This window comes from Oryctolagus cuniculus, chromosome 8 (genome assembly GCF_964237555.1).
Source record: "Oryctolagus cuniculus chromosome 8, mOryCun1.1, whole genome shotgun sequence".
Lineage (NCBI taxonomy): Eukaryota > Metazoa > Chordata > Mammalia > Lagomorpha > Leporidae > Oryctolagus > Oryctolagus cuniculus.
Window position 1 is genome coordinate 95,944,996 of NC_091439.1, and position 60,948 is coordinate 96,005,943.

The 60,948-nt window shown below is 38.6% G+C and overlaps 2 protein-coding genes across 2 annotated transcripts in view; both read left to right on the forward strand.

Annotated features, from left to right (window-relative positions):
• The window catches only part of LOC100338077 (UDP-glucuronosyltransferase 2B31), a 10,999-nt gene extending 8,042 nt beyond the window's left edge, over positions 1-2,957 (forward strand). The window contains exon 6 of the mRNA XM_002717127.5: positions 2,444-2,957. Coding sequence (XP_002717173.3) covers positions 2,444-2,723 — 280 coding nt within the window. The 3' untranslated portion in view covers positions 2,724-2,957. The remainder of the gene's footprint in view (positions 1-2,443) is intronic.
• Positions 2,958-36,220: 33,263 nt separating this feature from the next.
• LOC138842998 (UDP-glucuronosyltransferase 2B16-like) lies at positions 36,221-59,312 on the forward strand. Its single transcript, XM_002717132.5, has 6 exons — positions 36,221-37,002; positions 38,956-39,104; positions 42,261-42,392; positions 44,884-44,971; positions 46,480-46,699; positions 56,540-59,312. Exons 1-6 carry the CDS (start codon positions 36,276-36,278, stop codon positions 56,817-56,819), a joined length of 1,596 nt encoding a protein of 531 aa, XP_002717178.1. The 5' UTR covers positions 36,221-36,275; the 3' UTR covers positions 56,820-59,312.
• The last annotated feature ends 1,636 nt before the right edge of the window (positions 59,313-60,948 follow it).

The window sequence follows — 60,948 nt, forward strand, 5'->3', positions numbered from 1 at the left end:
CATAGATTTAAGGGATAATCAATTAGTTAAACAATTTTGGCGCATACAAGAAATATTGAACCTATGCATTTAATTATAAAAATAGAGAATTATCTTTAAGTATGGCAGAATACACACAGGAAAGAATGATAAACCAAAGGAACAGGATGAAATATTTTAATTCTTTACCTAAATTTTCTGGAAATATAAGTCTTTTCGCTCATAATTTTATCATTATTGTGACAGACTTATAATATTGTGAAATACATACTATTGTAAATTTTTTTTCACTTTCTTGAAAAAATAGGATTTGTGATAACTGATGAGAAAATATTTAAGAATTAATTTTTGTCATGCTCCAAAGTAAATGATGCTGTGTGATATGCAGTACATAGCATGACCACCCTCAACATAACAGTCATTAATACTATGACTTAATACTATAATATTATTACCATATAAGGAGGGTATCACATAAAGGAACACTGTAAAATACATTTATAAACAAAAAAGTGGAGAAATAAATTATGAGATTGATTTTTGAAAGTTTAGGAAGTATATAATAAAAGAAACACCAGCTTGTACCTAGATAGAAAAGAAAATATGGAATGGGAACAGAGATTTAATGTGAATTCATCAAAACTTGGAATTCAATCTATGAATTACATCAATCTTTTAAAAACAGAAAAAGCTAAAATTAATTAATTAAAAGATGACAACATAAAGATAAGTCTCTAGTCTAGCCATTGAGGCCACATGAGATGCCAGTGTCTTATATTGGAGTGCCAAGGTTCAGTTCCCACTCACGACCTCCATTCCAGCATTGTTGCTAATTTATACCCTGGGAAGCAACAGATGATACTTCAAGTATTTGCATCACAGGTGGTAGGTCTGGATTGAATATCTGACTCCAGCTTTGGCTAGAACTTGCAGGTGGGATTTCTCTAACATATGAAAACTTAAATAAGAGATTTGAAGAACAAAATAAACACATATAACCTATATGATCTATATTTCAACTGGGAATAAACATTTTATGAGCCATCAAAATAGCTACCAGAATTGGGCGAATGATATTCATTTTAAAGCCTCATCAAATTTGAAAATATTCAAACAATAAAGAGTAGATGATCTGCTTATGTTGTAAGTAAAAGAAAAAAAATGCAAAGAACGTAGATTAAAAAACTCTATGAATATGATTGGAAGGAGGAAAAAGAGATGGGATATGGCTGGGAGGGAGAGGAGATCCTGAAATGTCACCATGTTCCTAAATCTGTGTATATGAAATACATGAAACTTGTATAACCTAAATACATTTTTTAAAATAAGAAAAAGAAACTGAAAAAAATCTGTGGTTTTTGGAAATGTTGGAATCTGCTTTGTTTTTCATAATCAGCAAGGAACTCACACGTGTCCCTTTGCTTCAGCAATCCCAATACTATGTAAAAATCCACTAGAAAATATGTCTATGAAAACCAAAAGACATACCCAAGAATTTTCATAACAGAGTTATTACCCATGGGAAAATCTTTTTGATAAACCCAATGCCCATCAAGTATTGAATGAAGAGATAATCCCTGGTATTATTTTACAACAGAATATTGTACAGCAACAGAGTTAAACAAATCTTACACAAAAGTCAGAGAGAAATGAGTACATACCATATGATTCCAATGTATAGAGGAGAAGAATAAATATATGGTATTACAAGTCAGCAAAATGCTTAAGTTGGGAACAGGATTAGTGAATGAAATGGTTCCTGAGGAGTGAAGATGCAGCATCCTAGACCATGATCTGATTAGTAGGTACATTGACATTCTCACTTTGTCACAATTTTCAACCTAATTATAAACTTTCCAGCTGTTCACTTAGGATATGTGCAGTTTTTTAGATATTTCATGCAGGCATCATATGTTTACTATAGGAAATACAGTATGGTTTAAAATGTTAGGAAAGAAATAGCAAAGTAAACACTAAATATTACAATTGGCTAGGACTGCTATGCTAATGTAACCAGGAAAGGTATCTTTTAAGGTGACCATTCAGATTAGAGGTATTTCACCCACCATGAAATAATTTCTCTTTAAAAGCTTCAAGTCGATTGTTCTCAAATTGCTTTTTCACAATCTCAGTTGAAAATTTGAGTAACACATTACCATTTACTCAGCGAAGGAACATTTAACTTTGACTCCCAATTTTCAATTATTGCCTTGGAAAATATTTCTCAATAAGAAAATTTCAATTAAGCCTGAAACATTTTCTGAGGTTATCAGCAAAATTGCACCAACTATATAGCAATTCTATTGTGTATTTGTGGAATGATTCATGGCACTTTTCATAAAAACGATATGGACATGATATACTTAGGCAGATTGACTTCCTTGTAATACTAGTATCTTTGGACTTGTTGTGCTTGAGCAAATTAACTTCCTCTTAATGTTGATATCTTTATTCTCTCCTATAGATATAAAGAGAATGCTATGAGGTTATCAAGAATTCACCACGATCAACCCACAAAGCCCCTGGATCGAGCAGTCTTCTGGATCGAGTATGTCATGCGCCACAAAGGGGCCAAGCACCTTCGGGTTGCAGCCCACGACCTCACCTGGTACCAGTACCACTCTCTGGATGTGATTGGGTTCCTGCTGGCCTGTGTGGGAACTGTAGTGTTCATAATCCTAGAGTGTTGTCTGTTTTCATACAAAATGTTTGTTAAAACTGGAAAGAAGAACAAAAAGGAATGATTCTACCTAAGTCTGATGCTGAGAGTCCTGATATTTGGGAGTTCTCTAATTGAAAGGCACAAAATGCAGAAGAAACTGTGATGCAAGGTTCCTTTCCTCCTGTGACAAAACTAGTTTTTGCAATTTACCTTGTCAAGTACAAATTTGTTTCCCAGGAATTAATAACTTTTGAAAAATTAGAAATATCTCAGGCCAAAGAAAGCAATCTATGGCAAATAAAAAAATTATGCAACATTTCAGTTTCTCTTTTAATACTAAATAAGCTGAATAATGATTCACAGATTTTTCATGGACACATGACCACAAAGAATTTAGTCTTCCTGTGTTTTGCACAGAGGTTCAATGCCTACATTCAATATGAGAATGCCTGGGTTTGAGCCTTGGCCTCTCCAGTTCTGATTCCAGTTTCTGCTGATGGGACTCCTTGGGTTCATGCAGCATTTGTGTTATACCTGAAATGAGTTCCTGGTTTCTGGTTTCATCCTGGCACAGCCACTACTATTGTAAATATTTACTGAGTGAATTAGGAGATGAAAATTCTCTCTCTCTTTTTCTCTCTCTCTCAAATATTTTAATTTAAAAAAATTTCATTGTGGCTGGTGCTGGGGCTCAATAGGCTAATCCTCCCCCTGCGGTGCCGGCACCCCAGGTTCTAGTCCCAGTCGGGCACGTGATTCTGTCCGGTTGTGGTTGCTCCTCTTCCAGGCCAGCTCTCTGCTGTGGCCCGGGAGTGTAGTGGAAGATGGCCCAGGTGCTTGGACCCTGCACCCTCATGGGAGACCAGGAGAAGCTCCTGGTTTAGCAATAGCGCAGTGGGCCGGCCACAGCGCGCTGGCCGCAGCAGCCATTGGGGGTGAGCCAACGGAAAAGGAAGATCTTTTTCTTTCTCTCTCTCACTGTCCACTCTGCCTGTCAAAAAAGAATTATATTTAAAAAAATCTCATTGTTATTTTTTCAATAACACACAAAACTTTAACTTCATTTTGGCTCATAATTTTGTAGTTTTATTCTTTTTCCATAGAAGTTATTCAATGAGTTTAAAACATGAAAATGACTCACTTTTCCATTTGGCTTTGGAAACTAGTATTTCTGATTGGCTTTTACTGGGCATGTGAAGTAGGCAAGCACACAGGCTAAAATTGATTAGGTTTGTGAGCTGGAAGACCACGCCTTGCCACGCCCATCTGTCACCTCACCCCCTACTTGATACCTTCAGCAGGCCCCTGAGTGACCTCATCCCCCTACCTGACCACACCTGGGTGCGCACCAGCTAATCAGGTTAATTAACCACTCCCCTTTGGAAGTGGGTTAAAAGCCTGGGACATGGTGTGTCCCGCCCTTCTCTTCTTCCCTGGCCTCTTGCCAGGAGGGGGCTTGCTATAGCCTTGCGCCTCCAGGGCGCATGGTCTTCTGGCCACCTGCCCTAGGCTTCCTGGCCTAGATGCTCCTCCACGTGGCTGGTTCTTGGTGCTTGGTATAAACCCAGATTTACCTCTCTCTTAAATAAAGCTCTCACTCTTCTATGCATCTTTCTCACTAAATAAAGGCTTAAAATATACCATGCTGCCAGTTTATCTGTGCCAGTATTTAGAATTCTTCTCTAAATATTAGGAAAGAACCCTCTCATGCTTATTAATATTGAGGATTTATTAATAAGTATATGGTGATATCATATGGCACCCCAAATTCCTGTAGCATATGTGGCACCCCAGATGGCACTTCTGGGGAATTTTAAGGGCCACATTTTTGTATGAATTTTAGGGGGTCATCTCCGATTTCACATGCAGCCTCCAGGTAACTTTATCCCTAAAAATAGAGCAAAGTAATTCCCTTCTTCCTGCTCAAGCCATTTCCCATTGGAATGTATGTGGGATTTGAATTATAATAACTCCTAACTGCTGAGATGGTGCTATTTGGAAAAGTCTTTCCTTTCAGCTCACTCTCCATTCCTCTTAGGCTTCTTTTTTTAAGATTTATTTATTTATTTGAAAGGCAGAATTGTAGAGAGGCAGAGGCAGAGAGAGAGAGAAAGAGAGGTCTTCCATTTGCTGGTCCACTCCCCAGATGGCTGCAACAGCCAGAATTGTGCAGATCTGAACAGTGACCAACACTCTAATACTCTGATAATATTTAACTTTCACTCCTTAGTTGTTGGCATCAGTCCTTTCACTAGTATTTGCTGTGCTGCTGCCCTTTTGTGAAGGAGCAAGTCCTCTCTGCACAGGAAATGGAAAACTTTGTGCTGAGCTCTAGAGAAAAGGGAGTTGCGGTCTTTTCCCTGGGACCAATGGTCAGCGAGCTGACAGAAGATAGGGCCACGATGATTGCATCAGCCCTTGCTTGGCTTCAGTGAGAGGTTAGAAGGAAACGTCCTAATAGTGGGCACATACTGACTGAGCCTCTTTTATTCTGCTTAAGATTGAGTACAGACGCTTCCTGTGTGAAAAGTAAGCGGTCAGAATGGCTCTGGTCAATCACTTTTTCAACAAAGATACACATGATAAATGCTAAAATGATAAATGCTTGTGATTGATAATAACTTTGGTGTTAACAGTCTGATAAAAAACAAATAGATACTAAACTGGCACAACACAGAGTTCTGATGTCATCACAATGTTAGCGAGGAACACAGAAATCAGGGAGTTTCTGTCAAGATTCTTGAGGGCAAGTACACACGAAAGATATTATCACAAAAAGGTAAAATGTTAACTAGTAACTTTACCAATAATAATGTTCAGTGTGTAATGACAAAAATAAAAAAGTATTGGCCAGCGCCGTGGCTCACTAGGCTAATCCTCCGCTTTGCGGTGCTGGCACACCGGGTTCTAGTCCCGGTCGGGTGCTGGATTCTGTCCCAGTTGCCCCTCTTCCAGGCCAGCTCTCTGCTGTGGCCAGGGAGTGCAGTGGAGGATGACCCAATTACTTGGGCCCTGTGCCCCATGGGAGACCAGGATAAGCACCTGGCTCCTGCCATCGGATCAGCACTGTGTGTAGGCCACAGTGTGCAGGTCACAACGGCCATTGGATGGTGAACCAACGGCAGAGGAAGACCTTTCTCTCTGTCTCTCTCTCATTTTACACTCTGCCTGTCAAAAATAAATAAATAAATAAAAAGAATTCCATCATTTGTACGAGGCTACCTTTGAAATCTGGTCCCTTTCAAAATTTGTTTTTAAATTTATTTATGTGACAGGTAGGCAGATGGACAGAAAAACAAACAGGGCGACTATGAAAGCTCCCATCTAATATTTCAGTCCTCAAATTCTCACAATGGCTGGGACTGGGTGGATAGAGATGAGGAGCCAGAAACGCAATCCAGATTTTTTACATGGGTAGCAGAGACTGAATTATTGAACCTCTCTTAACGCTAGACTACTGTCTATTCCATTTTCTTTTCTTTTTTCTTTCCTTCTTCCTTTTGATATGAACTTCCACCTCATAAGATGAGTTCCAGTAAAAACGTGGTTTAGAAGCCAGTGGCTGCTATGGGTACTTCCACCTTTACTTCAAAGTGGGCAACAAATGCTACCCCCAATGTGGCAGCACCAGGGGGACTTCTGCCCTGACTGGAAGATGGGCCAAAGACCTCACCAACAACACAATATGGTGGCCCCCATAGTTGATCATATGCTAAATGCCTGGCCAATAGGGAGAATTTTTTCCTAATATTTATTTATTTATATGAGAGGCAGAGTTACAGAGAGGAAGAGGCAGAGAGAAAGAGGTTTTCCATCCACTGGTTCACTCCCCAGATGGCCACAAGTACAGGAGCTGGGCTGATCCAAAACCAGGAGCCAGGAGCTTCTTCTGGGTTCGCACACAGATACAAGGGCCATCTTTCACTGCTTTCCCAGGGCATAGAAGAGAGCTGGATTGGAAAGGGAGCAGCCAGGGCTCAAACGGGTGCTTCTATGGAATACTGCCACTACAGGCTATGGCTTTACCCACTACACCACAATGCAGGCTCCAGTGAGAATTTTAAATTTCAGTTTTTTTTTTTTTTTAATTTTAGTTTTACACTGGTTCTCTTGAGCTTTCTGGGATTCCATATATCAGGCATGGTGGTGGCTTCCTGGGATTCCGTAACCCAGATCTAGAGGTGGCCTTCTGAGATTTCATCACAGACCAAGTGGTTTTCCCTTAGGCCTTCTGCTGTTTCCCAGACCAGGAAGCATTCTGTTTTCATTTCTGTATGTTACTTTGGCTTTATGCTAGTTAGTGGAAATAGGGAGCCCCTTCAGTGGGCTGGGTAAAATAATGGACCCAATTTGGGGTGTAAATGTAGAACCTAAGGTGTCAAAATTATAGTTAGTGCAAGGTATCCAAGTCACAAGCTTACAGATGATTAGGCTTGTGGGTCGTCATATCTATTTCTGCTTCTTAGGTCCTACAAAGAGACTGTTGAGCTGTATAGTTCTGCATACATTCCTATGGACTTACTTCTAAGGGTACAGTTTGTATGGCATTTCAAATCCCCATGATCTGGTTCATAAAATATCATTTTAAGTGTTCTTTGATAATATAGATAGGCTTGAGGAGGAGAGAATGCTCCAACGTGGGAAGCAGTCCATACAGCAGACTCATAGAATGGCAATTGTTGTAAGTAATGCTCAGTGACCTCCGGGTCAGCTCTAAAGGCATTCTTGTTCCAGCTGAAAAACCCACAAGAGCATTCCAGGAATGGAAAGCCAGCACACTTGTGCAAAAAGTGACCCTACATGGAGAACCTCCCTAGGTGAGACCTCAGTGGAAAGAAGTAGTCATCAAAGAAGGAGGTACTTTTCTCTAAAGCGAGGAGAGAACTTCCACTTTGTTTATGGCCTCGTCTAAATACTGATGTAGTTTGTGGTTTCAAAAGGCTTCCATAGCCTCGGCAGCTCATGTCAAGAGCCTCGGGTGGTCACTAACATCATACATAAGAGTGCTGATTGTTAAATTAACAAGTATCTACTAACTTCCCAATCAAGACCTCTTTCCTCAAAAAACTACAGAATTAGCATTAATGGTAAAACTTGTTCCCAAAGATTTACTTTGTTCTAACATGTTATATTCTTATGTGTTATAAAGTCTAGTTATGTCTAAGTATTAAACTCCATTGGCTGTATTCTTAAGTGTTTCTTTAAATTCTCAAACATAAATTCTTGGATCCATGTCTCTCTGTGACATTTCTATATCATATGTTTTAACACAAGGTCAAATACAGAGTGAAGGAGGGTTAAGGCCTCAGGACTACTAATGAGATGGTTGTTTCAATGCATCTTACTGTGTGATAAACCTTTACCTAGGGGAAAATTTCTTCTGCATTCCTCTAAACCCAAAATCTGGGAAAGTTATGATACAGAAGTTTCCAAACAAAGCTCAGGTTTCTAAACTAGAGGTAGGGAACCTGGCATATGTTCTAACTCCAGAAAAGTGTTCTTTCTCAGTCAAGGGAAAAAGAAAGCTATTCTATGTAAAAGGGCAACTCAGGATATTTCTGGGAATGGTAGGATTCTGTGGAATCTGGATTCCAAGAATTGGATTGCAAGCCTTGGTATGAGGCTTTAAAAGGCCCTGACACTGACACACTGTGCAGGACAGGGGAACTTTTAATAGAAGCTCCAACATTAGAAATTCCTGAGCAAGCCCTTCATAGAACGATCCACTTCAGATCAGTTACAGCAGTGAAAGGGACCTTACCAGGTGCTACTGAGAACAACCACCTCAGTGAAATTAGAATTAATTAGATTTAATTTCCATTCCTATGATCTACATGAGGATAGCCTTTCCATCTTAAGGCCACACACAACTCACAATTGGTTTTGTTCTGATTTTGCTTATGCTAATTAACAAACTTACATGTTTCAGAACTCAACAATTCTGACCACAGAAGGGACACAGCCTTTGGCAGTGACTGAGACTGCTCTAGTTTATAAAGTGAATTTATTAGCTGAGATAGAGACTTCCAGACCCAGGACAGGCAGGGCCTGCGCTACACCCCTCATAAGCAGGAAGCAGCTATAGAAGATATGATTCTACGCCCTTCAACAGCCCTTAGGATTAAGGGCTGGAAAGTCTCTAAGAGGGGAATGATGTAGACAGACAGAGTAAAAGTGATTAGATTTGTGAGCTGGAAGGCCATGTCCCCTGTGTGATCTCATCCTCCTATCTGACCCCATCTGTATGCACACCTGCCAATCAGGCCACATAATCATTCCCCTTTGGAAGTGGATAAAAGGCTTGAAACACGATAGGCCCAGCCCTTCTTTCACCATTATTGACCCTGTTGCCCTTGTTCCCCTCACCTTTGGGACATGTGTTCTTCGGACAGCCTGCACTCTCTGCCTTCACTTTGCTGCTCGTGATAAGCTGCTAGCAGCTGCTCATAACCAAATGCTTGCTGCAGGTGGCTCTTGCCTACTCTCTGCTCGGTGTGGATCCAGACTTCCTTTTCCCCTTGAGACAGAGCCCTCACTCTCCTATGCATTTCTCTCCCTGAATAAAAAGCTTAAAAACTTACCCTGTCATCTGGTCTCTTTGAGTCAGTATTCAGAATTCTTCTCTGAATTCATGGCAAGAGCCCACATAGCTTATTAATTTCAGAAATATTAATAAGCAAACTTACATCAGAGCTGGGACTAGAACTGCCCATATTGGATGCCGTTGCTTCAGGCTGGGGCTTTAACCTGCTGTGCCACAGTGCTGACCTCCCCTTTTTTAGAGAATAACTTTACAAGTTTTAGTTATGTCTGGGTGCTCAATTTCATGGCTTGAAAGAGATTTGTTATTATCCTTAGGTACTTCCTTAATGTTAATTAAGTTCCTCAAACATGGACTCTAGGTAGTATCTCAGTCCCCCTGTTATACTACTACCTTGTCTGTTTTAAAGTTAAATGGAGAGTAAAGAATTATTTAAGACCTCAGGGCTATTACTGAGGCATTTATTTCATTTATTTCATTGCATTTTATCTAAAGAATGTTTTCTTCTGCATTTCCTTAAACCCAGAATCTAGCAAAATAATCAAAACAGGTTTCAGCAAAAAAAGCTCAGGTTTCTAAACAAGAGGTAGATTACCTGGCATATATTCTGACCTAGGAAAGTGTGCTCTTTCAGTCAAGAGAAAGGAAAGTATTCTATTATATAGGGCCACCACAGCTAAGAAGATTTGTAGGAATAATAGGATTCTATAGAAATAGATTCCAGGATTTAGGTTAAAGCTGAACCTTTATTTGAAGCTTTAAAACGAACAAAACAGACCCACTGTGCTGGACATGGAAGCTACAAAAGGCATTCCAAAGAATTAAAGAGCTATTAGCAGGAGCTCTAGTATTAAAAATCCCTAACCTTGTAAGCCATTCTCCCTGTTTATAGCAAAAAGCAAAGGGTTGCTCTAGGAGTATTGACTCAGAAATTTGGTCCACTTCCAGGACCTGTGGCCTATTTTCATAAACGCAAGATTCGGTGGCTACATCTGAATGATCACTTCAGAGGTAGTTTCAGAGAAAGGTTGACTAAAGTCCATGAAACCTGAGTACAAGTTATATAAGCAGGCAGATTTGATTAAATTGATTAGATTTGAGAGAGCTGGATTTCATGCCTTCACCCTGCCCCCTACCTAATCTTACCTGTGCGCCCACCTGCCAATCAGACAATGTATCCACACCCCTTTGGAAGTGAGTAAAAGGCCTGGAACACCTGGGCAGCTCCCTTGTCCTGAACCTCTGGTTGCCCAATCTCTGCTTTTCTGTCTGTGCTACCCACCTGGGGCTGACCCCACTGTGTGCTTTGCTCCAGATGGCTCCCGGCCTGGTATGGACCCAGCTTGCACTTCTAGACTTTGTTCGCCCCTAAATTAAGCACTCACTTTCCTGTGTATTTCTCTCATTGAATAAATGCCAAAACTACCACATCACCTGGTTTACTTGAGCTGCTATTCAGAATTCTTATCTGAATAGACAGCAAGGACCCTCAATATTAATATTGAAATAATGAATAAAGCTAGTTGGTAACACAAGCACTCACCTACCCAGCCAACTATATTTAGAGATCCAGAAAAACCAGTCTCCCCTCAGGGCCCAACCCTGCCAGCATCTGAAGCAGGAAGATGTAAGAGGTAGGGGAGATATGGTTCCTTCCCAGCAGGTGAAACCTGTGCAGCATGAAATACAGCTCGGTCAGCTGTGTTTCTAAACCATCAAGATTCAACACCTCCACAAATTCAGGAAGATAAGTGGGATAAAAGAAGGGGTGATGCAGAGTCATGATGCCCCCTAATCCATAAAATGCATTAGCCAATTGTTCTCCACTATGTACAATATACATGCAATCTTGGAGTATTTTTGAACTGTTGGAGGTAGGGAGAAACGGGTTCAAGACCTGTGGCTGCAGAGGATGACCTAGGGCATGCATTAGGCATTGCTCCAGGGAACAAGATATACATAAAGGCAGGGCATCTTGGCAGTTCTTTGCAGCTTACAGAGTCCACGTTGGGAGAGTGAAGATAAGAGAAGAAATTTGCTGTCTTGCTGGGAAGCTGTTTTGCCAAGAAAACCCAGATATCTTCTTGGTGTGGTACACAAGATATTGCTTAGGCTGTCCTGACCCTCAGCCCTGACTTATGTAAAGCAAATAAAAACATGCATACAGATGGGGATCTTGCCTGTGAGTCTGTAGACCTTTGACCCTTACTTTTTTTTTTTTTTTTTTTTTTGACAGGCAGAGTGGACAGTGAGAGAGAGACAGAGAGAAAGGTCTTCCATTGCCGTTGGTTCACCCTCCAATGGCCACCGCGGCTGGCGCACTGCGGCCAGTGCACCGCGCTGATCCGGAGCCAGGAGCCAGGTGCTTCTCCTGGTCTCCCATGGGGTGCAGGGCCCAAGCACTTGGGCCATCCCCCACTGCACTCCCCGGCTACAGCAGAGAGCTGGCCTGGAAGAGGAGCAACCGGGACAGAATCCGGCACCCTGACCGGGACTAGAACCCGGTATGCCGGCACCGCGAAGTGGAGGATTAGCCTAGTGAGCCACGGCGCCGGCGACCCTCACATTTTTTAACCTGAAATTTCCTCTTAGTAGTTTTTCATCTGCCAACACAGCAAAGATGGCTGGACCAACCCAAAAGTGAACTACTTTTAAGTTTTCTCTCCTAATCAGCTATTTTTTCTTTCTGCTGAGACTCTAGATGCATCTTAACACTCACACAGTTAATAGAGGTTAAACACACAAAGATTAAATTCTAATTTGTGAAGATTTCATGGGGTCACTTGATATCTGGCTAAACCAGAAAAGTCTAGTTTATGGTGCATGCACAGTGAAATCGAGCTTGACAGCCAAGCAATTCTGCATCATTACATGATCATTATAACACAGTGAGCATTGTAGTTCTCACCTTCTCCCCATGCAACAGCATGTATTCCTGATGCATAGTGGGAAATAAATGTACACAGAGCTCAAGGTATATAATTGCTAGATGTTAGTCAAAAATATCAATTTTGAGCATCCCATGCACATCACCAGCCAACATTCCACATAATTTATGAATAAAGCCCAAGCCAGAGAAGGAGAACTCCAAATAATCTCTCTACTGGCCTGTTTCTCCCTTAGTGCATACTCCAGTAAACTTTTGCTCTAATCCCCTTACTTTTTTTAAACAAAGGATTATTTATTTATTATTCAAAGGCAGAGTTACAGACAGACAGAGGAACAGAGAGAGAGATAGAGAGGTCTTCCATTCACTGGTTCACTCCCCAAAGGGCCACAATGCCTGGAGCTGGGCCGATCCGAGGCCAGGAGCCAGAAGCTTTCCCAGGTCTCCCTTATGGGCGCAGGGACTGAAGCACTTCGGCCATCTTCTGCTGCTTTCCCAGGCTATAGCAGAGAGCTAGAGCGGAAGTGGAGCAGCCAGGACTAGAACCAGCACCCATATGGAATGCTGGCACTGCAGGTGGTGGCTTTATACACTACACCTCAGGGCCAGTCCCCTCCTCTACTTTCATCTCTCATTACTCTGTTGACAGAAAGTAACTGAGGCAAGGTGGTCACCACTGGCGACGTTACCTCTTACTATGTACAAAAATCAACTCAAAATTGGTTGAAGACAGATTAAAAACCCTGACTTATATAACTAATAGAGGAAAACAGAGAAAATGTTTGAGAATGTGTAAGGATTTTCTAGATAAGACTGCAAAATCACAAGAAACAAACAAAAAGATTGATAAGAGATCACCTTAAACTAAAAACCTTTTATATAACTAAGGAAAAATATACCAGAATGATGAGATAGAATGGAAGAACAAAAGCACAAGCTGTGTATCTGACAAGAAGTTCATACCCAGATTGTATAAAGAACACAACCATAAAACAAACAAATCAAAAACAGGCAAAAACCAAACCAAACAAAAAACCAAATGAGATTTAGATGTGGACAAAAGACTTTGAAAAAAAGTATAATTAGGATAATGCTTCTAAAAAAGTTCTCAATGTCACTAATGATTAGAGAAATGCAAATCAAAAACAAAATTAGAGGATTGCATGTGGTACAGTGGGTTAAGCTATTGTTTAAGAGACTAGCATCCATAACAGAGAAACAGCTCCAGTTCAGCTCATGTGACCTGCTAGTGTGCCTGGGAAAGCAGCAGGCAACAGCCCAGTACAACATGGTGTTCTTGAGTCATGAATTCAGCCTGGCTACAGCCTGGCTGTTGTGGCCATTTGGGGAGTGAGTCAGCAGATGGATGATTCTCTGTTTATCCTTCTCTCTCTCTCTGTCACTCTGCATTTGAAATAAGTAATAAACAAATAAATAAAGAAGTAAATATGTCTTTTTAAAAAAACAAAACGAGGCTACTTCGCTAAAGTTGGAATGGTTTATTAACAAAACAAAATAATTTCAAATCTTGGTAAGAATACTTAGAAAAACCTTATTGTTGACAGAAATGTAAATTACTAGAGTGATTATGGAAAAAAAGTATGATGTTTCCTCTGAAAATTAAAAATAGAATTATTATATATAATCCTGAAATACCACTACTGAGTATATATGCAAAGAAAATTAAGTTAATACAACAAAACTGTCTTCATTTCCTTGTTTATTAGAGCATTATTCAACAGCCACCACATAGAATTGACCTAAATACCCAACACTGACTTAATGGATCAAGAAAAGGTAATGCTGTAAAATACCAATCAGCTATCAATAAGGCAGGGTTGGGGTGAACTCTGTCATTTCAGGGTAGCGTGTACAAACCCAGAAGACATTATGTTAAGTAAAATAAGTCAAGGATAGAAAACAAATGTTGTATGGCCTCACTCATATGTATGTTTTTAAAGTTGATTTTATGGAAGTAGAGGACAAAACCTTTCTATAGAACATGGAGGCAATGTAAGAAAGGAATATCAGAGAGGTTGATCAATGAGTATAAGACATGAGTAGGAGAAATAAACAATGGTGTCCTCTTGCACAATAGGTTGAGTAGAGTTAGCCATATTTCCACTTAGCTAGAATAGTATTTTAATGGTCTCATCACAAAGAAATGGTAAATTCATGAGGTTTTGGATTATGCTAACTAACTGTATTGGTTTGATATCAATGTATACATGTATTTAAGTAACAAATAGTACCCTATAAACATATACAATTATAAAGTATCAACCAAATATTAAAGAAGAAAAAATCACGAGTGAGTAGATAAGCCTCAAATTTGAGAATGTACTTGTCAATCATATATCTGTTAAAAGACATGTATCAAGAATATATTAAGTGGGCTGGCGCCACGGCTCACTAGGCTAATCTTCCGCCTTGCGGCGCCAGCACACGGGGTTCTGGTCCCGGTCGGGGCGCCGGATTGTGTCCCGGTTGCCCCTCTTCCAGGCCAGCTCTCTGCTGTAGCCAGGGAGTGCAGTGGAGGATGGCCCAAGTCCATGGGCCCTGCACCCCATGGGAGACCAGGATAAGTACCTGGCTCCTGGCTTAGGATCAGCGTGGTGTGCTGGCCACGCCAGCCATTGGAGGGTGAACCAATGGGAAAGGAAGACCTTTCTCTCTGTCTCTCTCTCACTGTCCACTCTGCCTGTCAAATAAAAAAAAAAAAAGAATATATTAAGTAAACTAAAAGCTCAATAAGAAAAAAGCCCAATCAAAATGATCCACTAATATGAATAGATATTTCTATAAGAAAGCTGTACAAATGCCCAATAAGCACACAAAAAATGCTTTACATCACTAGGCTGAACATCATTATCCTGTAAATTAAGCCAAAACCCAATAAAACAACACGTTACTTTGATTAGTACAGCAATAATTTACAAATATTTAAAAGTTTTGGCAACAATATTAGACATTACAATCTTCATAACTGCTTGTAGAAATGGACAATAGGCAGAGTTACAGAGAGGGAGAGATAGAGAGATTGTCCATCTGCTGATTCACTCCCCAAATAGCTGCCACAGCCATGGCAGAGCTAAGCTGAAGCCAGATGTCAGGAGCAAGGATCCAGGTCTCCCATGTGACTGTAGGGGACCAAGCACTTGGGCTGTCTTCCACTGCTTTGCCTCGTATATTAGCAGGGAGCCCAATCCAAAGTAGAGTTGCTTGTACTCAAACTGGCACCCATGTGACATGCTGGTGTTGCAGGTGGCAACTTAATCCATTATGACACAATGCCTGTCTTTTTTTTTTTTTTTTTTGCATTTTCAATGGGACATTCATTCAGAAGTATCTTTTTAGTCTCCCTGTATTTGTGAAATTTCTAAAGTTTCTTTCATTGTTCATTCAGTTTTACTACATTGTGGTCAGAAATGATACATTATACAATTTCAATATTTACGAACATGGTGAACCTTGTTTTGTGGCCTAGTGTATCACTTATTCTAGGGAGCCTCCCATGTGCTCATGAAAAGAATGTCTATTCTATAGCAGTGGGATGGAATGTTTTGTAACTAAGTTTTAGGACCATTGGGTCTAGAATGTAGATGAACTCTATTATATCTTTTTAAATTTTTTTTCTGGTTGATTGTACATTAGTGAAAGTCAAGTGTTGAAATCAATTAATATTATTGTATTTTAGTTTTTCTTTATCTTTAAAACCAATAATTTTTCTATTAAACTAGGTGTTCCAGCTTTGGGTGTATTACATGTATAATGCTATATATTCTTGTTGAATTGATCCCTAGATTATTATATACTGACATTATTTGTCTGTTTTTATGGCTTTTATATTAAGTCTACTTTGTCTTATATAACTACTTCTGCCCACTTTTGATTTTCATTTGCATATAATATCATCCAGTTTTTGTCTTTTTAAATTTCTTTCATTCTTTTTTCCTTTCTTTCTTTATTTCAGTTTGAAAAGCAAATCCCATATGGGCACTGCCTGAACTCCTGGCTACTTCATTTCTTTTTTTTTTTTTTTTTTTTTTTTTGACAGGCAGAGTAGACAGTGAGAGAGAGAGACAGAGAGAAAGGTCTTCCATTGCTGTTGGTTCACCCTCCAATGGCCGCCGCGGCCAGCGCACCACGCTGATCCTAAGCCAGGAGCCAGGTGCTTCTCCTGGTCTCCCATGGGGTGCAGGGCCCAAGGACTTGGGCCATCCTCCACTGCACTCCTGGGCCACAGCAGAGAGCTGGCCTGGAAGAGGGGCAACCGGGACAGAATCCGGTGCCCCAACCGGGACTAGAACCCGGTGTGCTGGTGCCGCAAGGTGGAGGATTAGCCTAGTGAGCCACCGCGCCGGCCTGGCTACTTCATTTTTGATACAGATCCCTGCTAATCTACCTATTAAAGCAGTGGAGTGTGGCCCAAGAACCTGGGTTTCTACATCCATATGGGAGACCATGATGAAGCTCTAGCCTCCTGGTTTCCACTTGGCCCAGGTCTAGCTGTTGCAACCATTTAGGAGTGAGCCAGAGAATGGAAGATTTCTCTCTTTCTCTTTCACTCTCTCTCCCTGCCTCCCTTTCTCCCTGTGTCTTCCTCTCTTTTTCTTTATTACTTTACCTTTCAAATAAGTAAATGAATCTTTTTTTTTTTAACATGTCTTAACTTCTGCACCACAACACTAATCCTGGTGTGTGTCTTTCCTGGTAAAGTGCATTTTTTTGTAAGCAGCAAACTTTTGTGCATTTTTGGTCTATTCATCCAGTTTATATCTTTTAGTTCAAAAATTTAATCTATTTACATTCAAAGATATCACTAATAATTAATGAATTGTTCCTGATATTTATTCTTAAAATTTTCTTGGGATTTGAATATCCTTTGTTTATTTTCTAGTTCATTTAATACTTTCAGATTCTTTCGTGATGACATGATGTTTCTGCTTGTACTACATACTTAAGTATCATTTGTAAGGTGGTCACATGTTGATGAATTTCTTCAGTGTTTGCTTGCCTGGAAAAGTCCTTATTTACCTACTTTATGAAAGAATTTCATTAAGTTAATAATGAAGTCTTTTGTTTTAATTTTTATTATTATTAATTTCATTAAGTTAATAATGCAAGTTTTTTGTTTTATTTTTTGTTGGCTTTTTTTGTGCTTTTTTTTGAGTATTTAAACTACCTCTCTCCATTCTCTCCTCAGCTGTAAAATTTCTATTGAGAAATCTGCTGTCAATCTAATAGGAATTACATCAAGAGTTATGTAGTGCTTATCTCTTTCATATACATGTATTTCTTTGCATGTTCTTTTGAAAGATTCATTGTAACACGTCATGATGAGGTTTTTTCCTGATCATGTCTATTTAGAGTCCCAGGAGCTTTCTGTATTTGGAAATCCATATATTTCTACAATTTGGTGAAATTTTCTGCTGTCATTTCATTGAGTGAGTTTTCTAAGCCACTCTCCTTTTGGTCCTCAGAGAACCCCAAAGCTTTAATATTAGTTTATTTACTATAACAGAGATCCTGAGCACTTTTTTCATTCTTTTTAATTTGTCCTTACTTTCAGAAGATCTTCAATTAGACTAATAGCTGATTTCTCATCAGAGAGTGTACAGGCTATGAGAGAATGGAAAGACATAGTCAAACTCCTAAAAGTAAAAAAAATTGTAAAACCATGACACTCTACCTAATAAAGCTCTGTTTATAAAGGAAAATGAAATAATGACCACCTAAAACAGACTTCAAAGAACTTGTCAAGACTCATTCAGCCTTACAAATGATACTTAATGTACTACATATAACAACAGAGAAAGGCATTCATCATTATGAATGAAAGTACAAAGTACAAAGGAGGCCGGCACTGTGGCTCACTAGGCTAATCCTCTGCCTGCAGAAATTCTAGTCCTGGTTGGGGTGCCAGGTTCTGTCCCAGTTGCTCCTCTTCCAGTCCAGCTCTCTGCTGTGGCCCGGGAAGGCAGTGGAGGATGGCCCAAGTGCTTGGGCCCTGCACCCGCGTGGGAGACCAAGAGGAAAGCACCTGGCTCCTGGCTTTGGATTGGCCCAGTGCGCTGGCTGCAGCACACCACAAGTAGCGGCCATTAGGGGAGTGAACCAACGGAAGGAAGACCTTTCTGTCTCTCTCTCATTTTCTAACTCTGCCTGTGGAAAAAAAAAAGTACAAAGAAAATCCAAAACAAGTGGTAGGAATATTTTTGGAAATATGACCAGAATAAGTTACGACTTCTCATAACAACCTTGAAAGTAAATGGTCTAAACTCTCCAATTAAAAGTCAGAGACTGGCGACTGGCTGAATGAATTTAAAAACAAGATTCATGCATTTGCTGCCTACAAGAAACATACCTCCCCAACAAAGATAAACATGGACTGAAGTTGAAAGCATAGAGAAAGATATTCCAAGCTGACAAAAAAAGCAAAAATGAGCAGGATTGGCCATAGACAAAGTAGACTTTAACACTAAAACTGTGAAAAGAGACAAATAGGGGTATTATGTAATGCTTAAGAAATAAATTCAACAAGAATATATGACTACAGTAAATGTTTATGCACCCAATGCCAGGGTGAGTGACTATTTAAAAGAAATGTTCATGAATCTAAAATGAGACATATACACCAATACAGTGATAAAAGGGTGAAGGGGCCAAGGCAACTTTGGCTGTCTGACAAGGTCACAGCAGGAGGTCTGTTTCCGCAGGTTGTGAGAATGACAAGCTGCAGTCCTCTTGGTGGTTTTAGATTTAATGATAATTAGATTCTATACAAGAAAGCCAGAGTTTTCTGGTGATCTTGCTGATGATTGCTATATTCCTGGAAATCTGCTCAAAATGACCTCACTGACAGTTGAGCTGTTTGATGGACTAGATACTCTTAGAGTAATTCAACCCCTTCTGATGCTTCAGTTATCTACAATAAAAGCCTATAGAGAACTCCAAACTGTGGGGTTTATGGTATGCAGTTAGACCTGATTTAGGGATAAGAAGGACCTTGGGTAAGGACTTCAGTTTCCTGCTATAATCCACCTGAGAGTATGTCTTATTATAGACTAATGACTTGTAAATGAGAGTTAACAATCTAAGTGGCTGAGAGAAACACAAACAGTGGTAAATACCTTAGTCTGTGTAGCCTGATAGAAAGAACATAAAGTAATTACCAAAATCAGTGAGCAAGTCATAATCGAGCTACTAAAACTAAATAGTAGTGAAGGGTTATGGAAAGCACGTGTGTAATAAACGGGTTTGTTTGAGCAGGGTGTTAATGGTTACTAGCAGAGTTAAACTAAAAGGCAGATGTTCCAATCTTCATAATGAATTATTATAAGTAGATGTTCTGATTCTTTGCAAAATAACCACTATGGTTTTTTTTGGAATCAATTATTGTATAATTTAATATCATTTTGAGTCTCCGTTCTATTGTATCTCAAATATCAAGTAAATCTTTAAAATCAATAAATTGTTGCATGGTTATGGAAATCGGGATGATGGAGGGGTTACAGGCAATACTAGGTCAATTGTTTGAAGTGGATGGGAAATAGACTTTGTTATCTTAAGGAAGAATCATTAACTCTGTAAGAATCACTAATGAGTAGACATTTGCAGAATTTATGAGAACAGTAAAGAATGTGTAAAATGAATAGTGGATGTAACTTAGGGTATAAAAATAAAAATCTGGTGCTCTCTCATTGGTTCCATGCCCTCTGCCTTACTGTGAGCATGCCTCTCACTTATTCTTAGCCAAAAGGCCGAGAAGTGATGTGAGCATGTCTCTCATTCCTCCCTACCCCACTGCCTCCCACACCTTCAAGAACCCCTGGGCCTGCTGGAGCTGGACTCTGGCAAAAGGAAATTTCAAATACCCTGCTTTCATCAATTGACAGATCAAAGAAACAAAATATCAACAAAGAAATCACAAAGCTAATCTATAACATGGATCAAGTGAATCTAATTCATATCTACAGTACATTTCATTCCTCAGCTACAGAATGCACATTATTTTAATCAGTGCAAGGAACTTCCTCTAGGATAGACCATATGTAAAAGCCAAAAGCTAATCTCAACTATATAAAAAAATGAAATCATACCATGTGTCTTTTTCAAAAACAATGGACTAAAACTGAAAATAAACAGCTTAAGAAACTCTACAAAATATGTCAATACAAGGAGATTGCAGAACACTGAATAACATGCTCCTGAATGAACAGTGGGCTATCAAAGAAATTCAAATGTAAATTTAAAAAATTCTGGAAACAAATAGAGATATATCATTTATGGTACACAGTAAAAGAAATGCTGAGTATAGTATATAGCAATTAGTACCTACATTAATAAATTGGAAAGGCATCAAATAAGTGATCTAACAATGCATCTTAAAGACCTTGAAAAACAAAAACAAACCAAAATGCCAAGTTAACAGGAAGCAAATATTAAAAATGAGAGAAGAAATAAACAAAACTGAAATAAAAAATGAAACAAAAATGTAAATGAAGACCTAGTATTATGAAAAATAAAACAACAAATTGACACATAATTGCAAGCTAATCAAAAAAGAGGAAGGTGGGGGGAAAGGACCCAAATTAATAAAATCAGAGATAAAAATGAGATGTAACAAGAAATACAACAGAAATAAAAATAATCATCCAGAATTATTAAAAACTGCCATATGCGAACTAATTGTAAAATCTGTAAGAAATGAATAGATTCCTAGACACATACAATGTATCAAAATTGAGTCATGAAGACATGCAAAACCTAAACACACAATAACTAGGACAATGACTGAACCAGTTTTAAAGACTCTTCCAATATAAAAATCCCAAGACCAGTTGGCTTCACTAAAGAATTCTATCAAACTTTAAACAACTAATTGCAATTCTCCTCAAAGTATCAAAAATTGAAAGGGAATGAACCTTCCCAAACTCCTTTTGTGAGGCCACACCACTTTAATTCCAAAACACTAAAAGATTAAATAAAGAGAAATGCAGACCAATATCACATAGATATTGAACATAGATGCAAAAATCCTCAGCAAAGCACCAACTAACTGAATCCAACAACATATCAGAAAAAATCATTTAGCTGGACCTACTGGAATTTACTCCTGATATGCAAGGATGGCTTAACAAGCACAAATCAATTTACGTGATACCTCACCTCAACAAATTAAAGAACAAAACCCATATAATTGTCTCAATAGATGCAGAGAAAGCATTTGGTAAGATAACCACAACCTTTCATGATAAAAATAAAAAAAAATAAAAAAAAAACTTAAGCAAATTAATTGAATATAGAAGGAACATTCCTCAAAAAAAAAAAAAAAATGGCAAACTTGTGACAAATACAAAGCCAGCATTATATTTAATGGAGAAATGTTGGAAACATTTCCACTGTTTGGAACCAGACAAAGATACCCACTTTCACATTGCTATTTAATGTAGTTTTGGAAGTTTTAGTCAGATTCATTAGGCAATAAAAAGAAATTGAAGAGATACAAATTAGAAAAGAGGAGGTCAAAATATCTCTGTTTGCAGATGACAATGATCCTATATGTAGGGGAAACAAAGGATTCCAATAAGAAGCTATTGGAACTCATAAGAGAGTTTTGTAGAATTGCAAGATACAAATCAATTCAAAAAATATTAATAGACTTTCTATACACAACTAAGTCATGGCTGAGAAAGAACTTGTAAAACAAGTACCATTCACAATAGCTACAAAAATGTAAATACCTTGGGATAAATTTAACCAAGAATGTGAAAGATCTATACAATGAAAATTACAAAACATTAATGAAAGAAATAGAAGACGCACAAAAAATAGAAAAAAATTTCCATGCTCATGGATATTATCAAAATGTCCAAACTACCCAAAGCAATTTAAGACGCAGTGTGATCCCAATGAAAATATCAATGCTATTCTTCTCTGACCTATAAAAAATGATGCTAAAATTCATACATAAACATTAGAGATCCTGATAACTAGAATAATCTTACCATCAAAAAAAATCTGGAGACATCACACAACCAGATTTGAAGACATTACAGGGCAGTTATAGTCAAAATAGCCTGAAAATAGCACAAAAATAGGCTTGTAGACTAATGGAACAGTATAGAAATCCTAGAAATCAATCCAATCATCTATAACCAGCTAATCTTTGACAAATGAGCTAAAATCAACCCTTTGAGAAAAGACAGTCTCTTCCACAAATGGTGTTGGGAAAATTGGATCTACACATGTGGAACTATGAAACAAGAATGTTACCTGATACCATGGAACTACTAGAGGAAAACATTAGGGAAACTTTGCAAGTCATTGGTATGGTCAACGACTTCATGGAAAAGGTCCCAGAAGCACAGAGAATAAAAGCAAAAATGAAAAATGGGATTACATCAAGTTTAGAAGTTCTGAACTGCAAAGGAAACATTTGACAAGTGGAGAGGCAACTGACAGAATGGGAGAAAGCATTTGCAACCTATGCAAGTGATAAAAGATTAATATACAGAATCTATAAAGAGTTCAAGAAACTTAACAACAAAATAATCCATTAAACGAATGGGCAAAGGACATGAACAAGCATTTTTCAAAAGATGAATTCAAATTACCAACAGACACATGAAAAGATGCTCAGAATCACTAGCCATATGTGAAGTCAGAAACCACAATGAAATTCACCATGGGTAGAATGGCTTTCATACAGAAATAAACAATAAATGTTGGGAAGGATGTGGGGAAAATGTACCCTAATCCACTATTGGTGGGAAGGTAAACTGATACAACCATTATAGAAGACAGTATGGCAATGCCTCAGAAAGCTAAAAATAGATCTACCATATGACCCAGCCATCTCACACCTGGGAATTTTCCCCAAGGAAATGAAATCAATATACAACATAGTTATTTGTACCACAATGTTTACTGAAGCTCAATAGCTGAGATATAGAATCAACCCAGATGTCCATCAACTGAAGACTGGATATAGAAAATGTCTACACACACATACACACACTATGGAATACCACTTAGCCAAAAAAAAAAAAAAAAAAAAAAAAAGAATGAAATCCTGGATTTGCAACAAAATTAATGCCCCTGGAAACCATTAGGCTTAGTGAAATAAGACAATTTCAAAAAGACAAATATCATATGTATTTTCTGATATGTTGCAATTAATATAGAATACAGAAAATGCACATGAATGAAACACATCTTGTGATATGATTGTCCTTTTCAATCCCTGTTTATACCGCTGTGGAACTGTGGTCTTCCTACTTTTTACATATTGAATGTATTAAGTCAGTGATTACAGAGAGGATTTTTTTTAAAGATTTTTTGAATTTCGCGTCCCACCTGTGGTTGCCTTGGCAGGACAAGAATAATTTTTTTGATTTTTTTTTTATTTGACAGGTAGAGTTATAGACAGTGAGAGAGAGAGACAGAGAGAAAGGTCTTCCTTCCATTGATTCACTCCCCAAATGGCCGCTATGGCCAGTGCTGTGCAGATCCGAAGCCAGAAGCCAGGTGCCTCCCCCTGGTCTCCCATGAGGGTGCAGGGCCCAAGCACCTGGGCCATCTTCCACTGCCTTCCCGGGCCACAGAAAAGAGCTGGACTAGAAGAGGAGCAACTGGGGCTAGAACCCGGTGCCCAGATGGGATGCCAGCACCACAGGTGGAGGATTAACCAAGTGAGCCAAGGTACCAGCACCATACAGAGAGGATTTAAAGCATGTGTTTGCAAAAATCAAGGAAAAAAATTCAGACTGAAAGAGTGGCATTGATGAGGCGCATGAGGAGGGATGGAATTATGGTTATCTTGTTAGAAGTATACCTGTGAAGTAAATGATATCTGTTGTTTTTATATTAAAAAATAGAAGGGAAAAGAAAAAGGAGATCAAAGCATTTTCCAAAATATATTTTAGTAGTTCAGACAATTAAGTACTGTGAAGTCATAAAAAATATTTTTCTTGTTTTTTTTTTGTCTTATTGGGATAGTTGAAAGACCTTTCTTTCTTTCTTCTACTTCATTTAGTATATTGTTAATGCTTTCAGCAATGTTTTTATTTGATTTATTGATTCCCTCATTTTTTGTACTTCTATTTCGTTCATTTCAATATTTCTCTCTTTCTGCTGTATTTCTCATTCATATCATGCAATGATCTCCTAATTTTATCTATTATCTTATATCTCATTGAGTAAATATATAATCAGTCTTTTGAATTATTTATCAATCTCAATTGCCAGTTTATCAGTCTCCTTTTCTTTGAGGCTTTATACTAAAATGTTATTTTGTTCATTTGGGGGTATCATAACACCATGTTTTTATATTTCTTGTGTACCCATACTGATTATTGTATATCTGGGTAACCAGTTGTTTCTAAAACTTTTAGAGTTGGGTTAATGTGTATTGAGGACTATTATCCTGATGTGACTTTGGGAATTGGTTTTGTAGCTACCTTGGCAAGAGTTCTGGTTGGGCTACATAGTATAGTTTCTCTTCTTATCCTTCAGTTAACCATCAACTGCTGGGAGTATGAGACTGGGGCATTCCTGGGGCCAGTGTAGTTGTTAGTATCCCTGTCATACTGGTCCCCAACCATCTCCACAGGGAGGGACTAGGGTCAGGAGCTTCTACAATCTTGGGAATGGGTAGTGCTAGTACCGAGAGCGGGCCTAGCACAGAAACTCAAAACCACTATCCAAGTCAGAAGCTGGAGTTGAAATATCAACATTGTCTCTGGGAGTGGGCTGGGCTCATGGTCTCTCAGTGACAGAACAATTCCAGGGACCCCAGAGTGGTGCTAATATTGATTGGAGGAGATGGGTCCTCCACATACTGTCTGGTTCCTCAAGGATGGCTTTGATTCTAGGACACCGTAGCAAGCACTTCCAGGACACTCCTCAAGGGCTCTGTGTTCAGTTGGATGAGCCGTAGGAACCCCAGGCCAGAGCCATAAGTGCATCATAACAACACCCATGGGAAGGGCTATCGTATTTACTGTTGTGCTGGGCAGAAGGAAAGTGCGGTAATCCTGGACCAGAATCCTGACTGTGCAATGGGCCTGCTTGGTTGGAGAGAGCACAGAAGCTCCAGTAAGCATGTTGGACTGGAGGGGACCAGAAAATCCATATAATGTTTGTGGGAGCAACAACAGCCCAGAATGAGCCTCAGGATAAAAAAAAAAATGTATACATTTAAAGCTACTGAAGAAACAGGATACTCTAAGTGCAAGAATGTTTTTAGTTCTTTTAGTCATGGTTGTTTTGCCATTTTTTCAAATAACTATAATTAAAAAGTAATTGACTTGCAAGAGTTAAGTTGGAATATTCCCAGTTAAAAGCCTAAGTTTCTAAAACCAGAAATACTTGATTTTCAAATTATTTCAAAACATACTTTAATTTTAATTATAGTATTATTATTTTAGAGGTAGAGAGAGCAAGAGAAGAAAACAGAGGGGTTGGGGAAAGAGAGAGAAAGAGAGAGCACATTATCATTATTGCTTCATTCCCCAAATGTACACAAAGACCAGGGGACCAAAGTCAGGATCTAGGAACTGAACAGGACCCAATTACTTGAGCCATCACTACTGCCTCCCAGAATCCACATTAGCAGGAAGTAGAAGTCAGGAACCAGAGGAGGTGTTCTAAGTGTTAGGTCAAATGTCTGCACCTTAATAGTTATTATTATTATGAATATATTTTTCATTTGTTTTGTAATGAACTTAAACAGAAATACAATATTGTCTTTGAGAATATATTTTCAAGGAAGATATACTGTCATTAAGGTTTTTAAAACAGTATTATTTTTAAGTTTAGAACAACCATTGTTTATACTAATGAGAACCATGAGAGACACATTTTTATTTGCTTATTTTTTCAGATAAAAATATGTTTCAGTTAGAGTTTAATGTAAAAGTGATCTTCTTAGTATTGTTGTCTTTCTAAATCTATCAATTTTAGATACATGTAAACCTTGTGTCAAAGCGATAATTTCATTATGTGATATATATATTTATTGAATGCTTATAATTCACATTGTACTAATATTTTGAATATATTAATACATTATAATACTTCATATCATATTAAAATATCTCAGTATTAGTGGCCAGCGCCGCGGCTCACTAGGCTAATCCTCCGCCTTGCAGCGCCGGCACACCAGGTTATAGTCCTGGTCGGGGCGCCGGATTCTGTCCCAGTTGCCCCTCTTCCAGGCCAGCTCTCTGCTGTGGCCAGGGAGTGCAGTGGAGGATGGCCCAACACCTTGGGCCCTGCACCCCATGGGAGACCAGGATAAGTACCTGGCTCCTGCCATCGGATCAGCGTGGTGCGCCGGCCGCAGCGCACCGGCTGTGGTGGCTATTGGAGGGTGAACCAACGGCAAAAGGAAGACCTTTCTCTCTGTCTCTCTCTCTCACTGCCCACTCTGCCTGTCAAAAAAGAAAAAAGAAAAGAAAAGAATATCTCAGTATTAGTGTCTTCCTCTCAAAAACCCAGCCCACTCTATTTTTAAAATAATAAAGAGAGGAGATACCACTATGCCATTTCCAGTGTGCCGTACAATATCATTTTGTTACTTAGTTTGGAAGCCTATCTCTCTCTAGTCTGTTAGTCACAAGTCATTTCAAAAATGCAACTGAAGTGCCCCAGAGTAAATATTGTAAATATTGAACACCATAGATTCTAAAATAGCATTGCAAACATGTAAAACAATAAAAATAATAATGAATATTATCTGAAAGACTGCTGTATAATAGACACTGCACTGTGAAGAAGTAGTTTTAAGTATTTTAAGAATGAATACATTAAGACTCACAATAATCACCTAAGAAATGTACTATTTCTGTCCATTCAATTTAACAATCAAAACTGATGAATAGGAAAAACCAAAAGAATGTACCCTATCAGACCAAAGATGCAAATACGCCTTTAGACTTTTAAACATCAATTCACTGATACAAAGTCATTACCAATTCCTGGTCAATATCAGCTTTGTCAGGGTATGAACCTGAACTTTGTCAAGGACTTGCCTCTTATCTCTGTATTTTGATACCATTTTGAACCTTGTACACCAGGTCTACTAAACATTAACAGTTGGTTAACTGTTAACTGTTTTACAACTTCAACTGATGGTGTTTGTTTTCCTCTCTCACTGGTATTTAACTCTTTCCAACTTTCAAGCTAGGACTTATCTCTTCATATCTTGAAGTCCTATGTATTCAAAATATCCTAGCCCTTGAATTTATTCATAGAAATTACTGTAGAAAAGTGTTAGGAAAATGGTGCAGTTTTATCTAAGGTGCAATCTACACCCTGACACCATCCTAGGCTCTTGCCCCGCCGCCATTGCTGGAAGCCAGGTGGTCACGTGGCCCAACCACCAGTGTCAAGCTCCACCCGCATCCTGATGGGATTCGCTGTTCCTACTTCCCTGCCCACCCTATCTCATAGTTTTAAAAGGACCTGTTCCTGAACACGTGGCTCTCTCTCAGCTTCTCTTCTCTCATCTCCTTCTCTCTCCTCTCTTGGCTCTCTCTCAGTGCCTCTCTTCTCTCTCTCTCTCTTTCTCTCTGTTACACTCTCCTTCTCTTTTTCCTTCTTCACCCCTTCCCTCCAGTCTGCTGGGTTTTCCCCAGTAAACCCTTTCCCTTATTCTGGTGTTTGGTGCGTTTTGTGATGATCTTACAAAAAGGACGTCCCTGATGCCCAGCACTTGTTTTCAGCATCTGTATGAAAATGTCACCTATTTGGGGCCAGTGCTGTGGCATAGAGGCTAAGCTTCCTCCTGCAGTGCCACCATCCCTTATGGGCACTTGTTTGAGTCCCAGATGCTCCACTTTGGATCCAGCTCTCTGCTACGGCCTGAGGAAGCAGTAGAGGGTAGCCCAAGTGCTTGGGATCCTGCACTCATGTAGGGGACCCAAAGGAAGTTCCTGGATATGGCTTTGGATTGGCACAGCTCCATGCACTGCAGCCATTTGGGGAGTGGACCAGCAGATGGAAAACCTTTCTCTCTGCCCTTGTCTGCAACTCTACCTCTCAAATAAATAAATAATTAAATAAATCTTTAGAAAAAAAGTCATCTATTTATCTTTTATAATTATTCTATAAATTGATATCTATTATTTTCCTGCAGCTATCATGAAAATGCTATGTGGGTGTCAACAGTTTCCATGATCAGCCTATGAAGGCCCTGAATCTAACAATCTGCTAGATCAACAAAGGACCCAGTCATACAATCACATAGCCAAAAGCCTACAACTTTACCTCTGCATTTGTTTATCAAAAAATGTTCCTTTGATTGTTAAAAAGTTTGTGACAGGAAAGAAGAAAAAAGCTAGGAATTTTTTTGGAGACTTAAGGTTGGTAGGAATGACTATTACATTTGATTCAGCCACCAGGGAACATGTTATGGCAAGACTATCCTCCATAATTTATGATATTTATGTCTTTCTGACTTACCTGAATATTTTACTCTTAAATACAAAGTAAAGTTCAATTCTAATTTCAGAAATCTTTAAATAAGTATCACTTAAAGATTATATATATAATTTCATAATATAAAAATGTGAACTACTGCGCTGGAGCCTTAGCCTTTTGATATAGGAGGATAATAAGACTAATGTTTTCATTGTGCATTTTTTTAAAAAAAAAACACTATTTTAGCAAGCAGAATATACAAGGCATCTTCAAAATATTCATGAATGATGTGTATTCAGAAAAAAACTATTCATGGATTTAAAAAATTTTTCCACCAACATAAATTTATTTAGTTTTTTTATTATATTTCTCTACATACCATTCAAAGTACCCACATTTTGTGTCCATGTCTAAGATCAACAAGCTGGACACTAAATTTGACAAGACAAATTTTATTCTGGCAAGGAAATAAAATCAAATAAGATCAAAGAAACTTGTAAGAATTAATCAGAAATCCTAGATCAGATAAACTGAGCTTTTAGTCTGTATTAATAATTTCTAATAAGGGCACTGAGATTTGAAAGAGTTGAGAGAGAATGAAATAAATGCATAAATACTTCAATAAAGCAAAAATCGATTGACAGGGGCAGAAACCAATTATAACCAAGATATTTAGAAGTTGTAATAAAAGATTCTGAGATACCCTAAATTAAATTACAGGCTGGAGGAAGGAAAAAAGGAAGAGAAGGAGGAGTTTATAAAAACTGACAGCTTTGGCTTAAGTCAACAAAGACACATGAAAAGCTGCTCCCGACTCATTTCCTGTAAGTTGAAGACAGCCATCAGGAACTTTGCATCCTGAATGTAGAATTGACCAACAAAGCAGCAGCAAGGACTTCCCTTTCCGAACATTCCTTCCATCCCAGGACATGGCTTGCTTTGTATTGTTCTGTCTCCTTTTTTAAAATACTTATTTTATTTGAATTGTAGAGATACAGAGAGAGATTGGAGCTAGAGTTAAAGAGAGAGAGAGAGCGCGTGGGCGATCTTCCATCTGCTGGATCACTCCCCAAATGGCCATAACAGCCGAGGCTAGGCTAGTCTGAAACCAGAAGCCGGGAACTTCTCCGAAGTCTCCAGTGTGTGTGCAGGGACCATCCTCTGCTGTATACCAGGCCATTAGCAGGGAGCTGCATGGTTAGTGGAGCAGCCGGGGCTGGAACTGGTGCGCCCATATGGGATGCCAGTATCCCAGGCGGCTGCTTTATAGCTATGGCAAACGAATCAATAAAAGTTTTAGAAAAATCTAAACTTTTTGGCACTCAAATACGTTTATGTTTAAATTTTAAATCCCAACAATTTTTGAAGTACCCTCATACAGCTGACAAGGTGTGAAAATCCAAAATATATAAGGAAATCAATTAACAAAGAAGCGGATTAACAAAGAAAAAATTAACAAAAGATCTGAATATATAATTTTGTGTGGCCGGCACCGCGGCTCACTAGGCTAATCCTCCACCTGTGGCGCCAGCATGCCGGGGTTCTAGTCCCATTTAGGGTGCTGGATTCTGTCCCGGCTGCTCCTCTTCCAGTCCAGCTCTCTGCTGTGACCCGGGAGGGCAGTGGAGGATGGCCCAAGTGCTTGGGCCCTGCACCTGTATGGGAGACCAGGAAGAAGTGTAATCGGAGAAGACCCCTAAAATTTTACCCTGAAATGTGGCCCCTTAAAGTTCCACAGAAATGCTATCCGGGGTCGGGGTGCCACATGTACTACCAGAATTTGGGGTGCCTTACAATTTCACCATGGGCTTATTACTAAATCCCCGAGAGGGTTCTTGCCTAATATTTAGAGAATCCCCTTTATGACCATATTTGGTCCCTTTCCTCCAAAAGCTCAGGAGACCAGTTGTACTAAGGCATCTCTTCCCAAGTGGGTAGAGTTGTGTAATTTTCCATTAAGTGGCCATAGGTAGCATAATTCTGTGATTTAGCATCCACTATCCATTTGCATTCTTAGTATAGCCTCGCTGTTAAGCCCATTAATTTTCAGGCTCCATATAGTGAGATTCCTTCGCTACTTCCACAGATTGACGTATAAGGGCCATTTCCAAACTTTCCTGTGTAGCTGCTCTATCTGTTAACGCATTTCCCTGATTAATGTAATTATCTCCCTTCTGATATACCTTGCAGTGGGTGATGGCCACTTCTAAAGGCTCCAGTACTGCCTGAAGTAGAGCCAGTATTTCTTTTCCATATTTAACAGGGGTCAGTAAGCCCCTCTCTTTCCAGATTGCTGCATGTGCGTGTAACACAAGGAAAGCATATCTGTAATCTGTATATATATTAACTCGCTAACCTTTTCCCACTTGTAAAGCCCTAGTGAATGCAATAAGCTCTGCCTTTTGGGCTAAAGTACTGTGTGGTAGTGCTTGGGCTTCTATCTTTTGCCTTTCTAACTCATTCCTTCAGATAGCTGCTGCCATCAGTAAACCATTAGACATCTGGATTTTCCAGGGGCTCATCTTGTAGGTCTGGACAACTAGAGTACACCTGCTTAATTCAGAAGCACCTGGCTCCTGGCTTCAGATTGGCACAGTGTGCCGGCCGCAGTGCGCCCGCTGTAGCGGCCTTTGGGGGGTGAACCAACGGAAAAGGAAGGCCTTTCTCTCTGTCTCTCTCTCTCTCTCTCTCTATATATATATATATATACATATAAAATTTTGTGAAGACATGGAAAGTTCCAACAGATATATGAAAATATGGCCGACAAAACTAACCAACAGAGATATGCCAACTGAAACAAAAATAAGATATTGCCTCCTAAATGTCATAATGACTTTTATCAAAAAAATGATAATTATATGAGAGTATGTTTAAAAAAGGGAACGCTTGCACAATGTTGATGAGAATTTAAATTAGTAGAGCCATTACTGAAAATAGTACTGTAATTCTCAAAAATAAGAAAAAATAGAGGTAGCTTTTTATCCAGGATTCCCATTTTTGGATATGGATTTGAAGGACTTGAATTCTTCATGCCAAAGAGGCATCTGAACTGATGCTCACTGCAGCAGTCTTCACAGGAGAAACAGGTTTTAGGGCACAACTGCACATCATGATGAGTAGAGTTCATCATTTATGTTTCAAGCTTTTGAAAAATTAATTTCAAATGTTCTTGCCAACTTATTTAGGCCTTAATTTTTAATGGTCAATAGTTTTATTTATAATAGAATAAAACCTCAATATCTTTGAAACACTGGATAAAAAGGAAATTGGGTGTCATCATGAATATTTTATCATTTGGGGTTTGTTTTACTCTAAATGCTGAAGAGCCCATGAGAGTATTTTAGGCATGGAAAGCCAAGACATTCTGGAAAAATAAAAGAAGGGGGGGGCCTAAATGAAAGATCTCTGCAAGTGAGATCCCAGTAGAAAGAACAGGCCATCAACGAAGGAGGTACCTTTCTCTGAAGGGAGGAGTGAACCCCCACTTTGACTATGACCTTGTCTAAATAAGATCAAAGTCGGCGAACTCAAAAGGCTTCCATAGCCTTGGCAGCTCATGACAAGAGCCTAGGGTGATTACTGACGCCATAAATAAGAGTGTCAATTTGTTAAGTCAACAACAGGAGACACTGTGCACTTACTCCTCATGTAGGCTCTCTGTCCTTAATGTGTTGTTCAATGTGAATTAGTGCTATGACTAGTACTCAAACAGTATTTTTCACTTTATGTTCTGTGTGGGTGCAAACTGTTGAAATCTTTACTTAATATATACTAAATTGATCTTCTGTACATAAAGATAATTGAAAATGAATCTTGATGTGAATGGAATAGGAGAGGGAACGGGAGTTGGGAGGGTTGCGGGTGGGAGGAAGTTATGGGGGGGAAAAGCCATTGTAATCCATATGCTGTACTTTGGAAATTTATATTTGCTAAATAAAAGTTAAAAAAATAGAATTTTTAATACACATTGAAATGAGTTATTTACATAACACAAATATATTATTTTGTGTTAATCTCTATATACATTTTTAGTCATGTAAAAACCTAATCAAATATGTTCCATGATAAATTTATGGATTTAGGGGCCACTGTAAGCAGTGTCAGTATCCCATATGAGCACCAGTTCAAGTCTGGGCTGCTACACTTCTGAACCAGCTCCTTGCTAATGTGCCTGGGAAAGCTTTGGAGGCTGGCCCAAGTCTTGGGCTCCTGAACTCATAAAGGGGGACCAGGAGGAGCTTCTGGTTCCTGGCTTTGGACTGGCCCAGCTCCAGCCATTACGGCCATTTGGAGAGTGAACCAGTGGATGAAAGATCTCTCTCTTTTTCCCTCTCTATCTGTAACTCTATCAGATAAATAAATAAATCTATAAAAATATAGATTTAACATTAACATCACATTAAACAGAATAGTATGTATGCTGCATTTAATTTACATTTTCCTAAATGGTAGCAATTCAGTTGATGAATAAACAGAGCAAGTGTTTCCTTATTTTGTATAAACATATTCCTATTTTTCATTAATCATTGCCCTATTGTAGTCTCACTCAGTTTTAATCTGCATAACAACTTGACCTTAAAGTAAGAAATAGAAAACCTAGAAATATCTACACTATACACATTGCTTTCAAAATTGTGAAATGGGAAATTGGATGTGTGCAGTAACATTGTCCAAATGTAGTTGCATACACTTTGTCTTAATAATTCATCAGCATGCTATAATGCATAAAATTAATGGACATTGTATATCTTTGCTTATTGAATCAAAATAAAATTAGTTATTGAAATAGACAAATTGTAGGCCGGCGCCGCGGCTCAATAGTCTAATCCTCCACCTTGTCGCGCCGGCACACCAGGTTCTAGTCCCGGTCGGGGTGCTGGATTCTGTCCCGGTTGCCCCTCTTCCAGGCCAGCTCTCTGCTGTGGCCCGGGAGTGCAGTGGAGGACGGCGCAGGTGCTTGGGTCCTGCACCCCATGGGAGACCAGGAGAAGCACATGGCTTCTGCCTTCGGATCAGCGCGGTGCGCCGGCCGCATCGGCTATTGGAGGGTGAACCAATGGCAAAAGAAGACCTTTCTCTCTGTCTCTCTCTCTCACTGTCCACTCTGCCTGTAAAAAAAAAAAAAAAAAGAAAAAAGAAAAAAAAAAGTAATAGACACATTGAATTAAAAGAAGATGTTCTAAGATTTGTTATTATATAATCAATCATTAGGTATTATTAGAATGCTTGAACTTACAGGGTATCAGCCCTACTATCCATTCAAACCAATTAGGACTTCTTTTTTTATTTTTATTTATTTTTTTTATTTGACAGAGTTAGACAATGAGAGAGAGAGACAGAGAAAAAGGACTTCCTTCTGTTGGTTCACTCCCCAAATGGCTGCTACGGCCGGTGCTGTGCCGATCCAAAGCCAGGAGCCAGGTGCTTCTTCCTGGTCTCCCATGTGGGTGCAGGAGCCCAAGGACTTGGGCCATCCTCCACTGTCCTCCTTGGCCACAACAGAGAGCTGGACTGGAAGAGGAACAACCTGGACTAGAATTTGGTGCCCATATGGGATGCCAGTGCCACAGGTGGAAGATTAACCAAGTGAGCCATGGTGTATGTATTTTTCTATATTAAATATCTTTGAATGAATCCATTACAATGAATACAAAAAATTTAAGTAGTCAGGGGCTGGTGCTGTGGTACAGTGGGTTAACGCCCTGGCCTACAGCCTGGCATCCCATATGGGAGCCGGTTCAAGACCTGGCTGCTCCACTTCTGATCCAGCTCCCTGCTATGGCCTGGGAAAGCAGTGGAAAATAGCCCAATTCCTTGGGCCCTTACACCTGCGTGGGAGGCTGGGAAGTGACTCCTTGCTCCTGGCTTTGGATTGGCGCAGCTCCAGCCAATGAGGCCAATTGGGGAGTGAACCAGAGGATGGAAGACCTCTCTATCTCTCTCTGCCTCTCCTTCTCTCTGTGTGTAACTCTTTCAAATAAATAAATAAATCTTTTAAAAAATTTAAGTACTCATAAAAGCCCCCATTCTTGAAATTACTTCTCACATGACAGCATGAGTATTTCAGTGGACCAGCTCCCAGGTGAAACAGAAATAATTAATCTCAATTATTCAAAGACACAGTTACTTAATAGTCCATGGAATTTTCCTAAGGACATGCTAGAGAAAAATAAAAACCATATATCAACTTCTTGGTGAAAACAGCCAAAGCCTGTGGCACTTAGTCTATGACCTGTTCCTCTGCCCCTTTTTGAGACCAGTGACACTGCAATGCAGGTGTGGACTAGACCACTGGACTTCCTCAGCCCATGGCTCACAGTTGAAAGAGAACCATTTATCCCAAAGTTTGTAAAATGCAGTGAGAGCATGTGACATTCATACAGGACCTGCTCTGAGTCACCCCTCCTAGCCAAATCAAAGCAATTCTATTATAGATAAGACTAGATTTGACCACAAGGCTACTTCCCCCACAGCTCCAAAGAGGAGACAGAACAGTCTCCCTTCTCCCATTCAGCCACAGTCATAATTCAGAGGTTCTATTCAGACACAGCACCCTGAGAATCCAATTACTGGCTAGTCATTGCCCACTTCATTCATAGTTTGGCAGTTACACAGTGGGAGTAGCAAACTAAGAATAGAAGCCAGAGACTCACTCCTCAAGAATCACAATCAGAGATGTGTGTCACTGTCCCTGCCCCAAGTTCACTGTGATTCCGTTATCAAGAAATTACAAGAGGCATACTGAGATGACACAAAGTAAATTAGTACTTTCTTAGTACTGGAGGAATAGGAAATTGGTGTTTACAAGCACAAGGGATAAAGGGTATAAGATTTTTTTACAGTAACGAAATGCTAAAAAATTAATGGTGGTGGTAGCTACACATTTGCGTAAGTATACTGTAAAACCCTGAATTGTAAACTTTGAATTGACCTGTATATATAGGAGTTATAGTTTACCTACATTCTTATGAAAAAAAAAATCCCTGGAGCCATGCTATACAAGAAATGCAGGTCAGTTATATAATGAATGACTTTATTGCTGGTTCTGTGTCAGAGAGACTATAGACACAGGTCTCCTTGCAACTGCTCTTGGCATTGCTCTATAATCTCTTATGAAGAAGCATAGTTAAATTACTTATGTAAGTCATAGACTCCAAACTAGGTCAAAATATTTATTCATAAAAGAGACCCTAAAGGGGCCAGCACTGCGGTGTAGAAAATAAAGCCACCATCTGCAGTGCCGGCATCTCATATGGGTGCCAGTTTGAGTCCCAGCTGCTCCATTTCCGATCCAGCTCCCTGCTACTGGCCTGGGAAAGCCGTGGAAGATGCCCCAAGTCCTTAGGCCCCTGCATCCCCGTTGGCTCAGCTCCTGCCATTGCAGCCATCTAGGGGAATAAAACAACAGATGAAAGACTTCTCTTTCTACTTTCTCTCTCTCTCTCTCTCTCTCTCTCTCTCTCTCTCTCTCCCTCCCTCTCCTATCTCTCTCGCTCTCTCTCTCTCTGCCTCTGTTTCTCCTTAACTCTGACTTTCAAGTAAATAAATAAAATCTTTTAAAAAAGACACTAAAAGCACTCATACAAGCATTAGATTAGTTATGTTGCTTTTTCCACCTGCAATTCCAGTCCACAAAATCTGTTTGTTTATATGATGTATTTAATTTGATCAATATAAGTTATATTTTAACTACTTGATACAATTCTTCTGGAGTATAGCACGAAGAGTGACAGAAAGAGACAGCTTATGGAGAGGAAGCATCACATTTCACCAGGATGTCTGTGAAATCTGTTTCAGTTCTGCTACTGCTGCTACAGCTGAGCTGTTGCTTCAGCTCTGGGAGTTGTGGGAAAGTGCTGGTGTGGCCTATGGAATTCAGTCATTGGATGAATATGAAGGTAATCCTGGATGAACTTGTCCAGAAGGGTCATGAAATCACTGTTCTGAGATCTTCAGCTTCTGTTTTAATTGATCACAAGAAACAATCTGGAATTAAATTTGAAACTTTTCCTACAACTTCCACTCAAGAAGAACTGGACGTCTTTTTCACAAACTGGGTCAATATATTGATAAATGATGTGTCAAGAGAAAAATATTGGGAATATTTTCCACTATGGCAAAAATTCTTTTTACAATATTCTGAAATTTATGAGAATTTTTGCAAAGACCTAGTTTTAAACAAGAAACTCATGACAAAACTGCAAGAATCAAAGTTTGATGTGGTTTTTGCAGACGCCATTGCTCCCTGTGGTGAGCTGCTGGCTGAGTTTCTGAAAATACCCCTTGTGTACAGTCTTCGCTTCACTCCTGGCTACACGTATGAAAAGTATAGTGGAGGACTTCTGTTTCCTCCTTCCTATGTGCCTGCTATTACATCTGTTATAAGTGGTCAAATGACATTTACAGAAAGGGTAAAAAATGTGCTATGGATGCTTTATTTTGACTTTTGGTTCCAAACATTTAACGTGAAGAGGTGGGATCAATTCTACAGTGAAGTACTAGGTAAGAAATGCTTTTAATTTTTGATTTGAAGCCCTAACATACCTTTGATGTTGAAGATGAGTATGTATGAATGTAAAATCAGAGGAAGTAGTCTTTTATATGTAAAATATGAATTGAAACTATAACAAAGCCAAACAATCTTCCAAATTTATAGAAAGGGTTACTTTACAGGGTCAATGAGAAGCTAGCGGCTTGTCGTTAAGAAAGGACATTCTATAAAGTCACACAATGACAAATGCAGTAGTGTGGATTTTTATAAGCAACTACATGTCTATTGTATTCTATTTTATTCATGTTGTACAATGTTGTAGACAATTCTCTAATATGTTGATGAATGTAATCATGTACATTGAGGCATGTTTCTAGAACAACTATCAGTGTGCCACTGAGAAAATAATTGTTCCTTGTTTAAATCTGTCTCCTTCTTAAAATTAACATATTATCTGTATTACCTAAAAGATGCCTTTTCAGGTGAGAGCTACTTAGTAATATGCCATACACAAAAACCTATACATTGAGGTTTTTAATGTTCCTACATTCCTTCTTTAAGTCTGTGTAGTGCTTAAAATCTTTGGAAATATAGGCATATATATATATATAATTAGTCTATATTTTTAAATTATGTTTCTCCACTTTTTACAAAAGTGATCCAAATAAAGGTGAATAAAATATTTTTCTATAATTTAAAAAATTATGTAGTATCTGTTAAGTATTTCTATGTAAATAAATGCTAAGTTTGAAGGCAAAGCAAAAAGCAGCAGATGAAATTCAACCACATTCAAAGAATTCACAGTTCACCTGAAAAATCAAGGATTAGGGATAGCTTGTTAAATTGTGGAAACTGGACTGAATATTCCTGGAAAAGCGCTATGATTATGGTAGTATTACTTGATTGTGAAGCTAAAATAATTATTTATATTTCCATCCATTGCTTTTGTAACTTTATACAGAAAACAGTTGCTTGTTTCATTCTATAGTGGCCTATTTTTAAAGATTGATTTATTTACATGGAAGGAAGAGAAACAGAGGGACACACACACACATACACACACACACGCGTGTCCCTGCCTACAGGGAGATAGCATTATCTTCCATTTGCTGAATCACTACATGAATGGCCATAAATGGCTTACTCTAGGCCAGGTTGAAGCCAGAAGTCTGGAACAACTTTTTGGTCTCCCACATGGATGGTGGAGGCCTACTTGGTCCAAGCAGTCACATTAGCAGAGACTTGGATCAGAAGCACAGAATATGAGACTCAAACTGATACTCCAATATCAGATGCTGGTGTAGCAAGCAGTGGCTTAATGGACTGTGTCAAAATGCTGGCCCCTATGATAGACTATTTTAGTGACTATGATTGGTAATATGCTCAAGTGATATTAGAGAGTGTCCCCTTACATTGCATTTTGCAAATATTTGTAACATGTGAACAATGTACACATTATACATGTAAATTATACATAAATAAAAATGTTTGCGGCTGGTGCTGTGGCGCAGTGGGTTAAAGCCCTGGCCTGAAGTGCCAGCATCCCATATGGGTGCCGGTTCCTGTCCCGACTGCTCCTCTTCTAATCCAGCTCTCTGCTATGGCCTGGGAAAGCAGTAGAAGATGGCCTAAGTCCTTGGGCCCCTGCATGCACCTGAGAGACCCAGAAGAAGCTCCTGGCTCCTGGCTTCGGATAGGTGCAGCTCTGGCAGTTGTGGCCATCTGGGGAGTGAACCAGCAGATGTAAGACCTCTCTCTCCATCTCTACCTCTCTCTGTAACGCTTTCTTTCAAATAAATAAAATAAATCTTTAAAAAAATAAAAATAAAAATGTTTTATCTCTATGAAGACACTTTCTACATCATTAACTGCATCATTCTAACCTCTCCCAGGAAATTACATGGTACACTTCATGCAACAATTATCTCATTATCTTATCTTTTCTTCATTTTTTCTCTGCTCAGGAAGACCTGTTAGTTTCTATGAGCTAGTGGGGAAAGCTGATATTTGGCTCATTCGAAGCTACTGGGATTTGGAGTTTCCTCGCCCACTACTGCCAAATTTTGAATTTGTCGGAGGGCTCCAATGCAAACCTGCCAAACCTCTGCCTAAGGTAAATGTGTTACTATTCATTTTCTTATTTTGCTTTGCTTTTTCAGTACAAATGACTCTCCATTCTTCATTTAGCACATCTGACTCACAGGAAGAGATATTGGATCTGGGATAAAATGCCACACCAGCCAGAAACTTATTTAAGAGGACATCAAAAAGTATATGGAAATTTTGAATTAAAAGATAATATGCATTGTCCATGAACTTTTTGAAGTCCCCTTGTGTATTTCTATACCAACACATACATCCAGGCCTTATTACCATTGTAGAATAAAACAGAATATGTGGAAGAATTTGACAACAGAGCCAGTTAAATTAAGGTCTTCATTATTTGACATATAAAAATCAACATTTCATTCAAAGTATATTCACAGAGAGCCTTGGATATCAGAGAGACAAGTGCTGGACATAGAAACAAGGGAGGCACAAAGGTTCCACTCTCTGGACACCTGACTTTCTATTTAGAAGATAAACAATTAAAATAGTGGGAAAATATTTTGAAAAAGGAGGTCCACAATACTAACAGAACATAGAGTAGAGATCACAGACCAGCAAGAAAAGGAAAAGTTTTATTGGCATCACTATAAATTATAGAACATGTTTGAGGCCGGTGCCGTGGCTCACTAGGCTAATCCTCCGCCTTGCGGCGCCAGCATACCAGGTTCTAGTCCCGGTCGGGGCGCCGGATTCTGTCCCTGTTGCCCCTCTTCCATGCCAGCTCTCTGCTGTGGCCCGGGAGTGCAGTGGAGGATGGCCCAAGTGCTTGGGCCCTGCACCCCATGGGAGACCAGGAGAAGCACCTGGCTCCTGCCATTGGATCAGCGCTGTGCGCCGGCTGCAGTGCGCCGTGTGGCCATTGGAGGGTGAACCAACGGCAAAAGGAAGACCTTTCTCTCTGTCTCTCTCTCTCACTGTCCACTCTGCCTGCCAAAAAAAAAAAAAAAAAAAACAAAAAAACACTAAAAACATGTTTGAAGACATAGATACATTTACTAAGATTTTAACATTGCACAGTGTTTACAAGTATTAAAATATCTCACGTGTGCTATGAATAAGTATAGCTTTTATGTGTCAGGTAAAAATGAAAATATAAATGAATACATTAAATATCTGTGACAATCAGTAATCCAGAATTGACGTTGTGATTGTTTCTGTTTTTATTAGTACAATTAATCATCTAAAATGCAAACACTTCAGATATAGCCTCATTCAACAGGAAGTGGTTTACAAATGAATAAAATTACATTCTTAAGCCAAGTCATAGAGAAGAAAAATGCTTTAGTTTCATTTAAAAGTAAATATCTAAGTTTGGCAAAATGATGAACAAGATGAGGACTAAAGTTGTATTATAAGCACTGAGGCTCTTCACCAGTATCCAGCCTAACAGGAAAACAATTTCTCAATAATACACACGTGTGCCCTTCAAAAATATTTGCAGCCAATTCCAACGTTTAATTGCTTCCATCACAACATTACATCATTCCTCATTGCAATCCCAGAGGATTATATCAAACATGAAAGAATGGTGTTACCTTATGAGAGCCGTGTTTTCTGTCTAAGAGCAGCCTCCTGGATACCCCAGTAAAGCTCTCTCAGGAAACGTTTGTCTCAGCATCATCGATGCCTGACAGAAGTTGGTGACAAGGGAAACGCTCACTGCATTTGGAATGAAGACCCAGGAATTCCTGCCACTTTCACCTAGAAACAGCCTTTACTTGGTAATTGAAATAAATTTTGTCAGCCAGTAAAATAGTATACTTTACAAACAAACACAAGGATTTAACCTATTTCAGATTCATATCCCACTATAAAGATTTACGTAGAAAACAAGTATTTTTACTGCAATATTATGCAATCTTTTAAATACTTCTTAATCTACCTGCTATTATAACAATATAAAACTAATATCAAATAGCTAATACCCAATTCCTACTTTGGATGCCAGTAGTTTCAGCTTTTTAAAGTAAATTTCACAGGTACAAAGGCTCAGGCAATATTAGCAAAAGTCTTTCACAATGCATCTCTATGCTCATAATTTCCTGATTTGTCTGAAGAGAAGGTGACAGTGTTAGTAGCAGGAGGAAAAGAACAAGACATGAGAAACAGAGGAAGGGAGGCACTATTATGTTGATGACTATTTACAATATCTGTTGTTTCTCAATTGTGCAGACAAGATTTGAATCCAACACAAAGATTCTGAAGTCAGTCTTTGAAATATCTTTCTGGGCACGTGCCATGACACAGTGGGTTAAGACACCACCGTGATGCTGGCATATGGGAATGCTGGTATTTCAGTCCTGGCTCCTCTGCTTCTGATCCAGCTACCTGCTAATGCACCTGGGAAGGCAGAGGATGATCTGCTGCCCATATGGGAGACCTGGATGGAATTCCTGGCTCCTGACCTCAGCCCTGGCTGTTGTGGTGATCTGGGGAGTGAACCAGGGAATAGAAGTATTCTTTCTTTTTCTCTTCCTCCTTCTCTGTCACATTGCCTTTGAAACAAATGAATACATCTTTAAAAAAATCTTTAATTCTCAGTTAATCTGTCCTTTCAGAAAAAGAAATAAGAAATTTGACAGATTGCATCATGAGTTTTAAAAATACTTATAGCCTTTGTCTGTATAAGATACCACACATGAAACTATACAGAGAAGAATAACTTGGATGTGCAAAATCAATATTTATAGCAGCTATTTATAAAAACAACCACTAGAAATAAATAGTGTTTATAACACTATTATAAGTAATTCACCAAAAAATTTTAATAACACTAAATCAGTCAAATGTGGGATGTAATTGATAGTAGTTGGACAAAGAAGATAAATATGCTTACTTTTTTTTCTGCAGATGACAAATAAATATAAATGGATTACAATTCTCTATGTCATATAAAATGTACATAAACTATGAAGGCTTTATAAGAAAAATAATTGGGGCACATTGGTAGCACAACAATGTGATAATAAATAATAGGACCACCGATACACTTTGAAATGGAGAAGATGAAAATTTTATAGCTATATGTCTTACCACAGTCCCCACTCTAATAATGACTGCTTCTACTCCATTTTTTCTCCTTCGTTGACTGCGCTAGTCATTTCAATACTGTTTGCTGTGCTGCTGCACGTTTGTGATGGAGCAAATTTTCTCTTCCCAGGAGATGGAAGCCTTTGTGCAGAGCTCTGGGGAAGAGGGAGTGGTGGTGTTTTCCCTGGGGTCCATGGTCAGCAACATGACAGAGGAAAGGACCACTGTGATCGCATCAGCCCTTGCCCAGCTGCCACAAAAGGTGAGAAAAAATGTCCTAAGGGTGGGCAGCGACTTAGTGAGTCTGACAAACTCTGCAAAGTGACCGGTTACAGAAACTTCCTGTGTGAAAGGTAAACTGTTTATAGCAATGATTTATCTCAGATATCACTTTACCAACAAACACTGGCTGGCATTGTGGCACAACAAGTTAAGCTGCCATACTGGTTTATCAAATCAGAGTGTTGGTTTCAGCCCTAACTACTCCACTTTTTATCCAGCTTCCTTCTAAAGAACATAGGAAAGCAGGGAAACATCGTCCAACTATTGGGTCCCTTGTCACTCAGGTGGGAGACCAAGATGAAATTCCTGATTCATGACTTTGTCCTATCCCATTTGGGGAGGGAGTCAATGGATGGAATATATCTCCCTTTCTCTCTCTCTCTCTCTCTCTCTCTCTCTGCTATTCTCCCTTTCCAATAAATAAATAAATCCTAAAAAAAAAAAAAAAAAACCTAAACTCTACTTATCAGGTGCAAAAATTTTCACAGAATGTGTGTAAATATTTTGGAATTAGTATTTGATCAGAAAGAGATATATTTAACAGGTGCAATGGGAAGCTTCGTTATCATCACAACACTGCCCTCAGGGACACAGAAATCACCATGCCCCAACCTCTAGCCCTGTAATTTGATGCCACTGTGTGCATTAAAGGTGTTATCAGAAAGGAGTTAAATTGTAGTTGTTAACTGCACTGATAAAACAGCAGTAAGCAGGATTGGATAAAATTTCTGAAGTGTTAATATGTAGCTTTGGATTCCCAGGTAATTCCTGACTCTTTAATCCCCCCAATTTTGCATTAGGCCCCTTCACAGTGCTGTTCAGTAATCTATTTAGTGGAAGGAAGATCAGGGCTCACTAACCCTGGGCTCAGGATTCAACTCCATCAAACAGATTTAGAAAAAAATAGAATACTCTTAAGGCTGGATTTGGCTGTGCCTGAAGCAGGAAGATGTAAGAAAAAGTGGGGAGATGGGTTTTCCCAAAATAGACCCAGTGCATTATAATATGTGGCCCCACAGGATGTGTTCCTGGCCCATTAGATTAACACCTCCTGCAGACTGAGGAACAATAAAGGAATATAAGAAGGAGTCAGAGGAGCAGGCCTGCCTTGGGAAGAGGTTCAAATGTTCCCTATAGATACTAATTTTCTAATCTGTGCAAGAAAACTTTGACCTTCTAGTATTTAGAAACCTTTTAGCTTCCTATCTGATATGGGTTTCTATTAATCACCTATGTTAGATTTTGGCAGAGAACCTGACATTACTTTTACCACTCACATAGCAAACAGAAACCAAATCCTTGTGGACTGTACCCTGATCTATAAGAAGAATTTATAATTTCCAAGATCAGTGCCTTATTTTGCTGCGGGGCTATAACAGCGTTTAGTGACTTTGGCTGTCAGTGTGTTGTAATGCATCATGGAGGCCTTTCTAGTCAGTTAAGCAAAAATTTAACCTGACAGTTTCGCATCTTTTCCAGCCACCATGTTACGTATGAGCTGGCTCTTCTTTTCTACCACTAAAGACTTTCAAATACTAGAAACAGTGATAATACTGGTGTTTATTTCAAACATGGCACTTGAGTGGCAGGTGTTGTGGTGCAGCTGATAAGCTACTGCTTGGGATGTTCACACTCCATATCGGAGACTTTGGGATGAAGTGTCACCTCTGCTTCCGATTCACTTTCCTGCACATCTGTGTCCTGAGAGGCAGGTCGTGGTATATATACTCCTTATCCCTGAAACCCACAGGGCTCTCCCAGGTGGAGTTTATAGCTTGTACGGCCTCACCCTAGCTGTTGTGGGCACTGGGCAGTGAACCAGTGGATGGAAGATTTTTCTCTATCACTCTTTCAAGTAAACAAGCAAACTTTTTCAAAAATGTCACCTGAAATTCTTCCTGGAAATGAGGCTTAATCATTTGTAATCTAAAACATTAGGCATAGTTCCTAAGTATAATTTGTTTCTCACACATAGCTTACTTCATGCATTTACTTTTTTGTGAATTTAAAGATGTGAAATTCTAATGAAATAAATTATAAACCAGTGGATATTAGTAAAACCTCATTTCATCTTAAAAAATAAAGTTGAAGATAAAACTAACATAGAAAATACATGTATTTAAAAGTGTAGATCCTTAATAATGTTATTCTTTTTTTGCACTAGAAGTACACATGCATACCTTTTCTTAAATATTATACTTTGTCACTGATCATCTCACTTGACTAAAGCACTAAGTGTGAAAATTGTGATTATTTCACACCTGGTTGAATATAAAAATAGTACTGCAAATGTTAGTATTATACTTACTCAACATTTTAGCAGTTCTCATCCTTGATATCTCTTGTCTTCCTTTCCTTGTCTTTCCTGTGGAAGGCATTTAACTAGGGAACCTCTCAACCTCTGTAGAATTCTAACATGTTCTAATTTGAAATTCAACTCATGAAACAGATATTTTGTTTTTACCTAATAGGTTCTTTGGAGATTCGATGGAAAGGAACCAGATACCCTAGGTCCTAATACTAAGCTATATAAGTGGATGCCTCAGAATGACCTTCTTGGTAAGACACTGGAGAGCAAATGCTGAAAACACGAGTAACAACCAAACAGGATGAGAGTAGTTCAACAGGAAACTCATTGACCATTCATTAAAAAATAAGAAAAATTAAACCAAATGTCTTCCTGTTTGTTTTCCAGTTCTAGGGAAAATATAATGAAGTAAACTCTTGGCTTTTTATCATACATAATCAAATTCTTACTGTGTAGAATCAAAGTATACTTATGTTGACTATAGTTACCTCTTACTGAGATTTCTCAATAATTCCTGTGGGAAGGGAATTTGGCACAGCTGTTAAGATGCTTCTTGTGATACCAGCATCCCACATTGGACTGCCTAGGTTCAAGTGCCTGATCCACTTACAACTACACCTTCCTGTTCATGTATACATTGGGAGGTAGTATGTGATGCTTCAAGTCTTTAAATTGCTGTTGCCACATGGGAAACCCAGACTGGATTCCTAGATCATGTCCCAACCCCAGTGGTTGTAGGCACTTAGATAGTAAACCAGCAGATGGAAAATTTCAAAAATCTCTCTCAGTAAAATAGGTAAACTTTAAAAAGTAACAGTAAGAATAATCTCTTGGGTTGTCTCCCTGTGTCCTATTTCAGTTATTACATCTGTCCTTTCTCCTAGTATGCTTTTTGAATGCCACCAAAAATGATCTGTCACCCATTATGACTGAAATCATATTTTCTAAGGGAAAAACCTATGATATCTATCATAAAATGATAATAAATTTTAAGAGGAAGGTTGGCCTCTCCTGTTTTTTTAAAAAAAATTATTTGAAAGAATTACAGAGTGAGGTAGAGACACAGAGAGAGAGAGAGAGGTCCTCCATCCACTGGTTCACTCCTCAGATGGCCCCAGTGGCTGGAGCTGAGCTGAGCCGAAGTCAGGAACCAGGAGTTTAATCCGAATGCAGGGGCCCAAGGACTTGGGCAATCTTCTACTGCTTTCTCAGGCTATAGCAGAGAGCTGGATTGGAAGAGGAGCAGCTGGGACTCGAACTGGAACCCATATGGGATGCCGGTGTTTCGGGCTAGTGCTTTCACCCACTACGCCACAGCGCTGGCCCCTCTCCTCCTTCTGCTTCCAGCACCATGATCATGCCATCCTCTGTTGCCTTATATATCCTCCATGCAATACTCAGTGGATGCACCACTTCATTCAGAGAAAATGTTTTAACATGCACTTGGCCATTTTTAATTTTTTTCTGGCATATGCAAATTTCTTTTATCCAGAATACACTATCTTTTTTCCACTTGTGAATCTTGCATTCACTGTTCAAATTTCTATTTTATACACCACCTCTTCCATGTAGCCTTCACCTACCTCTGCAGGGGACTTAGATGTCTCTTCCTCTTGACCTGAAAGGAATTTAAATACAGTTACATGGCTATTAAATTTTCTAGACAGCTCTGACTCTGTTAGTGGCTCATGCTATAAATTTCTCATTTCATTTCTAGGACTTTCCATTAATAATTTTACTGAAAATCGCTTAATTCTAGGTCATCCCAAAACCAAAGCTTTTATAACGCATGGTGGATCCAATGGCATCTATGAGGCGATTTACCATGGAATCCCTATGGTGGGGCTTCCCTTGTTCTCAGAGCAACCTGATAACATTGCCTACATGGCAGCCAAGGGAGCAGCTGTTAGACTGGACTGGAAAACAATGTCAAGTACAGATTTCCTCAATGCCTTGAAGACAGTCATTAATGATCCTTCGTGAGTATTGCTTTCTTTTGATTCCGTAGTATTTCTAGATAAGTTTTCACTTGAAGTCTAAGGAGACAATAGTTATTCTGAAGATGAACAATATGTTGACATTCATGAATAATTCATCAGGGTTTTATAGAAGTATTTTCAGAAGTTCAAAGACAGTATGCAATGTGTCTAGTAGCCAATAAATAGAATGAGGGGAATCACAGAACAAGGTAGCGGGATTACAAGGAAGCATTAGGAACAGAGCTGAAGCTGGGAACTGTGAATGTTATAATAGTTCTTGCTGACTTTCAGCAGTTATAACTTTCCTACAACATAAGAACTCACCACTTATTATCTTAAAATAAATTCTATTCTATATATTTCATTTATAAAACATGGTATATGGAATATATAGATAGTAAGAGAAAAAGAAGAAATTAATTAATTTCCATTATCTCATATAGTTACTCATATATTTGTCTTGTAAAATTATTTTAAATGATTTATTTTCAGTAAATCAGTATAACTTAAAAATATCTACTTCCCTTGACAATTAATACTTCCCCAAATTTCTCTTCTAATATTTTCATTCTATTTCTTTTAAGTAGTAAACAACTAGGGTTTTCAAATTTACTCCATTAAAACTAGTTTTTTTTTAAAAAAGGCAGTATTTCTTTTAATTTTTTTAAATGTATGCTTATTTTATTTTTAAAAGTTTGATTAGTTTTTACAGATTTGATGTGCTTTGTAGATACAATTCTAAGAACATAATGATATTCTAATCCTTCCTCCCTCCATCCTTCCCTCCCCTTTCCCTCACACCCTCTTTTCTTTTTGCTTTTTGACTTTATTTTAGTTTTTTGTGAAATAACATATTTTAAATTTACATTCCAGTAACAAAGCCTAATACTTCACTGAATAAGATTAAAAAGGAAAAAGCAAAAATCTCTTAGTTTAGTGGGAATATAGACAATGGATATAAAAATAATTAAATTGAAAAATCATCATTTCACTCACATATACTACATTTAGTAATCACAGATCATTAACTACAGTAGTATAAATTCTTTTTTGAGAGATATAAAGCAAAGTTTAACAAGCCTATATTTGCAATAATACTGTTAAACATAGACTTTTCTTTTTTCTCTTTTCTCCTAATTTTAGTGTTTTTTTTTTTTTTTTTTTTTACATCTAGCTCTGACATACAAGGAATAAGATGTATTATTTGTCTTTCTGGGTCCAGCTTATTTCACTCAACATGGTAGCCGTTTGTATTTCTTCTTTTGAGAACTGTCTGTTGAAGTCCTTTGTCCATTCCTAAACTGGATGGATTTTTCTGTTGCCCTTGTTGAATTTTTTAAGTTGCTGATGTATTCAGGGTATTAATTCTTTGTCTTATAGGTGGTTTGTAAATATTTTTCCCATTCTGTTGGATGTCTTTTCATTCTGTTGATAATTTCCTTTTCTGTGCAAAACCTTCAGCATCTTAAATTGCCCCATTTGTTAAGTTTCTTGCTTTTGCTGCCTGTGCTTTGGGGTCTTGTCTAAGTTGTCTCCTATACCAATGTCTTGGGGTTTTTTACTTATGTTTTCTTCCGGCAACTTTATAGTCTCAGGTCTTAAGTTCTTTGACTATCTTGAGTTTATTTTGGTATATTATGAGAGGAATATATATATCCAGTTTTTCCAGCACAATTTGCTGAAGAGAATATCCTTACATCTCTGTATGTTCTGAGCACTTTTGTTAAAAATCAGTTGTATATATGTATGTGGATTAATTTCTGGGCCCTATTCTGTTCCATTGATCTATGTATCAGTTTCTTTGCTAGTCCAAACTGTTTTAATTACAATAGCTTTGTAATATGCTTTGAAGGCAGATATTGTGATGCCTTGAGCTTGTTTTATCTTGTTCAGGATTGCTTTGGCTATTCTGGGTCTTTTGTGATTCCATATGAATTTTCCAATTGCTTTTTCTTGTTACGTGAAGAATGTTATCCGTATTTTGATAGGGATTGCATTGAATCTGCAGATTGCTTTAGTGAGTATGCACTTTTTTTATTTTTATGTAAGGTATACAAACTACATGCATTTCATAAATACAAATTTAGAACATATGGATTCTTTGCACCCTGCTCTCTCTCCCACATGCATTTCCACCCTTCTTTTTCCTCTCTCTCCTATTCCCATTCTTGTTTTACTGAGATCTATTTTCAATTAATGTTATTCACATAAGATTAACCCTATAATAAGAAAAGAGTTCAACAAATAGTATAAAAAAAAAAAAAATCTGTTCCTCAACAGTTGAGACAGGAGCTATTCAAAGTCAACACATCTCAAAGTGTCAAGGTGTGATATTGATTCTTCTGATTCATGAGCAAGGAATATCTTTAAATTTTTTTGTGTCTTTGATGGTTTCTGTCATCATTGTTTGATAATTTTCATTGTAGAGGGTTTTCACTTCTTTGGTTAAATTTATCCAGATATATTTGATTGTTTTATTTCTATTGTGAATGGAATTTCTTTCCTAATTTCTCCATCTGTGAGTTCATCATTAGAGTACCAACTCATGACGTTTATTGATTTGAGAATGTTGAATCACCCTTGCATTTCTGGGATATATCCCACTAGATAATGGTATATGATATTTATGATGTGTGTTTGAACTCAACTTGCTAGTACTTTGTTAAGAATCTTTGCATCTATGTTCATGAAGGTTATAGGTCTGTAGTTTCCTTCTCATGTTGTGTTTTTAGTTTTGTTATCAAAGTAATGCTGGCCTCATAAAAATAATTCATCATACTTAAATACTGTTTAATATTTCAGAATAGTTTTTTTAAAAGATTTTATTTATTTTATTTGAGAGATGGAGTTACAGACAGTGAGAGGGAGAGACAGAGAGAAAAGTCTTCCTTCCATTGGTTCACTCCCAAGTAGCTGCAATGGCTGGAGCTGCACCAATCCGAAGCCAGGAGCCAGGTGCTTCTTCTGGGTCTCCCACGTGGATGCGGGGCCCAAGCACCTGGGCCATATTCTACTGCTTTCTCAGGCCATAGCAGAGAGCTGGATTGGAAGTGGAGCAGCAGGACTAGAACCAGCACTCATATGGGATGCCAGAACCACAAGTGGAGCATTAACCTATTGTGCCACTGCAAAGGCCCCAGGAATAGTTTGAAGAATATTGGAATTACTTCCTTTTTGAAGTTTTATAGAAGTTGATAGGAAAGGAGTCAGGTCCCAGACTTTTCCTTGATGGAAGATTTTTGATTACGGCTTCAATTTTGTTGCTTGTTATGGATTTGTCTAGATCATTTATATCTATTTGATTTAATCTTGGTAGGTTATATGAATCCAGCAATTAATCCATTTCTTCAAGGTTTTCCAGTTCATTAGCATATAGTTTGTCATAGTAGTTTCTTACAGTCTTTTCATTTCAGTGGTGTCAGTTATAATGTCTACTTGTTCATCTTTAATTTTTATCTATTTGAGTTTTTTCTTTCTTTTCATTTTGTTAGTCTGGAAAGAGGTTGATCTATTTTGTTTATCTTCTCAAAAAATTTTTTTGCTGTGTTGATCTTGTATTTTTTTGCTTCAATTTCATTTATTTCTGCTCTGATCCTTTTGATTTCTCATTCTTTACCAATTTGGAATTTGGTTTTTTTTATGCCTTCAAGATGCATCATTAGATCTTTAAATGTGAAACATTTCTCATTTTAATGTAAGCATTAATTCCATAACCTCATCTCATAATAATGCTTATGCAAAAAAAAAAAAACACTTATGCTCTATCCCAGAGGTTTTAATATGTGTGTTTTCATTTTAATTTATTTCAACAAAGTTTTTTATTTCCTTTTAATTTCTTCAATGACCCATTGATAATCCAATAGTATATTGTTTAATTTCCAAGTCTTTAAGAGTATTTATTATTTTTATTATTGATTTGTAATTTTATTCCTTTATTGTCTGAGAAGATACTTGGTATGATTTCAATCTTTTTAAATTTTCTGAGATTTGATATATGGCTTAATACGTGGTCTATCCTAGAAAATGTTCCATGTACTGATGAGAAGAATGAATATTATGTAGCTTTTGGGTGAAATTTCTTGTAAATGTCTGTTAGGTCCATTTGCTTGATTGTATGCTTCAACACTATTGTATCTTTATTGATTTTTTGGTCTGGATGACCTGTCCACTGATGAGTCACCCACTATTGTTGTATTAAAGTCTATCTCTCTCTTTAGGCCTAATAATATTTTTTATATATCTGGGTGCTGCTTTTCTCTTATACTCTTTAGGATTCTTTCCTTGTCTTTAACTTTTTTTTTTTTTTTGACAGGCAGAGTGGACAGTGAGAGAGAGAGACAGAGAGAAAGGTCTTCCTTTGCCATTGGTTCACCCTCCAATGGCCGCCGCGGCCGGCACGCTGCGGCCAGTGCCATGCGCTGATCCGATGGCAGGAGCCAGGTACTTATCCTGGTCTCCCATGGGGTGCAGGGCCCAAGCACTTGGGCTATCCTCCACTGCACTCCCTGGCCACAGCAGAGAGCTGGCCTGGAAGAGGGGCAACTGGGACAGAATCTGGCGCCCCGACCGGGACTAGAACCTGATGTGCCAGCGTAAGGCGGAGGATTAGCCTAGTGAGCCGCGGTGCCGGCCTCCTTGTCTTTAACTTTTTACAATTGACAACAATGTGCCTTGGCAAAGACATTTTCTGTTGAGTCTCCTTGGGATTCTTTGACCTTTATGTTCAGGATCCAATTCTAAGGGAATATTGTATTCTTGAGTTGGAGGTGTCATGCTATCTTGATTCTTCATGTCTTCTGTGTCCCTATGTCAATGTCTGCCCATCTGGTGTAGAGGTCCCTTCTTTTTTATGGAATAAGAAAAGACCTTATGGTTTAGCTGGAAAACATGGTATCACTTGGCTTGTTGCCTTGACTTTGGTTACACATGAGCACAGGATTGTTGCAGTTGATTTCTCAACAATGTTGCAGTGGATTCATTTTTGAGAGGAGGAGCATGGTGGAGGCAAGAGGCGTGGAGTCACCACACAGACCCTGGGAGTTGGGTGAAAGCGGGCCTGAAGCGAGCAGCCCACAGACTCGTTTATTTCAGTTAGTACAACAGCTTATATAGTCAAGACCAGTCAATCCGGTCAAGGGGTGGTCTATGCCCCAACCAATCACAGCCTGTTGCCAGGCAGTTTCCAAAGCCATCCAATCATAGCATGTTGCCAGGCAGGCTCTTGTTGCCAGGCAGTTTCTGAAACCATCCAATTTCGGCCTGCCATCAGTCAAGTTTTTTTGTCATGTGGTTTCCTCTGTTGTCATGTGGTTTCCGAAGCCATCCAATCACGGCCTGTTGCCAAGCAGTTTCTGGTGTCAGTGGCCATCTTGGCATGACCTTTTCACTTCAGCGGCCATCTTGGCATGAAATTTTCACCTCAGTGGCCATCTTGATATGACCTTTTCACCTCATTCCACCACATTTTCCCCTTTTTGTTTATTTTTGCTACAGCTGTTTATATAGCCAAGGCCAGCCAACCCAGTCAAGGGGCAGTCTATGCCCCAACCAATCACAATCTGTTGCCAGGCAGGCTCCATTTGCCAGGTGGGTTTCAAAGTCATTCCTGAGTAACTGACGCTCGCTTGCCAGTGGCCATCTTAGCATGGCCTTCTCATTCCACCAAATTTCCCCCTTTTCATTTATTTTTGAGCAACGGGAGGCATGATTCTCGACCATACCATTATTGACCCCATTTCCATGTGGTCTCTGTACACAGCTGTGCCTGTCTTAGGTTGTCCCCATATCTTACCCGTCATTGACTAACAGTGGTCAAAACAAGAGACCACAGGAGTGCTTGCTCAGATAGGGGTAGGAATGAGGAATAATTGTTATCAGGAATGGCATGACCACACACAGGCTATGGGCCATTTGAGTGTCTGACCAGAGTTAGTGTGGTACAAAACAGTAACAGATGTGGCTATGGGCAGTTTCTCAGGGTAGGATGATAGGGCAGGTGCGTCTGCTAACAAGGCAGACTCTCAGTCTTGTTCAGCTGATTCTGATTAGCTGTCAGTTGCAGGCTTGATGTTTCTGGCTGGTATCTAAATGGGCTATCCCACATTCTCTGGAAAGACATAAGCGGCCGGCGCAGCCATAGCTCAATAGGCTAATCCTCCACCTGCAACGCCGGCACACCGGGTTCTAGTCCCGGTTGGGGTGCCGGATTCTGTCCCGGTTGCTCCTCTTCCAGTCCAGCTCTCTGCTGTGGCCTGGGAAGGCAGTGGAGGATGGCCCATAGTGCTTGGGCCCTGCACCCGCGTGGGAGACCAGGAGAAGCACCTGGCTCCTGGCTTCGGATCAGCCCGGTGCACCAGCCGTAGCGGCCATTGGGGGGTGAACCAATGGAAAAAAGGAAGACCTTTTCTCTGTCTCTCTCTCTCTCTCACTGTCCACTCTGCCTGTCAAAAAGAAAGAAAGAAAGATATAAGCATATCCTCGACCCTTGGTTAGCAGAGGGTGTGGTCCTTTCCATTCTCCTGTCAGGGGGTCTTTCCACCTAACCATAGGGGCTGGGGTCTGCCATGGAAAGGACCCCCAGTGTTTATAAGCTGGGCTGATTCCTTGGGAATCAAAAGTAAGAAAATTGATAGTGAAAGGACCTCAGTCAAAGCAAGCTGTGGGTCTGAGGGCATATGATTGTTTTTCTGTCTTTGTAAGAGATCTTTAATTGTTCTATGAGTTCTTTCAATGATTGCCTGTCCCTGTGGATTGTATGGGATACCTGTGGCAGACTGTATGTTCCAAGATTTCAGGAAGGAATTAAATTCCTGTGATGTATACACTGGCCTGTTATCAGTCTTTATGGTCCAGGGGACACCAAGGAACAGCATGGCTGACTTAACCACCTTTATCACATTACTAGCCTTTTCTCCAGATTGGGCTGCTGCAAACACAGTCTTTGAATAAGTATCTACCACCACATGGACAAACTTAAGTTTACCAAAGGAGTTAATGTGGGTGATGTCCACTTGCCATAGCTTATTAGGAGCAAGGCCTCGCGGGTTCACTCCTGCTTGTTGCAGTGGGCCTAACGGGGCGAGGGGTGCACAATTCTTGCAAGAGTGCACTAGGTGTTTGCATTGCTTCATTGTTAGCTCTGGGAAAAGCAATTTTATGTTGCTTGCTGACATATGAAATTTTTGGTGTAAAATACGGGCTTGTTCTAAATGTCCAATGGAAGCCATGTTGCAGGAGATAAGACGATCAACCTTTCTGTTGCCTTGGAAAATAAAGCCAGGTAACCCAGTATGTGATCTTACGTGTGAGATATACCATGGATGTTTTCTGTTCTCAGTTAGCTCTTTAAGTGTTGTGAACATCTGGTCAACTGGCTTATTGTTCGGATTAAAGACTGCAAAAGGGATCATCTTTGCTACCTGTACTGAGTATTTGCTGTCTGAAAATATATTTACCGGTCAATAATGGCTAAGGAGTAGAACCTTGACTATTGCTCTTATTTCTACCAACTGTACTGATCCCTCGTGGGATTCTACATGGATCTTATTTTTTTCTGTTAAAGATTTGATCACAAACAGCAACTTGCTGGCATCCGTAAATGCATGTGGTGCCATGGGTATAGATTGATTAGCAGGGAAAGCATGTTTTGGATAGTCTATTTCTAAGGTTTGTAGTGTCTGGAGTAGCCTGTCTGCTGGCAGGTGATTGTCAACCTGTCCTGGGAAATTCATCATTAAAGTTTGGAAAAGCATGCTATTCTGCATCAATGTGGACAGTTCTAATTGTGATAGTGGTAATCACCTCAGCGGCCATCTTGATATGACTTTTTCACATCCTTCCACCACACAGGATTGTAGTTTTGAGATTTCTTTTGTCATAATCAGTGTCAGCTCTAGCTGTAACACAGTGGTCTGATCTCTGTTGCAGTTTGTAGGGCTTGAAGTGTGGCTTTGAGATGAATAACGGTTCCCTTGAGTATGCATCTTTGGCCCACAGTAGGTCGGTGTCAGTCTTCCTGATGAATGTGATAACAGGGCCTTTTACTTAGTACTGAGAGAGACAAGGGTGGGTGACCCCTTGTCCTATGGGCACGCTGGCATCACAAGCAGTGGCTTTACCTTCTAGGTTACTATGCCAGACCCTGGACACATATTTTAAAAGTGCTGTACTTTAATTTGATTACAAATGTTGTTCATCCTATTGAGCACCCTGAAGAGCACATTTATTTTTCTTTTTTGAAAAGGAATATATCTTTCAATTGCTAATTTACTATAGAAATGTCTTTCCACATTCTTAAATTGTTAATAAATGTAATGCTTAAGAATGAGAATGTGTTAATTAGCTGATAAGTTGAGTGTGTTTGATGTGACACATATTGTACTAGCTTTTTGCACATACACTGTGACTTCTTCATTATAGCCTTTCCCAATTGTGTTGCCAAAATATATTAGGAGTCTTGTACTCCTCTTAAACAGTCCTCCCACCATTTTATTTTTAATTACAGGATTAAAATTACCTCATTTGTGATTGCTACAATGTTAAGGAATACACTTTGTGGCTTATACATGTATCCTTCTGTCTTGTCCATTAGTCCTTGATAATTTCAACACAAGAAACAACAGTAGTTGAAGTGATTTGAGTACCCACCACATTCCAAATTCACAATAGTATGAAAATAAACAACTATAATAATAACAACATTCACTGATGGCCTATTGTATGATACGAATAATTTTAAATATTCTGAGAGTCAATATATAAACATAATAAATGGATAATAACAATACTGTCTTTTTCCATTTCTTTTAATAATGAAAAAGTAGGATAAGAACAATTTATTAAAAAGGACAAGAAATTTTCAGCTTCAGTAACCAAAGTAAGACAATTGGCTTCATATGTTCATAGTTTTTCTTTTTCTTTTTTTTTTTTCTTTCTTTTTTTTTTTTTTTTTTTTTTTTGACAGGTAGAGTTAGACAATGAGAGAGAGAGACAGAGAGAAAGTGGTTCAGCTCCCAAGTGGCCACTAGGGCTGGCACACTGTGGCCAGCGCACCGCACCAATCTGAAACCAGGAGCCAGGTGCTTCCTCCTGGTCTCCCATGCGGGTGCAGGGCCCAAGCATCTGGGTCATCCTCCACTGTGCTCCTGGGTCACAGCAGAGAGCTGGACTGGAAGAGGAGCAACCAGGACAGAATCTGGCGCCCCAGCCAGGAATAGAACCCAGGGTGTCGGCGCCACAGGCAGAGGATTAGCCTAGTGAACCCCAGCATCGGCCTATTTTTTTCATAGTTTTAATTATTAATGGATATATTCATGATTAAGGTCAACACCAATTCCTGATTGATATGGACTCCTTATCATCTTTGTCCAGAAAGTACCTGAACCTTTTCATGGAGTTGTATCCTATATGTGAATTTCAATACTGATTTGAATCTTGTATATCAGGTCCATTAACCATTTCTCATAGAATAATTGAAGCCCCACAACTAAGATTATAGTTTTGTTTTGTTTTAGTTACATACAGTGTATGAAGCATTACTTACAAAGTCTTTCATGCTTTACACATCAAATGAGTTTTGTTGTTATTGTCATTTTTGGTTTTCTTTGCTTTTAAGAATTAACTGATTCCAATTTCTAGTTTTGAAGGATAGAATATTGTTTTCTGCCAACCCATCTCAATGCATTTTGTAATCCTGTACATCCAACAAATTCCAATGAAGAAACACAGATCTCTGTGATGTTTACTGAAGAAAAGAATTTATTTCCCCTACTCTTTTATGAGACATTCATTTTACCATTTCTGGTGCATCCTATAAATTTATATCAATTGATTTTCCTTCAGCTATAAAGAGAGTATCATGAAGTTATCAAGAATTCACCACGATCAGCCCATGAAGCCCTTGGATCGAGCAGTCTTCTGGATCGAGTATGTGATGCGCCACAAAGGGGCCAAGCATCTCCGCATTGCAGCCCATGACCTTACCTGGTACCAGTACCACTCTCTGGATGTGATTGGGTTCCTTCTGGCCTGTGTGACAATCATTACTTACCTTGTCATAAAATGCTGCTTATTTGTTTATCAAAAGCTTGCTATGACAGGAAAAAAGAAAAAGAAAGATTAGAACTCTTTCAGGCATAAGAATAGTAATATGACAGATGACAGCATTCAATTTAATTCAGTCACTATGGATAAACGTGTGGCAAGATTTCCTTTCATATGTACAAAGCCTGTTCATCCCTAATTCATGCAAATATTTTATTATGTATTTAAAAACTAAGACATGCATAGTTCTAATATCAGAAATCATCAAATAGTTCTACTTTACTGCTGACATAAATATATGTGTATATGTGTATATAAAATCATAACAAAGTATGAGATTCACTTGAACTTCAGCTTGTTGACTTGAGAAGATGGAAAAGCATGAAGTTTTCACATGCGTTCACAGAAAAATCATCTGCCTGAATACAATGCAATCAACTGGTGTATACATGTTCTTATTGAAGAAAAGCAGAGCCAGAACCTTGTTACAGGTTGCAAAACAGATATTATCTAGACTTCCGTGACATGAAGAAAAGCTCCAGGATAAAGTGACTTCAACTGCAGCTAAGACAAAAGTGAATAATTTTAATTAGAATTAATAATTAGCATTGGGTAGTTAAGAAGCATGAACCAAAGGCAACTACTAAGCTTCATGTAAATGGTAAAGTACAGAAAAATGAATTGAAATATTAGTAAACTGGTTTAGTAAGGTGGACTAGAAAGTATTGTTTGCGATTTGACTGGATTGTTTTCTCATCTAAAGACTAGACATGGTGGCCAGATTAAGCTTCAAGGGTGTAATCCAATTCTATGTGTAGATAGAGGACAGGCTATTATTGGTAAAGTCTCCTAGCGCAGTGTTCAGGCAAATCTTTTGTTCAACTTGAAATTAGGTTCACATTTCTTGTGCCATAGAAACATGCTATAATAAAATTTTTGCTTTAAATTTTTGGATGAACCTTACTTGCTTTATAACAAAGTCTATGCATTCTAGTGAAATATTTGGTTAGAAAATAAAAAATTAAAAGTTTCCACATAAGGCTTTGAATATGCTTAAGTTAGAAGTAACTAGATAGCAAGCCCCCACACACACATACACACAATGGAGAGGCTAGGTTCCTTTAGTTAAGAATGCTATCCTTATCCCAACTAGTAGTCCAATCCCTCTAGCTTGTAATATTGGAAGATTTCCCTCCTCCTGTAATAATACCTCCCATCTTAGTCTTGCTTTGTCCAGAAATACTTCAAACTGCTTTAATACCCGGCATACACAGGATATGGGAACCAGAAGTTTATATTAACTTTTTATATAGCCTCCCTTCACAACACATTGAAGAGAAAATGGATAACATGAAGAGCCAAATATTCTGTACAACAATTTTAAAGCCTACTCTATAGAAAGCAGTTAAATAGCACAACATTTCATATTATGCTTCTAAATATTGTTAACCATATACTTGGTACTCAGAATGCAGATGGCAAAGCATACACAGAAAGAAGAAAATAATTTTACAGCTATGTTTTTGCTGTGTATTTTATTAGATATACACTAATATAGTCAGGTGGAAGAGGGACTGATTTTTTTGACTAGAGAATAAAAGCTCGTCAAAAGGAGCAGTGAGGACTATAAAGTGGATGCCTAACAATTTACCCTCAAAGCACTCACATATTACCTGTGTTTGATGAACAAAATGAGCAGAAATATTGTCATGGTGGTTAAGGACTCATGAAAGCTTTCTTTAGCTAATTAGCCAAGCTAAAGCTTGGCTAAATTTCTAAAATGCCCTTATAATAACAGAGGTTATCATTCTTTTGCCCTCCAGGAAACCAACCAGCAAAATACTGTAATCATCTCTGAATCTACTGCACACTCTTTCGTTGTAACTAATCCACTTGGGCTTTGACTGGGCCACTTCCGTCTCTGGGGGGCCTTGCTTTGATTGTGCTTTTACTAAGGGGTATATTGGTAAGGCTATGTTTCCTTTTCTGTTACAATGCTTAAAAAATGTTTCAGGATCAGAAAAAGATCTCAAGCACAACACATTTTAGTAAAATATTAAGAAGTAAAACATAAAGCAAGCATCCTAAAATATGTATGATTGAACAGTCATAATATCTTTGCAGGATATCCAATTAGATTAACAACTGATTTCTCATCAGAAACTACAAGCTGGGAGAGAATGGGAAAGCATAGTCCAAATCCTATAAGAAAAAAAAAAAAAACTGTCAACTCATAATACTGTATCCAAGGATGTTCTCATATCTATTTTAAGGTAAAATGAAGACTTTCCAAAACAAACACATTGAAAGAATTTGTCATCATTTGTCCAGCTTTATAAATGATTCTTAAGAATATGCTACACACAGAAGCAGAAAAAGATAATCTGCATCTTGAAAGAATGTGAAAGCAGAAAATCACCTACATAAAGGTGGAAAGGAAATACAAAACAACAAATAAGAATATTTATGGGAAAATGGCAGGACCAAGTCATTACTATTTGAAAATAATCCTTAATGTAAATGGCCTAAATTATTCAATTAAAAGATATAGATTGGCTGAATGAATTAAAAACCAAGACTCATCTATTTGCTGCCTGCAGGAAACACATTCCACCTATAAATATATACACAGACTGAAAGTGAAAGGATGGAAAAAGAAATTCTGTCCTAACAGAAAGCAAAAGTGAGCAGAAGAAGTCATCCCAATATCAGACAAAAAAGACATGAGGGCAAAAACTGGTAAAATAAAGGAGGGCATTATGTCATGATTAAAGGATCAATTCTATTGGAAGTCATGACTATAATAAATGTTTATGCATGCAATGATAGGGAACGTAGCTGTTTAAAACAAATGTTAATGGGTGTAAACACAGAAATAAGTTCCAATACGATAATAATTTGGGACTTCAACACCCTATTTTCATCATGGGACAGAACAACAAGATAAAATATCGATGAAGAAACAGCAGAGCTAATCTATAGTAACCAAGTGGATCCAATTGATATCTAAAGGGCATTTTATCCCACAGCTGAAGAATACACATTCTTTTTATCTGTGCATTGAAATTTATCTAGGATAGACCATCCTAGGCCACAAAATAAGTCAACAAGTTCAAGAAAATTAAATTCATACCATGTACCTTTTCTGACCACAATGGAATAAAGCTAAAAAATAACAACTTAAGAATCTCTAGAAAATATGCAAACCCATGAAAACTGAACAACATGCTCATGAATGACAGTGGTTCCATAGAAGAAATCAAAAGGTAAATCAAAGGGCCAGTGATGTGGCATAGTGGGTTAAGCCACTGCCTGTGATGCTGGCATCCCAAATGGGAGCCAGTTTGAATCCTGGTTGCTTCACTTCTGGTAAGTCTCCTTGCTAATTGTCTGGGAAAGCAGTGAATGATAGCCAAAGTGCTTGGGCATCTGCACCTACATTGCAGATCTGAAAGAAGCTCCAGGCTCCTGGATCTGTCCTGGCAAAACTCCAATCATTGAAGCCATTTGGGGAGTGAACCAATAGATGCGCAATCTCTCTCTCTCTCTCTCTCTGTAGCTACTCCTCTCTCTCTAACTCTGACTTTCAAATAAACAAATAAATGTTTAATAAAATGAGATAAAATATTCTAGAAATGCATGAAGATGACAACACAACATATCAAAACTTGTGGGATATAGCAAAAGCATATTAAGAAGAGAGGTAATAGCAATTAGTGTCTCTATCAATAAATTTGAAAGGAATCAAATAAATGATCTAACAATGCATCTCAAAGATCTTAAATAAAACAAGAATAAACCAAACTGAAAATCTGTAGGAGGAAACAAATAATAAAAATTAGAGAACAAATGAAAAAAGCCTAAAAAATCAGTGAAATGAAGAGTTGTTTTTTGAGCTGTAGAAAATGATCTATTTAAGATCAATAACCAAGGAAGATATTGAATCAGTAATGAAGAAGCCCCCAACAAAGAAAAACATACAATCAGCTGGCTTCACTGCTGAATTCTACCATACTTGTAAAGAACTAATCCAAATTCTTCTCAAACTGTTCAAAACAATTGAAACACAGAGATTCTACCAAACTCCTTCTCTTAGTCTAGCATCCCCTTGGTCCAAAATCAGAAAAAAATACAACAAAGAAAGAGAACTATAGACCAATATCCCCAATGAACATAGATGCAAAACTCCTCATTAAAATACTAGATAA

Bases quoted from the DNA above. Each gene is read 5' to 3' on its own strand.
- LOC138842998 (XM_002717132.5), top strand. From the start codon at position 36,276: ATGTCTGTGAAATCTGTTTCAGTTCTGCTACTGCTGCTACAGCTGAGC. The intron at 42,393-44,883 runs GTGAGAAAAAAT...TTTACCTAATAG, and splicing joins TTGCCCAGCTGCCACAAAAG to GTTCTTTGGAGATTCGATGG. The intron at 44,972-46,479 runs GTAAGACACTGG...GCTTAATTCTAG, and splicing joins GCCTCAGAATGACCTTCTTG to GTCATCCCAAAACCAAAGCT.